The 72,089-nt window shown below is 38.3% G+C and overlaps 1 protein-coding gene across 1 annotated transcript; it reads left to right on the forward strand.

The window, feature by feature from the left end:
• The first annotated feature begins 15,504 nt into the window (after positions 1–15,504).
• On the forward strand, positions 15,505–44,397 carry LOC132295515 (histidine kinase 4-like). Its single transcript, XM_059793811.1, has 12 exons — positions 15,505–15,980; positions 16,681–17,085; positions 17,196–17,429; positions 17,561–17,730; positions 19,262–19,480; positions 19,610–19,796; positions 19,932–19,983; positions 20,095–20,324; positions 20,615–20,713; positions 21,020–21,729; positions 22,618–23,124; positions 43,733–44,397. The coding sequence occupies exons 2-12, from the start codon at positions 16,756–16,758 to the stop codon at positions 43,983–43,985; spliced, it is 2,991 nt and encodes a 996-aa protein (XP_059649794.1). The 5' UTR covers positions 15,505–15,980; positions 16,681–16,755; the 3' UTR covers positions 43,986–44,397.
• Positions 44,398–72,089: the final 27,692 nt, after the last annotated feature.

Raw genomic sequence — 72,089 nt, forward strand, 5'->3', positions numbered from 1 at the left:
GATCTGCGACTTTTCAAATTCGGCATTCGCACAGTTCGATCGATCGAACTTGTGCTTCGATCGATCGAAGTAGTGAACTTCATTTCACTACCTTCGATCGATCCACTCTTGTGCACTTTCATGCTTCAATCGAAAATTTTCGGTGATCGATCAAACTTAAAGTTCGATCGATCGAGCTTTCAAAGATCACACATACACACTCCATTCATCTTGTGTCGTTTTCATGCTATCTTTATATGCACAATGCCTGTGATATTCCACATTGGATCCATTTCATACCTACATTGCTTAGCATGACTCACATTTCATCATTATCATAGATTCATGTCATCCATATTTTGTCTATCTTATTTGACATACATGTTTCTATTATGTATTTAAATTCTTATATATCTGGCACTAACTTATATATTGAAATTTTCTTGTCTTTTTACAGATCGTGCCTCCGCGGTTCAAGACAGTAGCCAGGCGATCTTCAAGGCCACAGCGACCCCGCAGACATATACGGCCCAGGATAGAGATGGTTGCAGAGCCATCTCATGCTCAGGAGGAGCCCGCACAGGCTACTCCCCCTCAGTCCCCATCCCACGAGGTTGAGGAGGGAGCTGACCACGTGCCATCTACATCCCAGGCTCCTCCAGCCTTCACACCATCACCTTCTCCTGCGCGCCATCAGGCAGATGCAGCCGCCATGCCATCACCGCAGCCACCTTTACCGGCTCAGTGCCGTGACCAGTTGCTACCGAGATATGCAGCTATGACCGTGGCTCAGGAGTCGTACTTCGATACTGAGTACTTCTCCGAGTCTATCCTGACCCAGTCTGGCTATCAGGATATCATGCAGCGGGGCCTCTCAGCCATCCTTGCCCCAGTCACCGGCCTTGTATACCCGCGACTGGTGCGGCTATTCTTTCAGCATCTCCGGCCCTCGCCACGATCTACCGCGGAGATGATCACTACAGTGGACGGCCACGAGATTGTCATCACAGTTGACACTCTGGCCCGTGCTTGCCGGTGCCCACATCGGTGTCCACCTGAGCTTGCAGAGACATACCCGAGGCTGCATAGGCCTTCATTTTCTGACATGGTTGTCTCCTTGACAGGCCATCATGCCGGTGGTCAGACATTCGCCACCAGGACCTTCTTGCCTGACGACCTCTGGTTCATCGACACAGTTCTCTTCCAGAACATTTACATGGCGGGCCACAAGATCCAGAGGCGTCATGACTACTTGACAGCTCTTTATGCTTTTTACACGGGCTGCTGGGTATCTATCCCAGTCCTCATCTGGAGCGTGATGAGGTTGTTGTATGATTCTTTCATTTCCAGGGAGGACCCTGAGCGGTCCAAGGTCCTGCCCTTCGGACACCTCATCACGCAGATCCTTCTTGACCAGTGCTACAGAGTGCCCCCAGATGAGGAGCCCCTTGCATGGTCTAACTTCTATGGGAGGAGCGACTAGAAGAAGAGCTACAATGCTCTTATTCGGAGTCTTCAGGAGCCAGCTGTAGAGGCAGCAGCTGAACTAGAGGAGGAGGAGGCAGCCCAGGCACAGCCGGCACCTCCAGCAGCAGCAGATATCGCAGCGGACGACGCACCAGTCGATCCGGCTGCCGATCGCATGGACATTGACCTAGAGCGACCTGCGGAGGAGTATGCCGATGCTGCAAATGATGCTGATACCGATGATACCAGTGATTGAGCCGCTGCTCAGGAGCAAGTTCGGGAGTCTTCTTCAGAGGCATCTCTGCCTGAGTCTCCAGTTCCCACTCCCGGATTCGGAGCACGCTTGCAGACATTGGAGGAGGACGTAGCAGCCATGCGAGCCGACATCACTGCCCACCGAGCTGAGTTCACCTCTTTCAGGGCGGATGTCATGGCTTGCTTTGCCGATCTCTCCAGCCGACTTCCTGCACCTGCACCTCCAGCCACTGCAGATCTTCACGATCAGGCCTCCTGAGACTCCACTTCCAGTTGTTCTATGCTTTCATTTCTTTTATTCTGGATCTGTATTATACTGTCACTGTTACTGTATTATACTTTACGGCCGGTCTGTTGGCTTTATTATTTTATTGATGTACCTACACTTTATATTCTATATATATTGCTTTTTTATTATGGATGTCTCTTAGTATCTCATATTTGTATGTTTGACTCCATCAGGTACACCACAGTGACTTCAGTGAGAGAGTGCTGCCCCATTTTTTAGGACCACTCTTACACCTCTCTCTCTATTCTCTATTTATCCCATTTTACACTTGCATGTCCACTGTGCACTGATTATCCTATCTTGTTATCTAATGAGTTTATCCGAGTGCAAACTTTTCAGGACCACAGTTTATCCCAAGTTTCGGGGGGCCATGCCACCCACTTTGGATACTTCTATCCCGATCATTCATGTCTAAAGCACTGGTATACTCTTTCCTTTGTTCTCTTCACACATTGAGGACAATGTGCAGTTTAAGTTTGGGGGTATTGGTGTATGTTTCAGTGTTGCTTTAAAATTCAAATTTTGAGCATGTCTTGTGTATTTGAGGGATATTTCTATACTTGGTCCATTTCTAGCTATGATTTTGATCTTTTGAGGACTATATTGCTTAAAATTTAAAAATTGCTTGACTTGAGAGTCTAATACTCCTTGTATGCCTTTTGAATGCCATTTAGGAGTAAATTTTTCAAAAAAATAAATAATAATAATAATAATAATAATATGCTTGCACTTGTGGTCCACATCATCTTGATTCTGTGATTGTTTTGAGATTCATTCTAGAATTCTACACTAGCACTGGCACACGCTAGCATTCAATTGTGGGGTACATGCTTTGTTGATTATTGAATTAGTTATATCCCAATTGGGCTAGTAGTGCATTGAAAGCTTTCATTCTTGATAAAGGTGGATAACAACCCCTTTTCATTGAGTAGCCGGGATTCTTGCCTCATTAAGCAGTGAACTTCTCGCGCCGAAAGGTGGAGGGCCCAAACTTTAGGTTAATAATTGATTAAAAAAAAAAAAAAAAAAAAAAGAAGTTGCAAAAGCAATAAAAGTGAGGACTTCTCCCAAAAGGCAAGAAGTGGGAAATGATTAGATGGTTGTTGTCTTGATTTGTAGCCTAGTTGATTTGAGTTTGTAAGTCCGTAGGGGTGTCTTAACACCTAATGCCCTAAAGCCATCTGGTTTGGGAGTCATTGACCTAAAGCTCGCTACATGAATCTTCTAGAAAGCTTAAGAGATCAACACATTGCACAATATTTTCATCTTTGATCCTCAATAAAAAAAAATAAAAAAAAAAAAGAAGAAAATGAGTGAAAAGAATAAGCGCACCTAGAACAATAAAGCTTTAATAAAAGGTCCACTCTCTTATCTTGATGATCGGTACTAGATTTGTATGCTAGTTTGAGGGTAAGGATGTGATTACTTCTCTAGTTGGTTAAGATAGCAACACACTTGATGCCGGACCTCTCACATGGATTTTAGACTTGTTTCAATTTTCATGATCATTTTCTTGATATGTGGAGGACCATACTTGCTTGCTTGATATTGAAATTTTGGGAGATTACTTAGAAACGGTTGAAAAATTGCATACTTGAGGTAGTTTTCTCCCAATGCTTGTTTGCAATATTGGTGCCTCTTTTGAAAGAATGAGCTTAATGTTTGTGGGTACCATTTCTGGAAACCCTCACGAGACTTTACTCGTCCACTAGGGGTAACCTAGGGGTTTAAAAGGCTTGTTGCATATGCTAAATGCAATCATGTTCCCTACGAAAATGGTGTTATCATTTTACTTGCTTTCCAGTTTATACTTGTGTAGTTGTTTATTTCATTCCTTTACTTCTTAGTTCATTGCTAGGGACTAGCAATATTTAAGTTTGGGGGTGTGATGAGCACTGAAAAGTGCGCATTTAAACCCGTTAAGCTTAAGCATTCTAGTACCTTTATCTATCTTACTTTGCCGTTTTAGACTTATTACGTGTTATTTATATTTTCAGGCACTAATCCCAAAATTGAGCTAACTCAGCCAAATAAGAGCTTAATTGAAGCAATCCTGAGATAAACCAAAGGAGGGAGCAAAGTGGAGAAAGAAAGGAGCAAAAAGGAATCAAGTTGTGCAGCTGAAAAGTTCGATCGATCCAACTTAGAGTTCGATCGATCGAACATCTATGATCGATCACAGTACTTCTCGATAGATCCAACCTTGGCCTTTGCTGAAATTCCAAGTTCGATCGATCGAACATCACCTTCGATCGATCGAACCCTATTTTGTCCTATTCAAATGATTGATCTTATCCATAGCTGTACGCCTACTAACCACTTTTGTCTTTTTTCCCATAAATATCTTGAAAATATCCCAGCCTTGTCATTATCCGGAGGAGTCAGACCACTTCGATCGATCCAAGATGCAGTTCAATCGATCGAACCCATTTTCGATCGATCCAAGTTAAGGTTCGATCGATCGAACTTCCTCCAGCGAGAAAAAGTTAAAGTCCAGCTCATTTATTCCGTCCTTCATCCAATGATTGGAGAATATGCCTTGCACGACCACAGCTCATCATGGTGTGTATTTGACCTACCTATATAAGGAATATGATACACTTTTTGAGAGAGTCTCTTGTCACACATTGAAAATCATCTTGGAGGCTATTCTTGGAGAGGAGGAAGGAGGGAGCTAGAGCACCATTGGAGGAGATCTTCACCAACAAGGAGCAGCCATGGAGTTAGCCCTTGAGGGTTGGATCATCACTACCATGAGTGGCTAGACATCCTCTTGGGGCTAGAGTTAGCCCTAAGCATGCTTTCTATACTCTAATCTTGTGTATTATTGAGGGATTAGTGTTGTATGATACATCTTGATATTCATGTATATATAAATCTTGATTATTTCATGGTTTGTATGGTTTAATGCTTCCAATTGACTATTCTATTCTATCCATATGTCTATGTATGCTAGAGTAGGATATTCATGTGCTTATCCCTAGATTTAGTGTTTTTGATGCATGTCTATGTGTATTGATGCTATAGATTTAGAGATTATCAAGATGATATGCTTAATGAATGCTATTTTGGTTCATTTGATGGCTTATACCTATTCTTGATGGTTTGTGCCTTTCCCCTAGTCTAGATAGCTTTATTTTCATGCTAGTAGTGTAGATTTAGTGTAGTGGTAGTGTAATGTTAGATGGAAGGACAATCTACTCTTGATGTTTGATGTTCCATGCTTATGAGTCCAAATGGCATATTCCTCTAATATTGTGTTGTATGTGGATTGTGAGCTTAATGAAGGATTAATGACTTGTTTTGATCTATTGTGCTATCCCCATGTTGTCTAGACAATATATGCTCTATTGTTTAGATATATTGTGCTCTTCACATGATGTTTAGACAATACTTGCTTGATTTGTCATCCTTGCCAATTGAATCAACCTAATGCACACACACCCTTATCATATTGCAACACATCCATTACCCTCAATTGATCACTTGTTAGTATTATAGAAAAGTATTGCTTGGTGGTGATCTCTACACCCCAAGACCTCTCTCTCTCTTGTTTATTTCATATTATTTTATTTATTTGAATTCAATTTAACTTAATCAACCAACCAATCAATTGTGTGATCACTCGACCTACTAACCATAATTACCATAGTTTCACAATTCGATACACCATCAAATCCCTTGGGACGATCCCTACTCGCCCTATCTATATTTTATATAGAGAAAGGTAGTAGTGGCTTTCTATAAATGTAAAAATTGGCCACCTCCTAAATTCACAACTCTTCAAGCTTGACTTGGTATCGCGACCCTTGTAAAGGACCGGTCAATATATACGTGTATGAGTTTCGCTAAGGGTTTGGAGAACCCTATTCATGGCACAGTGAAAATAAAACGTAACAGAGAAATAGTTGAGAGAACAGAGGCAATCGTAAGAGCTACCAAGGACAAGAACAGAGAGGATCAAAGGAGGGTTGTGGTGGATTAAATCACACCCATAGGAGGCTTGAAGGAAGTTAGTAGTTGCCGGAAACTTAGAGACGACGCCGAGATTTCATAACTAAAATCACAGGCAAGTTCTTCTCTTTCTCCTTCTCTTTGGCTCGTGTTCTGTGCACCTAGATAATCTCTAGGGTTTAATCAATCAGTAACTGGAATTTACCTATTTAACCTATGCTATATTGATGATCTGTGGTGTTGATAACAAATCTGTTACAGTGCATGCAAGTCTCTTTTCAGTTTTCTATCCTTTTAGCATATTATTTCTGTTGTAACTTTAGTCTCTGTATTTGATTGCAACTACTGTAAACGAAATATAGGAACACTACTGGGGTTATATAAAACTCATAGGGTTGTTATTATTCTATTTTAAATATGTGTTGCAATTTGTTCCGTTTCAATTCGTGCATGTGGTTTCAGTTGGTACTAACACATGTTAAGTTCAGTAGCTAGTTTAATCTTTGTAATTGATTCAAATTGCTGTAATCAAAACTTGGGGATGCTATTAGAGTGGTATTAAACCCTTAAGATCAGTTTAAGAAACCGACAGAGGGGTAGGAATTGATCAGAGAAGGAGCAGACAGAATGAAACGGAGCAGAGACTGAACTGGAGGCTCTCAAGGGGGAAAGAGCCGGCTCTGGAAAGCCAAGAGCCAACTCTCCTTCAGCAAGAGCTGGCTCCAAGGGAGTTTGGAGCCAGCTCCAAGTGGGAAAGAGCCTACTCTTTCATTTTAAGAGCAGGCTCCAAACTTTTGTGCGTTTTGAAATGGGTTCTTACGGCACTGTGTGATACTTTTGATACTGTTTGAGTATTTGGATGGTTCTGATGGGTTGTAAGGACTTCACAGAGGGTTTTAAAGGACTCTAAGTAATATTAAACTTGTTGTTGCATGGTTTAAGACTCTCTGATAAAGGATGGAGCTGTGTAAAAATATACAACGGTGCATGCTCTTAATAAAAGAAAGGAACTGAATGGCTTAATTAAATTTCAGAAATTTAATGGAACTTCACAATGGGATTAAATAGTTAATTTAGGGTGTAATTAAAACCTTGAATTGATTTAAGTTGATCCATGGGACAAACAGTATAAAATTAATAAGTTTTCTACGCTGATAACGGATGGAGGACGGATTAATTGCTTAATTAAATTTTAGCAATTTAAGGAGATCCAGTATGCTAATAAAACTTGTTTTAAATGCATGATAAGGTTTTTTTATACTAGATTGGAACGATGCATGCCTTGGATGTTAATTGTTAGAATATTAAATTCTTTAATGCAATTACATGGATTAATACTGGATTTTAATTGCGAGATTGTTAATCTTCTTTCTGCGATTATTTGGATATTTGGTTTGGACTGTAAATTACTTGTTTATTCTATATATGTTGTAATTTATATGGATCTGGAGGATTGTATGCACCGGTATGGGACGGTGGCATACTAGGGACGGTTTAGCTCAAAACGCATAAACCTACCCTAATGGATTAAAGGAATGGATTTAAAATAGTGAATTCCTAATTGTGTTTGAAGTCAGATCAACTATGACTAAGTTGAATGGCTTACTGGATTAATGGATTGTAGTTAAGTCGTACCAACTGAATAAGTTGAGTGACTAACTAGATTGTATGTTGTATGACAATTCAATAAATAAATGAATGTCATACCCTAGTTTTGGACGGACTTTATATATATGTTTATGGTACCACTGGATGAGCTTGAGTCTCAGACTCATTGGTTAGGGTGCGTATATGCAGTGGATGCGTAGCTGGCTACAATAGGTTGTGGTGTACCCTGTTAGGTCTAGGTACTCATGCCCACCTTTGGGTGCGTTTTTGCATGTTGCCTTCTATTCAGGTTGAGACCCCTACTGTAGTCCAGTGAATGTCCCTTAGTGCGGATATATATATATATATATATATATATATATATATATATATATATGTATGGACTAGATAGATATTGTGAGGTGTCTACGGTGTATCTGCGTATCGAGTCACTGTATGGATTGTAGTTAGATTAGAACTTGCTCGTGGGTCTGACTCACTCCTTTATTATTCTTTTCAAGTATTAGACGGTTCTAGTCTCAAGCTTGATTGTGCTAAGCAGAGACTCTCATTCATTCCACCAACAACGTAGGATTTCACTCCACGCTTTAGTCTTGGATTATTTTTACTTTCCGTTATTCAGTTTCAATTGGAGTTTTATTTCGGGGTCCACTAGTTGGATTCCCAAGTTGTAACCTTGGAGGTTTAGGAAGGATTGGATTATTAATATTTACAGTTTGGAGGATTTTATAATTCTTTTGGTTTCTTTATTTAAAATCTTAAATTTCTATTCTGTGTTCGCTTTAAAATACTTTAATTGTTTAATATTCCCCTCGGGTTTGGGCCTGGGCCTGGTTAACCCGTGTCTCGGATCCGAGGGGTATCACACTTTTTTACTGTTCAGGACCATTTCGGTTGACCGATAGCCTATTTCGGTCGACCGATGGCTCAATTCAGTCTACCAAACCAAACTCCCCTTAAAATCAAAACTCCAGCAAAGTTTCTGTGAGTTTTGGTAGACTGAAACTCTATTTTGGTCTACCGAAATAGCCCTGATGCACCTACCTTGCAGGATTTGTTTTAGCACTGAAGTTCCAACTTCAAAGGGTCATAATTCCTTCATTTCTAACCCAAATGGGGTGACTCTTGAGCCTAAACTCAAGGATTTTGAGTCAGATTTCCAATGGTACCAATTTTATTCTCAGATTCTAAACACAATGGGAATTATTCATGTTTTAGTAAGGTAGTGTCAGATTTCGCTTCAACCGGGAAAGGGCATTTTGTGGGATTCTTGTCCAAAGTTCTTAGAACCTTTTGGAATGTTATGAAATGATTAGATTAGGTTGTATTCACCTTGTTTGGCTTGTTTAGAGTTAATTTTTCCCTTTTATGTGTGAATTGACATTTTGCCTTTAATTAACGGATTTAGCCCGTTTTGACTCTCATTTACTCATCCGCTTTTCTTAAGTTCCGTGACTTTATGGAAGGTCACATTGGTGTCTTAGAGATGATTTATATCTCAAAGGACTATGGTTTCATCTTTTGTTTCTGCATTTCGGATCCGTTATCAGGTCAACTCACGGGTCATCACTGATGCACCGGGTTTATAAAAACTTGGGCCGTCACATGATCACCATCACATACATATATAAATATCTCTTGTAATTAAGTGGACACTATCAATTTCATAATGAATCGAAACATAATACATTGAATTCACCAATTGTATAAAGCATAAATATTTCAGATATATCAGGAACATATATCACTTTAATCCAAATAGGAATTTGCTATGCCAGGGCATATAAATCCCATCAATATCGACACGACATGAACACGACCCATGAACATGAATTGCCACCCCTACTCCTAACAAGCAAAAAGAAAAAAGTACATTATCTCTTTCTTATGGATGTCTCATTCATCTCTTCTTCTCTTCCTCCCATCTAATTTTCTTCTATCCTATCAAACGGAACATTAGGTGCTAAGAATTTTAACTCCCTCCAACTAGCCTTGACACCAGTTGTTGGGAATTAAATTCCCTTCATTCAAGCATAGCAGAAACATATCATCACACTACCATTAAACATGCATACACCAATCATGCATAACACACAGTATTTAACGTGGTTCACCTAATTTTATAGGGTTACGTCCACTGGAAGAAGAACTTTCATTATATATGAATCAAGAAGATAATAATATTACAACAACAAAAAATGCACTTATTATATCAATCACTCAATCAATGGTGTTCTACCACTCACTATACCTTATACGACAAGAATTTAAGATATATCCCAACATTAACTAAGTAGAAACTACAAAGACAAAATTCACTGTATATCAAGAATCACAAAACATAGGGCTTGTTTGGCTAATGCTTTTATTTCGTGTTTTTTTGCTTTTGCTAGTGTACTGTAGCAAAGCAATAGCACGAAACATATTTGGTAACATTTGCTGTCATTTGAATAGTACCGAAGCGCTTCCAAAATTAAGGCCAAATCAGAAGCATAAAAATAATGCTTTTGTTTGCTTCCGCACGATAGCAAAGCACTGTTCAAAATTTTTTTTCCTTCTAAATTTACATTTTTAACTAGCCATTTGAATTATCAAACTTGCAACACTTTTTACCAAATATGTTCTCATGTTTTTGCTTTAAAAAATCTTGCAATAAATTTACATTACCAAACAAGTTTCGAAATAGTGTTAAACACACTTTAAAGCAGAAACATTGCTTCTGTTTTTTATCAAAGCAAAAGCACAAAGTAACTGTGGTTACCAAACAGGCCCATATATAACACATGTTTGGTTCACTTTAAAAAAAACAATTGTCAAGAAATCGAGTTTGTTAGAGAAGTTCTATGTAATGACCAGGTCATTTTTATTCCTTTCCCTTTTCTCAGATTTTTACGGATTTTTTTTTTCGGCTGATCTTTCCTTTCTGAGTTCGGTTTCTTGTCACTTAGTGTCGTCTTGAGTGCTCAGAAATGGTTTCTCAGACTCTTTTATTTGGATTGACAACTTCCTTTGAGGACCGAGTCATTTCCACATTTTCACTTTTTGGACACTATTCGTTTTTCGTCCTTTTTCCCATTTCGTCTTTTTTCTGTTTGTCACTTTGTTGGCAAAACCTCACTTCTTGTGTTCGGAGTTGGTTTTTGACTTCACGTATCTTCATTCTATGTGGTTTCCATGAAATACGTGTTTTTACTTTTGCAAGAAAGTACTCTGGTTGCTCCCGATGTCCATAGGGGCATGGATGCATAGTTTTTCAGAATCTTTTTCTTTTCTTGGGGTATTTTTCGTAAATATCTTTTGAAGATATTTTATTTCAAGGGTTTTTAAGAAAATATTTTTGGAAGATATTTTCATTCTGGGCCATTAGTGCAGTTTTCACTTTTTGGAGAGGCCATTGTGCAATTAATGAAAGTTATTACTAAATACCTTGTTTTGAGCCTGGATCCTCGTACGGGATTCATTTTCACTTTTCGTCGAGTTGCGTACTCTTTGAATTTCCTTCTGATTGTTTTTCTCCAGTTTCAGGGTTTCTGGTACTAGTTGCCGCCGAACTTGTTTGGAGCATATCTCTCTGCTCAGAACTCGGTTTTTGACGTCATTTCTTCTGTTGTTCATATTTTCTCATTTTAAATCTTTTTCGTTCACGGAGTTTTTCCGTTTGAGCGCGTCTGCTCAAATTTCATTTTTTCGGACCTGGCGGGGCCCATTCAGGGCACTTTTTGAGGTTTTCTATAAATAGGGGGCCTTTAAGTGAAAAATCAGATCTCACCCTCTCTCTCCCCTCTCTTGGCCGGATTCCATGGCAGCCATGGGCTGCCACCTTCTCTCTCATCCTTTGAGCTTCTTCCCTTGGTTAAAACATCGTAGTGCCTTAGTCTTTAATACTTGTCTTGATGGCGCGCATCTTTCACCCTGATTAGAATCCGTTTTTGGCCAAATTTTGAGTTCAGGTTTGAGGTCAAGTTAGGATTTTGGTAGGTCCTAATTGGAATTTATTGTTCACGATGTTGTCCCCGACAAAACCCCGAAGTATCGTCGAATTTGGAGCCGTTTCATTTTGATGACTTTTAAGATTTTCATCTCAAATTGAGGTAGGGGATGTTTTAGGATTATGTATGTGTTGTATTGAGTATTTTCCATGATTATACAACTTGTATGCATGCTTTTGTTCATAATTTAGAATTTAATTTAATTATTTTCTATGGTTAAGATTTAATTCTCATGATGATGTATAACTTAGAATTAAATTGTGGCGTGCTAGAAAATTATGCTTTGGTATATTTGTTAGCATATATTAAATTGGGATTAATTGAATAAGAATTGCACTTTTTATTTAATATTTTTCTTTTGTGAAAGATTAATTCCCATGGTCGTACCTTGCACGAAATTAATATGTGATATGCTTTTAAATTAAGTCTTGGCATGTTCTTTGACATACTTTAATTTGAGAGCATTTGGAGAAGTATGAAAATTTAGAGATTTTAATTAAAAAGATTAATTAAAATCTATTTAATAGTTTTTTTGGCTAAATTATGTTTTTAACTTGATATTGGTGATGACTAGGACTTGTATACTAGTGTATATCAATTTAGGACCATTTAGAGTTGATTTGGAAATTAGAGAGTTAATTATCATGATTTAATTAAATTCTATCTCATTGTTCCATGGATTTTAATTATGTTGTAGAAGTTGTTTCTATATTTAAATCATGGATTTGGACTTGTTGTGTAGTCTTTTAGTTATGTTTTAAGCATTGAGTACATTGTTGTTAAATTTATATTCATGAGAACTTGTTTCCAATATTGAATATATGATTGACTTGTGTAATGAATTGTACACTTTATGTTTGACATTATATATGTCATTTTAGAATTTAAACTCTAAGGCATGGATTGTATGGTTTCAACCTATTTGTGCATGGAAGGTGATTTTCGTGCATTATATAAATTACGTATAAGTTGTGAACTTATTTGATTAGTTTGGAGTCTTGGGACATTGTTACAAGTGATATGGCTAAAGTTTGGCTTTAGTGCGGGAGGTATGAGTTCTCCCCAATTGTAATAGTGCGCACTAGGGTGGTCTTCCCAGCGGGTTAATGCTCGGAATAACCATTTTGTTCTTGGTTTAGTCCGAGACGTGATGTCTAAGTCTTCCACTATTTGATTTCGCATTCAATTCCAAGTTGACAATCATGTTTAATTGTGACTTGTAGTTTTGGCTATTGGCGATTGATGTTGTTAAGTACATCCATACTAAATTGTTATATTTAATTGTTTTCACTCTTTTAGATTTCAAGTTGATAACATAGAGAATCTATGTCTTGATGTGTGGTATTAGAAATTCTAACTGTACTAAATTGTTATATTTAGTTGTTATTGCATTTTAGATTTCAAGATGGTAACCTTGAGAATCTATATCTTGATACTTGTGTAGCATGCTTCTATGTTGGTTAATTGCGTAGATATTGTGATTTGTGATTTGTGTTTTGTTGTTCAAATGTGACTTTGGAATGACCCTATAGATTTATTTAGAACATAGACTTTAGGTGGCATGATCCACTATAGTTGTTTTAGCATTTTAGATTTCAAGTTGGTGACTTTGAGAATCTATATCATGTTGCTTGTATAACATGCGTTTATGTTGTTGAAATTGCATGGAGGATGTGATTTATGTTAGAAATGATCTAAGGTAGCTTAGGATGCTCCCTGAGTCTCATCTTTGACATAGATGCTAGATGGAATAAACCACAATGAATAAATCATGTAAACTTGTAAAACGTTAGGTCGATGCATGCTCATTTCTTACGAGTAGCTTTATGTTGCTCATCCCAAAGTTACTGGGGCATATTTTAGGTACATGATTCAAGATCTGGAGATTTGCACTTACCTTGGGTGATTTGTAGATTTTAGGTTTCCTCAAATACATTCTTGTTCACATGTAAGTGTTAGCATGTTTGAGATTTGCCTATGAAATGTAATTTTTCTAATTTCGAGGTTTGACATGTCAAATGTTGTAAATGAATTGTAATAAGGCCATAGGCCATTGTAACATGTTTAAAATGTCATTTTACACTTGCGTGTATGTTCACATCATCACACACTTGCATTCAATTCAATTTGATCATGCAATGGGGATCCAATTGAGCCTTGGGGACTTCTTTTCATTTTTGGTGCATAACAGGTTCATTTTTGCATTTTCAACCTATTTCGGTCGACCGGTGGCTTGTTTCGGTCGACCAATGGCCTTTGAATTTCAATTGTTCAGTGAAAACTCCAATTCCAATAGCCATTTTCACTGTAGAGGCTTATTTCGGTCAACCGGTTCTCTACTTCGGTTGATCGAAGCACCATCTTTCATCTCGAGCCACAAACCGGTTGACTGCTTTGTCATTTCAGTCGACCGAAATGAAGGCTCTTTTCCTTTTCTTTTTTTTCCTGGCTTATTTCGGCAGACCGAAGCTCCATTTCGGTCGACCGAAATGGAGCTGCCTTGTAGGTTTTGTTTGGTTGATTGTTTCCTCAGGCCTTTATCGCTTCATTTCTTCCTACTAGATTTTGTTAATCTTGTGTAAGCCATTTAGTGGTGTTCTTGGTTTAATTTGAACTAGATTTTGTCCCTTTAGTTGTCATTGGTGCCATAGGGTACCATTTGACCCTTTTCATGCTAGTTTTCGCTTCTGGTTAATTCCTTGAGCTCTGTGACTTCATGGAAGGTCACATTGGTGTCTTGGGGATGGTTTGCATCTCTATAGACTTTGGATTTATCTTTTACTTCCGCATTTCCGATCCGTTATCGGATCAACTTTCGGTTCATCATAGTACACACTAGGTTGAAAAATCCAGGGTTGTCACATTCTAGAATACTCCGGGTATAATAATTGGGTGGGTCTCTCAATCATTGCATCATTAATTAGGTAGGCCATACCACCAATCTAACGATTGAAAAATCTAGAGTATGATATCCCCAAGTATTTTTAAAATTTTCGAACTTGCATTTAACACTTTTATGAAACAGCCAATCAAACTGATTTTTATACATTTCTTAAATTTTTATTCTCAAAAGATAGAAAAACATTCATAAAAAACACTCAACAAAATAGATGGCCTGTCAGTTTTCCTTATTTTATTATTATTATTTTTTGGTTCTCATACTTAATTTAACATTAAATAAACCCAACTTTCTTATTTACTTTCCTTGCAATTCTGATCATAACATAAAGGGCAGAATTTTTGAAAATAACCACTTCGGGATACTATATCAGAAAGTCAAACTAAGAAGGTAGAAGTGTCAATTTGTGCTCAGGTTATAATCGTATCGTTTCAATTTAAAGATATTTTATTAAATAATTCAATTCGAATATGATTCATTTAATACTCATATTAAGAACATTTAACACTAACCTGACTTATTTATTAAACAGGTTACACGTGTAACTCGTTTAATGACAAATTATTAATAATTCTCAATCAAACAATAAATATTATAAAATATAAGTTTTAATTCAATCAAATTACTAAATAGTCTATAATCTACAAAATAATAAATTATAAGACACAAGTTTAAATTATTATTTTGGAATTCAAATATAGATTTATTTTGACACATATAGTTAAACGGGTAAAAGCTAGTTTAAATATTTCAACTCAAATATGATACGATTAACTAAACAGGTTAATCATATCAACCCGTTTAGAGTCTACTCAAAACTATTTAACTGGTGTCGTATTCGAGTATTGGTTTTGGTGTTAAAACTTTGCCACCCCCTAACTGTAGTATTATAATAGTTATATGGTGTCAAATATTAGGGCTTTTCGGTAATTTAAGTGGGGACGAGATCCTCGCCTTGTCGTGAAGTCATTATCACATAGATATGAGAAAGCGATTTTTAATATACATTTATATATATAAACTCTCTCTCTCTCTCTCTCTCTCTCTCTCTCTCTCAACAGAAACAAATTTTTGAGGGAGATAAACAAATCGCAGAAGAAATATATATATATATATATATAGGTATCCATTTCCAGAAAATTACCTAAAAGCAAGTGACTACTGTATAGTAGTCTTGAGTGATCATCAACACTAAAACTCCTATAAATGTCGAGAAAAATAGCTTGACAAGAAGAGAGAGAGAGAGAGAGAGAGAGAGAAGGGGGAAAAGAATATACAGTTTTTTTGCAGAGAAGTCTAGTTGTTATAGAGAGAGAGAGAGATCAGAGATTTTAGAGAGAGAGTATTTGTTTATGGGTTTTGTTGTGGGGGGGAACCGCGTATCTGCGAAAATCCTTGAAATTCGATTCATTTGCTTTAGAAAGTAAAGTAAATAAATCAAATATTATCTGTCCGATTAAAAAATTGCAGGCACAAGTTTGAGAGTTGCGATTGATCCAACCAACAAAGCCATATAACAGTACAATGTACCCAGAAACAGGTTCATTGATTTTTTTTTTTTTTTTTCTCTCTATACTGTTTCTCTCTCTTGCTTGTCTGTGTTTTGGCTATTTTGGTTTTGTTTCTCTCTCTTGGTTGTGTATGTATGTGTACTGTGTTTTAGCTGGCGTTGTTGGCTAATTTAATGTTTATTATTGGGAGGTCAGTGAACATTATTAGTTTATTTGATATTGTTTACAGTGAACATGCGTGCTATTCTTTGTCTCTAGACTCTCTTCAAACAAACTTCACGCTTGCAAAGAGAGAGAGAGAGAGAGAGAGAGAGGACATAACTTGAGTTCTTGAATTTTTTATTCCATTCAATTTCTCAAACCCCATTGGAGAGAGAGAGAGAGAGGAACATATAATTATAGAGAGGGATTTGGGGGAAGAGTTTTTTGGAATTTGGGCTTTGTCCATCTTTTGAGGGCTACAACAAGCCATGCTTGTTTGATGAAAAATTTGATAAACTTTCTTTTGGGTTTCTCTTAAATTTTGTTCATTATTTTTTGTTTGGGGGTTTTGGGTACTGATAATTTGAGTCACGCAAAACAATGCTGCAATGATAATTTGCTTCCAGTGTACAGAGTACCTTTTTCTTTGTATGCATAGAAAGTGCTTCTGAAAATAATACTTGCAGTTCTTTGTAGAAGTTATGGCTCTTGAATGTATACGTACTTTGATGGGTTCTTGTGTTTTAGCTTGAAGATGAAGTGGGAAAGAGGGGAAGAAGAAAGGGAGAGAGAAAAGAGGGAGGCAGAGGAAGCTTTGTTTTGATGGGTTTGAAGACTCAAAGCCACCACTTGGTGGCTGTGAAGTTGAATGAGCAATTGGGCACAAAGAGGAAGTACACATTTATCAATAGAGCTTGGCTCCCAAAAATTCTGCTGCTTTGGATCTTGTTTGTGGCCTTTGTGAGCAGATTAATCTACAATAGAATGGATGCTGATAATAAGGTGAGAAGGAAGGAAGTGCTCGTGAGCATGTGTGATCAAAGGGCGAGGATGTTACAAGATCAATTCAGTGTTAGTGTTAATCACGTCCATGCTCTTGCTATCCTCGTCTCCACCTTTCATTATTATAGGAATCCATCAGCAATTGATCAGGTTTGTACTTGTGTTGATATATTTTGTTAAATTTTGGGCATCAAATGTTGTGTTCTTTGATGATTGTCTGAATTCATGTTAGTATGGGTGTGGTTGATTGCACAATGCAGCAAACTTTTGCGGAGTACACGGCCCGAACGTCCTTTGAGCGCCCATTGATGAGTGGTGTGGCATATGCACAAAGAGTGGTCAGTTCAAATAGAGAAGAATTTGAGAGGCAACATGGGTGGACAGTAAGGACAATGGAGAGGGAGCCTTCACCTGTCCGTGACGAATATGCGCCTGTGATATTTTCTCAGAAAACTGTCTCCTACATTGAATCCCTCGATATGATGTCCGGCGAGGTACATTGTGTATTTTATGAGCTTCAATTGTTTACTTGATATATATACATTTTCATATTCCAAATTGATTGGAATTCCTTTTCTTTTCTTTTTTTATTTTTAACCTGCATATTTTTGTCTGCATGATGTAGGAGGACCGCGAAAACATTTTGAGAGCTAGGGCTACTGGCAAAGCAGTTCTCACAAGCCCCTTCAGGCTGTTGGGTTCTCATCATCTTGGGGTTGTTTTGACAATCCCTGTTTACAAATTTAAGCTCCCTCCAAGTCCATCGGTGGGAGAACGCATTGAAGCAACTGCAGGGTAACCCCTAACATTTATCTAACACATTGGAAATTTGTACATACATGTTTACTTTTATAACCTTTCTGCAATGAGTCAAGATTTGTGTTATTTAAATTCTGTAAATTAGGTTTTATAAATATGTTATGTGCAGAATAGAATTTTAATGGTCAACTAGAAGACAGTACAAAACGAAATGAAGGAATCCTAAGGAGATTAACTTTTTAATTTGTCACTGGTTCATATTTTAATAAATGTTGCACCATGAAATTTATTCCAATTTTCATCTAGTCAGCTTCCTCGAGGCTTTAGTCAAAGATGGCACACTGCAGATATTTTATTCTGATTCTTATTATTTATTAGTTTATTTATTTTTTATAAGTCATTCTGATTCTTTGTTTTAGTTACCATATTTTCCCATTAATCTCTCAAATCGATGCCAATATTGCCTGTGGCTAAAATCAATTAAAATCCGCAAGAATCTATTGTGCTATTTACATTTTCTGCAAAAAGCATTGTAATATTCCAGGATGGGTTGAGAAATTTCGAATGTCTTGAGATCGATTTAAGTATTTTCTTTTTCTTTTTTCCTCAAAGGTTGCCTTGTATAAATGGCTTGCCACTCCTTCATACTGGATTGGTAATATGTTACACTTTCAGTTCTAAAATAGAAAACTTGCACAGTTTTGATTTTGATGTCGGAATGTTGCTGCTATCTGCTTTCAGTACAAAGAGCAATGTTCACACTCTTTCCATATGCCCAGCAAGAGAGAATTTTTGAGACTAAGATTCTTTTTTAGCAGACATAAGCAACTGTATTTCCAGAACTGGTTTTTTTGGGGTAGACTATTAGATCATGTTGGCAAAAGAAAGCTGAATACACAACATTCTGTGAAAAGTAAATAATTAAGAGCATGCATTTCTTAATTTTATTTTATTACTGAAGTACAAAAATTTGAGACTTCTATTTATAAGTGTGAATTGGAATTTTGATGTATCCACAACTGGTGTCATATGTGCAAGGGCGAATTGGCTTGGTGCATTATTCTTGACTACACTAGCTATGCTAATTAAATGAATTTTTATGATTGAAGTATCCATATTGGACACACAATATTTGGATATAGGCACGGAACGTGTCCGCTATGGTCTATTCATGCATACCCAATTATTCAAGTTTATTTTTTAACCATATATAAATCTAACGTGTGGACATACATTCACACCTAGCGCAGCTCTCGAGTCCATATGTATTATGTGTAATTTCCTAAAGTATGATTATTTGAGGATTACATGTGATAGGGGGATAGTCTTCTTTTTCTTCTTCTGTAATCATTTCTGTTTTATAGTGCTTGGTGATTTGCATCGTTTGCAATATTATTGTGTGGAAGTGTTCTAAACAATTTTTTATATAAGAGTTTTGTTGTTTTTGTTCTAATTTTCTTTAATTTTTACATTTTCTAATATTTTAATTGCTTTCATCTTGATCTGTTCATGGTTCATACCAAAAAAGTTCTGCATGTGGGTAAAATAATATTTTCGTTGAATGCAGATACCTTGGTGGAGCCTTTGATGTTGAGTCCCTTGTTGAGAATTTACTTGGGCAACTTGCTGGGAACCAGGCGATTGTGGTAAACGTATATGATATTACTAACTCTTCTGATCCCTTAATCATGTATGGACACCAATATCATGATGGAGACATGTCCCTTGAGCGTGTAAGCAAGCTTGATTTTGGCGATCCAGTCCGGAAGCACCAAATGATATGTAGGTAAGTGCGCCTTGCCAATGATTTTTATTTTCAGAAGCCAATGTTTAAAAGTTCTGTAAGAGGACCCCTGCTGTTAATCCTTACTTTGAACAAAGACCCAAAGTTTTAAGGTTTTTGTTTCCGGAACAGGTATCTTCAGACGGCACCTACATCATGGACAGCAGTCACCACTGCATTCTTATTCTTTGTGATTGGTTTATTAGTTGGTTATATGATATATGGTGCTGCTATTCACATTGTCAAAGTTGAGGATGATTTCCACGAAATGCAAGAGCTGAAAGTCCGAGCAGAAGCTGCTGACGTTGCCAAATCCCAGGTTTCATGCTATTCCTGTTCTTTTCTTTTTCGCTAGGCTATTAATTCTGCTCCTAAAAGGCAAAATTTAGTCAATTTCATCAAAAATTCAAACTACAAATTTTTTATGGAATTCTATTTTTGTTGCTCATGTCAGTTTCTTGCTACCGTTTCTCATGAAATTAGAACTCCCATGAATGGCATCCTTGGTATGTTCAGAATCCTTTCTTGATCTTTTATTGGTGTTTATAAAAGAATGATTGAGAGTTCAAATCCGTTTTCAGTCAACAATTACATTCATTTTATGTATGTCATTACAGGAATGCTTGCTCTGCTTCTAGATACAAATTTGAGTTCAACCCAAAGGGACTATGCTCAAACTGCTCAAGCCTGTGGAAAGGCACTAATAACATTAATAAATGAAGTGCTTGACAGGGCTAAAATTGAAGCTGGCAAATTAGAGCTGGAGATAGTCCCATTTGACCTTCGCTCTATACTTGACGATGTTCTCTCTTTATTTTCTGAGAAGTCTAGGCACAAGGGCATCGAGGTAAGTTTGACTGAGTTGCAATAATATTCCAGTACAGCATCGTTAACCATAATTGTTGCCTTATTTGAAGAGCCTCAAATTGATTCCTGAACTGTGCATTGCTTCTGCATTTTTTTTTGGTAATTCATGATCTGTCATGTATGCCACTGTGCATGAACTGACCTTGTACTTTTTTATTCTTATGGTTTTCCCTCTCCTTTTGTGGAACAATTAATGATCGGTGACCTCCATGATGCATTTTATATTGAATTTTCCAATACAATGCTGCACAAACAATTGAGGAAGTGAAGTTGGCTGTATTTGTTTCTGATAAAGTTCCTGACATTGTTATGGGGGATCCAGGACGATTCCGACAGGTTATCACAAATCTCGTTGGCAATTCAGTCAAAGTAAGTGAAAAATGTTCAAGCCTTGCCACTCTGGATAGTTAAAAATCTTATCTTTTTCATTTAGCGTGGTTCAGTAAATCTATTGATTGAATAATCCCTTTGATTTTAAGCTCAACATCGGCCCTCTTTTCCTTCTCTTCCCTCAACAAAACAATTAATAAACTAATCAACAAACTTTGTTTTCTTGAGTTGTACCTGCTCTCAACTAATAAAATTATCCACCCTGTAAAACCATGTTTTTACTTGCAGAAACCTACTTCTTGAATCCTGATGTATTTTATGCTCACTTGATTTAACTTTTGACAGTTTACTGAGCGAGGACATATATTTGTTCAAGTCCATTTAGCTGAATATTCAGATGCTGTAGTGGATGCAAAAGCGACCTGTCTGAATAGAGGTACCGAAAATGTTATTTTATCTAGTGGCTGTCAATTTAACACCTTAAGTGGTTTTGAAGCTGCCGATGACCGGAACAGTTGGGATACCTTCAAGCATTTGATTTCTGATGAAGGATTCCAACTTAATTCTTCAAATAAAGTGATGACCACTAATGGAACTTCTCAGAATGTCACTTTGATGGTAAGTGTAGAAGATACAGGGATTGGGATCCCTTTCCATGCGCAGGAACGGGTCTTCACACCCTTCATGCAGGCAGACAGTTCAACCTCTAGAAATTATGGTGGAACTGGAATCGGATTGAGCATTAGTAAGTGCTTGGTTGAACTGATGGGTGGTCAAATAAACTTTATAAGCCGTCCTCAAATTGGAAGCACATTTTCATTTACTGCTGTCTTTGGGAAGTGTGAGAAAAATGCATTTACTGATCTGAAAGAACCTCTTTCTGATGATCTGCCTCCTGGATTTAAAGGATTGAAAGCAATTTTAGTTGATAGGAAACCAGTAAGAGCTGCTGTAACCATATACCATCTAAAAAGACTTGGTATCGTGGTCGAAGTTGTAGGTGGCAACAGGATGGCAGTTGCAGTGCCTGGAAAAAATGTTTCCCAGAGGTCTACGTAAGTATTTCTTGTCCCTCATTATATTTCAACTCCATTGGGCATTTGAAAACTTCAATATATAAATATATAAATATATAAAATTATTTATTTATTTTTTTATCTAACTGCAGTTCAGTTTAGTGCCCTAATGATATTGCCTTTTCGGTTAATCTTTTAAGCCAAATCCTTGCAAGCCCTGCTTTTTTGCTTTTATGTCCCTGAAAGGAAAAATATATATATTCAAATTGGTAATGTTATCCTCTTGTTAGCCCCAAATTTAGATATAATCACAACTTGGAAAACTTTTTTTTTTTTTTTGGTTAGTCAACTTGGAAAACTTGAATCCGTTAATCATTTACCTTTTTTGATGGATTTTATATGTTATCAGGCTTCATCTGGAAATTTCAGGTAGCAGGACTGACTTTTGATAACTTTTTATGGTGGCAACAATATATTGTGAAAGAATGTAAAATAAGACTAAGGATCTTACATAATCCAGTAACTTCACTATACTGATGGGTGATGACAATGGAACAAATTTACCATCTGAAGATCTGAAATTGTTTTAAACCTACAAAAGGGATAATGGAGAAACTAATAGTTCAACAAAGAAAAATCCCGAATCCTTGAGACGACCCACTCACACAATGCCTTAAATTCCGAGCTTGTGTAAATTTCTATGCAGTATGTATCAAGTTTCACCGAAAGTCTTTTTTTGAGTAAGTTTCACTAAAGTGTTAGATGAACAAGTAAGGCAAACTTTTATTCCAGAGGCAACATTAAAGGAGAGATCTCAAATACATGTCTTTGCACACCATATCAGAATAGAGATTTATAATTGACATTTCCCATCTCTTAGTATAGTATCAGTCAACTTCCTGAATTAAACTAATTCTATCATGGCAGAAATGAAATGCAGCCAGAAATCATTCTAGTCGAGAAAGATTCATTAATATCCAGAGAGAATGGGAGCTTGAATTTACAGTTATCAGATTGGAAACAGAATGGCCACAAGTTTATATCGCCCAAGATGATTCTTCTCGTGACAAACATTAGTAGTGATGAGGTTGAAAAGGCAAAAGCAGCAGGATTTGCAGATACCATGATCATGAAACCTTTGAGAGCAAGTATGATGGCAGCATGCCTTCAAGAGGTGCTGGGAATGGGAAAGAAGGCACAACAGGTGAAAAACTTTCTTAATGGATCAGATTTTCTGCGGAGCTTGCTTTGGGGCAAGAAAATATTGGTGGTTGATGATAACAGGGTGAACCGTAGAGTTGCTGCTGGTGCATTGAAGAAGTTTGGGGCTGATGTAGTATGTGCTGAGAGTGGTAAAGCAGCTCTTGCCCTGCTGCAGTTACCACACAATTTTGATGCTTGCTTCATGGATATTCAGATGCCAGAGATGGATGGGTACGTATCAAGGGTTTCCCTTTATTGATTATTGATATAGTAATTCCTCTTATATTTCTTTGGTTATATCGTTTTATTTTCTACTCAATAACTTTAATTCATTGGACCTCACTGGATTGCTCAATTTTTCTTGTGTCTTTTGTCTCAATTGTTGGTTTTTTTATTTTTATTTTTTTATATTTCATCATTGGTGTAAATCATTTTCTTTATTTTTTGCTCAATTGTTGATTATTGATCATTTTCTTGCGCGCCTTGGTTGCGCCTCGTCCTGTGGCGCGGCTCACTATTTTTTTTTTAAAAACTATGATTATTCTATTTCTTAAGCCAAAAAGGGTACTTTTGGCAACTTAATAAACAAATAAGAAAGCCCAAGCGTAAGAGAGAAGAAACTTTTGTTTAAAAGAATAAACAAATAAGAAAGCCTAAGAGTAAAAGTGTTAACTGAACAGAGAAAGAGTGAGACCGTGAGACGAACGACGTTGCCCTAGTAGGAGAGATGAACGACGAAGCCATGTTAGTTCTTTCTTCTTCTTCTCTCTCTTCTCCTCTACTTCTCTGTCCTCTCTTCTCCTGTACTCCTCTCTTCTTATCTTTGTTTACATATCTCTTCGTCTAGTTTTTTTTTTTTTTTTGGGGGGGGGGGGGGGGGGGGGGGGGGGGGTTGTTGCGCTCTGTTTCTCCTTTTTTTCTTTAACACTTTCTCTCTCTTCTCGTCTACTGTTTCTCCTTTTTTTCTTTAACACTTTCTCTCTCTTCTCGTCTACTTCTCTCTCTCCATCTACTTATTCTGTCTGTACATCTTTTTTTTTTTTTTTTTTTTTTTTTAACAGATTTATTTCTTTTTGTGCTTTGTTTTATGGTTGTTGAAGTTTAGTTGATGGATCTACTTTTTTATATTTGATATTAATGTTTAGAATATTGCTAGGACTTGTGAGATATGAATGTTTTTATGGTAGTTTAAATTTTCAATTATGTGCCTCACTTCACTCAGGTGCGCGCCTAGGCTCCAAATGACCTCTAACACCTTGGTGCGCCTTGGGCTTTTAATAACATTGGTTGGCGGGTCGTGTCAAGATATGGGTATCCTATTAAATAAGTCGACACGATTATTACACGACACGACATGACAAGACACGTTTAGCTAAATGGGTCATTTTTTTACATGAACTTAATATGTTTAATGAATACGTTTAGTTAAATGGGTTATAAACGGGTTAGTGGGTGAAACACGAACACGTTTAATTATCGTGTCAATTCAGGTCTTACAACCTGAACACAATTAAGCCAGATCCGAACTCACTTATTTCATGTCGTGTTCAAGTCGTATTAGTGTGTCATGTCAAATATTGCCACCCCTAGATAAAATAGGCGAATAAGACAAGTAGTAGAGCCCAGCCTTCTCAAAGCCCCCACCAATTATCCACTTTGTCTTTAGATCCTGAAAGACACAGTGAGTAGGATAGAATGTTATTAAGCAATTTAGGGCAAAGGTAAGTTTACGAACTGATAGTAAATTAAAGGGAAATTGGTGTAGATACAAGACAGAAGAGAAGGTTAGATTAAAGGTATGAACGGTACCAATTCCTTGGACTAGAGTTTTGGTACCTTTAGCTATTGTGACATAAGGGGGAGAAGATATACGAGAAATACCAGATAAAAGAGCGGCGTTGCCTGTCATATAATCGGAGGCTCCAAAATTAATGATCCAGGTTGTATCGAATGAAGAATGAAGACATGCTCCAAAATGGTTGTGGAAGTGGATGGAGGATTAACATGCTTGACAATCGAATCATACTCAGCCTTGGAGATAAGAACATGTTCCTCAGTAGCAGGATTAATGTTCTTCCCCTCAACCACAACCCGATTTGCCTATGCAGGCTTGCCGTGAAGTTCCCAACAATGATCAGAAAGGTTAGTACGGCCATAGTATGTACATGTCCTGCCGCCACGAACACCTCGGCCACCTTTGCTAGGGTGTGAGAGACCACGTCCTCCTCGGCTACCTCGTGAAGTATCTGATCAAAGGTTGTTGGAACCCATCAATTTGGTAGTAGTCATAGAACTGAAAAAGAGAGTCCTTGTTTTTCGATTTTTCACTCATGATAATAGAGACGAGACAATCCAAGACAAGTGTGAAGCGAGAAAGGGAAATTATTATTATTATTTTTTACAGTTTATCTGTCAGAATTACAGTGAAAGAATTCTGTTCTTATTTTTTGGAACCTAGGGTTTGAGGTCATCTCTGTCCAAATTACAAGGAGGAAAGAACAGAACAACAAAGTAGAGAAGTTGACTATACACTAAAACAAAGAAAGAAATTGAGAAAAAGAAGAAAAGGAAAAAAGAAAAAGAAAAAAGTAGATGAAGCTTACATTAGTGAGGATACCAAAAGTGAACTGGGCTTGACACTATCCAGATTGCTGAGAATGGGTCGGGTAAAAGCAGCTGGAATGGAGCAGGTCCTAACTGAGCGGGCCCAGGTCCAGGAAGACAGTAGAGAAACTCGCAGTGGGACCAAAGGGGTCAGGCCCAAACAAAAGGAAAGTAAATAAGGCCAGCCCATCATAAGAAAGTCAGTTAGAAAGCTTTAGGAGTGGTTGTAACCGTCTATAAATAGACGAAAAGGAGAGGGAAAAGGGGTTGTAAAATGTTTGAAGTGCATAATTTCTCTTTCTAAATTGGGGAAAATTTAGTGCATCTTCGATGGTGCCGTTTGTGGGAACCGATGAGGATTGATTGATGTTTGATCCAAATCGATTCGATCCAGAGTAATTCATGAAGAAGACGTTTGATCTCTGAAAGCTGAATCAAGATTGATGAAAGTGGTTTGTCTTGCTGAATCTCGATTCCAGTTGATTTCTAGAGATTGGCGTCCGATTTACGCAGACCTGATCTGTGTTTATTCCGGTGAGCTGTGCAGTTTAGACCTGTTGAGATTGCTGAATTTGGAGAGCTCGTTGCTAAAGCAATTCAAATCCGGCCAGTAACGGACGGAATTCAACTAGTTTGAGTCCAGATCTACTGCGTTCGCATTAGCAAAGCTCAGATCTGATCAGAAATCTGCGGTTAATGACTTTGCTCCGATCAGGAATGATGATCGGAGGAGAGAGCTCAAATCCATTGGAGAATGGCCAGCAGTCGAAGCTTGATGAGTTGATGAGCATGATTGAAGCCCTGAGAAGAGAGAATGCAGAATTACGAGCTGGAATGGAGCGTCGTGAGGCTCCTACTATTCCAAGGCCACCTCCGGTAGGAGAGGGAGTCTTGCCGTTCAACGCTGTTCATCAAGGAGATCCAGAAGGTATCAATCGCATGGATCCTCATTGTGAAGAAATTTTGGTAGGTGATTTACCTCCAAATGTCCGTCAGGTAGAGGATCGGGAGGGATCTATTCATTTGGATCCACATCACGAACGAATCATGCGAGAGGAAGCGCCAGTGTATGATCATAGGGCTGCATCACCGTGGCAAAGTGAGTTTGCTGAGGACAGATCGTTTGATCCACGCCTTCAATGGCAACGTTTGATTACAGGTGTTCAGAGAGGAGATCTGCAGACCATGGGAAACGGGTGGAGCCCATTGGCATGGTAGAATTGATTGTGTAGGCTGCTGAAAGAGTTCTGATAGAGACATTTGTAGTTGTTGAGATCCATCCCTCCTACAACCTTCTGATGGGAAGAGGGTGGATCCATAGAGTCCAGGGTATTCCATTAACTCTGCATCAAGTGATGAGATGTTTAGGTCCAGATGGGAACAAAGTGATTGACATTCATGGAGATCAGGTCGCGACCAAGGAGTGCTACTCTGTAACTCTGAAGTCTGCTGGAAAAGGAAAGGCACCCATCCATTCTGTTAGCCCAAGATAGCAATTACAGGGTCCTTCACCCAACAACAGTGGGGAGGAGGAGCCTTCGGTCTTGACCGAAGAACCTCTTGTTGACGTGCAGATCGACCATGAGAAGCCAGACCGAACTACAAAAGTGGGAACAAGACTTGTAGAAGGGGAGAAACAAGGGTTGATTGATTTCTTGTCTCAGAATGCAGATGTGTTCGCGTGGAGCCATTTAGACATGCCAGGAGTCGGTACTTCTGTTTCTTGTCACTCTCTCAATGTAGATCCGAACGCAAAGCCTGTAAGGCAGAAGCAGAGAAGGTTTGCTCCAGAGCGCAATCAAATTATAGCTGAAGAAATCGATCGATTGTTTGATGCAGGGTTCATTAGAGAGGTCCAATACCCGGTTTAGCTCTCAAATATCGTTGTTGTGCAGAAAAAGAATGGGAAATGGAGAGTATGTATTGACTTCACCAATCTGAACAAAGCTTGCCCGAAGGATAGCTTCCCATTGCCAAAGATTGACCAGATGGTGGATGCCACTACTGGATACGAACGGTTAACGTTCCTGGACGCGTACTCAGGCTACAATCAAATCCCAATGGACCCCATTGATGAAGAGAAAACTTCTTTTGTCACCGAGCAAGGAACCTACTGCTACAAGGTCATGCCGTTTGGACTAAAAAATGCTGGAGCTACTTATCAGACGCTGATTAGCAAGATTTTCAAAAATCAAATGGGGAAGACTGTGGAGGCATACATTGATGACATGGTAGTAAAGAGTAAGAAGAAGGAAGATCACCTGGAACACCTACAAGACGTGTTCAGCGTGTTAAGGAAGTATGAAATGAAGCTTAATCCAACCAAATACTCATTTGGCGTGAGCTCTGGCCAATTCTTGGGACACGTGGTTAATCATAGAGGAATTGAAACCAGCCCAGCCCAAGCAAAAGCTTTGATCTGCAATGCAGAACCAAAAACGGTTAGAGAGGTGCAAGCACTTACAAGAAGAATAGCCGCATTGAGTTGGTTCATTTCTAAATTGTCAGATCGCTGTAAGCCGTTTTTTTGATACAATACGAGGCCATGGAAGGCAGGCTGGGGGGATGAGCAAAGACGGGCTCTAACCAGCTTGAAAGAATATATGCGGAACTCTCTAGTCTTATCTGCCCCTGAGCCGGGTGAAAAGCTTTTTATGTACCTCGGTGTGTCCAGCATTGCTGCAAGTGCCGTTCTGATTCGCTGTAAGGAAGGAAAACAGTTCCCGGTATTCTATGTCAGCAAAACAATGGCAGAACCAGAAAGAAAATATTCAAAGGCCGAACGAGTGATCCTGGCATTGGTAAATGCCAAAAGGAAACTCGGGCATTATTTTGAGTCCTGCACTGTTGTCGTTCTGACCACCTTCCCTATAAGGACGATCCTGCATAAGCTAGATCCGTCGGGAAGAATGATAAAGTGGGCCAAAGAGCTGAGCTCATTTGACATAACTTATGAACCCAGAACAGCCATTAAAGGGCAGGCAGTGGCTGATTTCCTGCTAGAATGTGATATTGAAGGCTTGGAAGAGGATTATGAAGGTTCTTCATGGAAACTTTTCGTCGATGGCTCGTCAAATCAAATGGGAGCAGGAATTGGGATCAAACTCCAGACACCAGAGGGCACCACGCTGAGCCAAGCGATTAGACTTGAGTTCAGCGCAACCAATAATGAGGCTAAATACGAAGCATTGCTGGCTGGACTGAAGTTGGCTAAGGAATTGAAGATCAAAAGTTTAGTTGCTTTTAGTGATTCGCAGCTAATAATCCGGCAGGTAACTAGAAAATATGGAACCAAAGATGAGACAATGGAAGCCTACCGTTTTGCTGTTCTGCACGAAGCGAAAGACTTCGATCAAATCAAATTCATCCAATTACCGAGAGAATATAATGAAGATGCCGATCGATTGGCTTGTAGTGCATCTAATTCTGGAGAAACGTTGGCTAGAGTTATCCTAGTTGATGTGTTGAACCAGCCATCCATCTTTAATAAACTGTCTAGTTCGGACTCTCGGCAAGTTAATGTTATACCATATGAGCCGAGCTGGACTGACCCAATCTTGACTTTCATACGGGATGGTGTGTTGCCCGAGCGGAAAGATGAGGCAAGGAAGATCAGGTCAAAGGCTGCGAAGTATGCTATTGTGCAAAATCAGCTGTACAGACGGTTTTTTTTAGGTCTATACTTAAAATGTGTTTTCCCCACAGAAGCTGGGCAGATCTTGCGAACCATTCATGAGCGTGTATGTGGTAATCACTCAGGGGGAAGATCTCTGGCGCATAAAGCGATGACACAGGGGTATTTTTGGCCGAACATGTCACGGGATGCAGAAGAATTCTCCAGAAGATGCGATAGATGCCAAAGGTTCGGACCATTGACACATCAACCACCTGAAGAATTGCACGTAATGGCCACACCATGGCCTTTCGCGCAATTGGGGATGGATGTGGTTGGCCCTCTGCCGACCGCGAGGTCACAGAACAAATACGTTCTGCTAGCCACAGATTACTTTACCAAATGGGTGGAGGCAGAGCTGTATCCAAGTGTGACCCAAACTCAAGTAAGGCGTTTTATCTGGAGCAATATTATTTGCCGTTTTGGCGTTCCAAGGTCAATTGTTATGGACAATGGGACTAATCTCGACAGCGATAGCGAGAGAGTTGCTGGAAGAGTATGGAATTAATTAGAAGTTGGCAGCAGTTAGCCATCCACAGGCAAATGGTCAAGCTGAGATTACGAACAGAACAATCTTTGCCTACATCAAGAAGAAGCTCGAAGATAAAAAAGGAAAATGGTTAGACGAGCTTCTGAACGTCTTGTGGGCTTACAGAACAACCCCGAGACGGCCGATCGGGGAGAGCCTATTCGCTATGGTGTACGGCATCGAGGCAGTAATACCGGTCGAGCACTTAGTTCCAACCGTTAGAAGTTTAGCGTGGAATCAAGAGCAGAATGATAGCATGTTAAGGTTTAATCTTGATCTGCTGGAGGAGAAAAGAGACGCAGCTGCTATAAGGCTTGCATCTTATCAGCAGACGCTCTTGAATAGCCATAACAAAAGGGTGAAGCACAGAGACTTTGCCCTTGGCGATCTGGTTCTGAAAAAGAAGGTGGGGATAGTCAAAAAGATGTTTTCACCATGGGAAGGTCCATACAGGGTTGCAGAAGTCATAGGAAAGGGGGCATACGTTCTGGAGACCATGGCAGGAAGGTTGATCAATAAACCATGGAATGCCACGACTCTGAAGTAGAATGTAATTCTGAACAATGCTCGTTCTGACTTGCATACTCGCAAGTGTATGAAATTCCCAAGTTTTATGAAAGAAGTTTATTTTGCCTAAAAAATTGATTGGCACTCTTCCCAGTTAGCAAAGTAAGTGGCAGCTGGCACTACGAGCCGAATGCCAAACACTTGCTCAAAAATAAAAAGAGCCAAGTGACAAGTGGCATTCTTGCCGAGCGCCAGGCACATAGCAAAGTAAGTGGCAGCTGACACTACGAGCCGAACGCCAAACACTTGCTCAAAAATAAAAAGAGCCAAGTGGCAAGTGGCATTCTAGCCGAGCGCCAGGCACATAGCAAAGTAAGTGGCAGCTGGCACTACGAACCGAACGCCAAACACTTGCTCAAAAGTAGATATATGCCGAGTGGCAAGTGGCATTCTAGCTGAGCACCAGGCACATAGCAGAGCGAGTGGCAACTGGCACTACGAGCCGAACGCCAAACTCCTGCACAAAAAATAAATATATGCCGAATGGCAAGTGACATTCTAGCCGAGCGTCAGGCACATAGCAGAGCGAGTGGCAACTGGCACTACGAGCCGAACGCCAGACTCCTGCACAAAAAATAAATATATGCCGAATGGCAAGTGACATTCTAGCCGAGCGCCAGGCACATAGCAGAGCGAGTGGCAACTAGCACTACGAGCCGAACGCCAGACTCCTTCACAAAATTGAATACATGCCGAGTGGCAAGTGGCATTATTGGCCGAACGCCAAACACTTGTGAAATGAAAATTAAAAAAAAAAAAAAAAAATAATATCAAGTTATCATGTCATTCAGGGTTAAAGAATGGAAGAAGTTTTGCAAAAAACAAGTATATCACTCCCTTTTCATTTATCACAAAACAAGTTCTTGAGTACATGAGTTAATGTTCTGGAGATACATGGATTCTTGAACATTTGTTAAAAAAAAACTGCTACAGAGGTCCACAGAACTTTAGTTGGCAGGTTCCTCTCCTAATCTAGACTCATTGTCTCTCCTGCCATTACCCTCTAGCTCATTGTTGACCTCTCCACCGTTAGTTGCTTCGTTATCTCTGGGGGGAGAGTTAAGATGGATGACCCCCTTAGCCAGCGTAAGTCTGTCAGAGGCAACTGATGTGGAAGGGATGATAGTGCTAATAGGAGAGACGTTCAAATGATGAAAGGGTGGAGCAATCCCTGAACCTGCGATCTCTCTGCATTCAATGAAGATATTTTCAACAGGGTCACAGGGTGGATCTTGGTAGTTGCTTGGTGGACTAATGTTCAGAGAAGCGTCCAGCTCATCAGGACCAGCATAGGTGCTAGATTCTCCCTCAGGGGGAGAACGGTCAATGAAGCCATCTCTGTACCCTTCAGCATACTGGAGAGCACTTGTTTTGGTGAAGCGGGCATGGAGAGCTCTCATGCCACCCTCAACTTTGCCAATGATGTTTAGCAAAGAAGAGCGTTCATTTGAGAACTTCTCTTTTGAGTTTGCATGGATCAACTGTTCAGCAGTAAGTGTACGTTGAAGGTCACCCTTCTCAGTCCTCAGCAAATTCCTTTCAGTCAGGGTAACATTTTTCTCAGTGTTCAGGACATCAACTTCATCCTGAAGAGAGTCCTGTTCGGCTTTAAGGGCCTCTCGTTCAGCCTTCAGAGCATCCCTCTCAGCTGCCAGGGCATCCCTCTCAGCTGTCAGAGAATCCCTCTCAGCTGTCAGAGTAGTCAGTTCCTTCTCTGACTCATTCAGCTTAACCAAGAGCTCAGAGTTCTTGGCCTCAAGCAAGTTCTCTGATTCAACAAATCTCTTAAGGCCAGCAGAGAGAGACTTAAGCTTCTTGTTCAGAGCTTCAATACTCTTCTGAAAGTTAAACATCCTAAATAGAGTTTGCACAAGGAAAAAGATGTTCTGGTCAGTTCAACCATCAAATAATTAAAATGAAAAAGAAATGTATCTCAAGGGGAGGAAGAGTTACCTCAACGACAGCTGTTGGGAATCGCCGGTACATCTCACTGAAGGTCATCTTGTTCTGAATCTCAAGATCCTTGGGAGTCCAGAAACCCTTGTAAAAAGCGAATGAAGTAAGAGGGTCCTAGAATAAAGAATCTGTAGGGCCAATGGTCGAGCCATCCTCACGGCTGAGCAAGGGGCGCCATGGAAGAACGGATGATGTGGTACCAGAGGTTCTGGCAGATTCACCCTCTGGTATTAATAACTGAGGAGGGGGAAAAGGATCAGTGATCCTGAAAGAGGTCACCCTGGCCCTCTGCGCTGGTGGGATGTCGCTCTGATCATGACCATCCTCAGGCATTGGCCTTTTGCCCAGGCTCTGTGACATACAAGCTCGGACTGGAGGAGATCCTCCATTGTTTTAAGAAGAACCCCTAGCATCCTGAGTGTCATCTGAAGAAGTGTCAGCCAGAATGTTAGAGGACTCATTGATCGGTGCAGTGGGTTGAGCCTCAGTAGAGTGATCTACAACTTGAGCCTCAGTAGGGATAGACGTAGAGGGCCTAGCAATAGAATGATCTGCAACTTGATTTACAACTGGGATAGTCGTAACTTGTTCCGGAGCTGGGACAGTTGAGGAAGTTGTTGGGATGGCAGGTGCAGCAGAAGGAGTGGGAGCAGAGTGCCTCCTCCTGCTGATGGATGGAATCTGAATACTCTCCATTGTAGATCTTAAGAGAGAGATGTCAGAAAGATTGTTAGAAGTTAGCAAGTCAGTAGCTGAAGGGACGTTATTCAGCCCTCTCTCCTTTAGGACGTCAAGCCTGGCCTGCAAACGCTGTTAACCAGTTCATCATGATGTATTTGAAGACATTTACAAAGAAAAGTACAAAAAGGGGGAAGATAATTTTCACAATGGCAGTCAGTAGGATGTTTTTTAAGCTTCTTATAGCCAGAGACAGAGCACTCTCCAAAGGTGGTAGGGATAGGGAAGGACTGACCGAACGGAGTTTGCTAATTCCCACTAACCCCAATTAGGTTTTGTCTCCAACCCTTTTCAAAAGAGAGCTTGTCCGTACAGATGGATTGTTTTTCAATAGGATAGAAGTGAAAGTATTTCTCACTGTGCTTGATTCTGTTAATTCGGTAACAAAGGAGGAGGTCAATAATATTTAGATTGAGATCCCTATCACGGTTCAAGAGCAGAAGGACTGAAATTACCCTAAGGAAGTTAGGGTTAACCTGCAAAGGGCAAAGCCCCAATTTGTTGAAGACATAACAGAAGAATGGGTGTAGAGGGAACCTAATTATGTTTAAGTGAATAGCAGAGAATAAAATTTCCCCAGGAAGGAGGCCCTCACCAGAGCTCTCATCTAGATTTGTGGGATAGATTATGAGGGAAACGTCGTTCGGGATGCTATTCTTAGAACGAATGGCGTCCAAATTAAGGGGAGCCATGGAAAGGGGGAAGAATCTTTGGATATAAAAGGTTTTCTTTCAAAAAGAATAGCAAGAAAAAGAAACTGACCTTGGGGAATGAGTTCACGAAGTACCCTGCAACAATACAAGAGCCAAATCGCAAAGAAAAACTCGCCGGAAAATGCAGGAGGATGACAGAGGTAATCGGAGAAGACGACGACGGAGGATGAAGGTGGGAGAGATTAAAGAAAGATAGAGATTGAGGGGTTAGGATTTTTTAAAGAGAAGAAATGGAGGCGACTCAGTGTTCAAAGGGTTAAGGCGAAAGTGGCGCAGCAGATCTCAAGGTATAGATCTATGGGCCAGCCGTTCGATTCCCCATGTCATCACTCCGAGTCATTAAATCATGATTGTGTCTTTTCGATAATCTCACCCTAATTAATTAGGGAGAGATTATGGGGGCAGATGAGGATACCAAAAGTGAACTGGGCTTGATACTATCCAGATTGCTGAGAATGGGTCGGGTAAAAGCAGCTGGAATGGAGCAAGTCCTTACTGAGCGGGCCCAGGTCCAGGAAGACAGTAGAAAAACTTGCAGTGGGACGAAAGGGGTCAGGCCCAAACTAAAGGAAAGTAAACAAGGCCAGCCTATCACAAGAAAGTCAGTTAGAAAGCTTCAGGAGTGGTTGTAACTGTCTATAAATAGACGAAAAGGAGAGGGAAAAGGGGTTGGAAAATGTTTGAAGTGCATAATTTCTTTTTCTAAATTGGGGAAAATTTCGTGCATCTTCAATTAGGTCTCGACCAACTTTAACCTTGAAGCTTTGATATCATGTTAAAATTGAAGAGGAATAAAGAACAAACATAAAAATATAACATGGTTCGGCCACCAGGCTTGGCACACAAAGTCCAAAGTGCTACATATCTTTCATTATACTCTCTTTTCAACACACAATTCAATGGTGGAGGCTCCTCTACATAGGAGAAGAAATGATGAGAATGGAAAGATATAGAGAATAGGAAACATGATCAATACGGAGGATTTTCTGATTTCTGTAGTAACAGTAAATCTTCTATAGTTATGAACATAAAAGATGTTTTAAAATATAATAATAATAAAGAAAACAACCTAATATTTAGAAGCAATCAAACAGTAAGTGAAATAGATCAAAAGAGGGAAAGAAATATTTGCCTGTCAAATGGAGATGCACGCAATGTGTTCTCCTAAAGACTTTGAAGTCTCCCTATGTGCAAGTAATTACGATCTACCAAAAGCTTCAAGATACAACTCCAATGTCCTATACGCTCATAAGGAGACGATCACCAAGTTTTGAGCCAAAAATTGAATGTATATGTTGGAGAATAATTATAGGAGTGATTTAAGCCCTTAAATCTTTCCTTGACAGAATGTTAATGTTGTTATACTTGGGCAACAAGTTGTTGCTATATTTATATTTGACTTTCTGTGTAATTCCTTTATTATAAGTCTCTTCCCCAATTCACTTATGAATAAAGGTGGTTATTGTAAACAAAATTAAGAGAGAATGTAATGAAAGAGATATAGCCCTTTGGGCTTTGTGTCGTGGATGTAAACTCTAATGGCTAAACCACGTATATCCTTGTATTCTTCATGTTTTTATTCCTCTCTTCAACTTTTATTTTTCTTTCAACAGTATAAAATATAGAAAATATATTGTAGAAAGAGACGTAAGAATTGCAGATAGTGTAGGAGAATATGTAGTTGTAAGAAGAGACTTGATTGATTGATCCTACTTTATTAATCACAGCCCGTGTTTCTATTCATGTGTTATAATTATGACCATTAGTTGATTAAGGAGTCTTGAATTTCTAACCAATAGAAATTCAAGAGTATTTATAGTGATATTAATTGGATTAATTAAGAAAATTAATAAATAGAGTCTGTAGAAATTGTTCAGAATCGAGAGAGAGAGAGAGAGAGCAAAACACATATTCTGTATATTCAACACAATAACCTAATAAGCCTGTGTAGGCTTATATATAAAGGGTACAAGTCTTGCATAATAACATAAGGGTCTTATTAACTAAATGTAATTACATAATGACCCAACATATATATATAAAACTTCTAACACTCCCCTTCAAGCTGGAGAATATATATCAAATTATCCCAGCTTGAAATAGATAGTTCGTAACCGATTATGACCCAATGCTTTGGTAAACATATCAGCTAATTGATCTTCAGACTTCACAAATGGAGTAGAGATGCTCCCACATAATATTTTTCTCGAATGAAGTGACAATTAACTTCAATATGTTTGGTCCTCTCATGAAATACAGGATTTGATACAATGTGAACTGCTGCTTGATTATCATAGAACAATGGAGTAGGAGCTTCAACTGTCAACCCAAGTTCTTTTAGAAAATGTTGTATCCATGTCAACTCACTAGTGGTATGGGCCATTGCCCTATACTCAGCTTCAGCACTAGATCGAGCTACCACCGTTTGCTTTTTACTTCGCCATGTAACTAGATTTCCTCCTACAAATGTGCAGTAGCCTGTAGTAGATCTCCTATCTGAAGGAGAACCGGCCCAGTTGGCATCTGTAAAACCTTCCACCCTGAGATGACCATTTGGTTTATATAGTAACCCAAAACCTGGAGCTTGCTTGAGATATTGGAGAATCCGAAGAACAGCAATCCAATGTGGCATTCTAGGAGCTCCCATGAACTGACTTACAACACTAACAGCATATGAAATATCAGGTCGAGTGATAGTGAGATAAATTAATTTCCCAACAAGGCGACGAAATCTGCCCGGGTCATTAAATAGATCACCCACATCAGCTAAAAGTTTTGTATTTGAATCCATAGGAGTATCAACCGGACGACCACCTAACATACCTATTTCTTCTAATAAGTCCAACACATACTTTCGTTGGGATAAACTTATACCCGTCTTGGATCTAGCAACTTCAATACTTAAGTTTACCCAAGTCTTTAGTGTGGAATCGATATTGCAGAAACAACTTCAACTTAGCAATGCCTTCAGAATCATCACCTGTGATCACAATATCATCTACATGCACCACAAGAATTATGAAGCCAGCTTTAGTGCGCTGGTGAAATACCGAATGGTCAGTCTGACACCTGTGAAGACCAAACTTTAATGCTGCCTCAGAGAATTTGCCAAACCAAGCCCGTGGAGATTGTTTCAATCCATATAGGGCCTTTTAAAGGCGACAAACAGTGTGAAGATACTCCCCCTGAGCAACAAACCCAGGTGGTTGCTCCATATAAACCTCTTCTGCTAAGTTACCATGCAAAAAGGCATTTTTAACGTCTAACTGAAACAGAGGCCAATGTCGATTAGCAGCAAGAGAAATCAAAACACGAATAGAAGAAATCTTAGCAAAAGGGGCAAACGTCTCATCATAGTCAATACCATAAGTCTAGGTATAACCTTTGGCAACAAGACGGGCTTTTAAACGCTCAACAGACCCATTTGGAAGATACTTCATAGTATATACCCAGCGACAACCAACAGGTTTGGCACCTGGAGGGAATGGAACAAGAGTCTATGTGCCATTCTTATGCAAAGCATCCATTTCATCTTGCATAGCTTTCCTTCAGCCCGAATCAGACAAAGCATCCTGCACAGTCTTAGGAACAAATGTAGTAGACAACTTAGAGGAAAAACATGAGAATGATGGCGACAAGGAATTATAAGAGACATAATGAGCAATGGGATGTTTAGTAACACACGAGCGAGGAGCTTTACGAAGTGCAATCGGCAAGGAATCAAACACATTGGAAGGTGTCGGATCCAAAGACTCTGAAGATGATGGAGGAGGCACGACAGCAGATGGCTTTGGTCTTCTTTTGTACACCTGTAACGGGGCAGGGGAAGAAGAGCTGGGTTGAAGAGAAAGTGATGGAAGAGGAACCGCAGGAAGAGGCGACTCAGGAGTGATATCAAGAAGTGAATCATTATCTGAAAAATATGGGATGGACTCACAAAAGGTTACATCCGCGCTAATAAAGTACCGTTGAGAAATAGGACTATAGCAGCGATAACCTTTATGAGAACGAGAGTAGCCAAGAAAGACACATTTTGTGGCACGAGGGTCTAGTTTATCAAAACCAGGACCAAGATTGTGGACATAACATACACATCCAAAAACTCTAGGAGGAGGAGAAAACAAGGGAGAATCAGGAAATAAGATAGAATATGGAGATTTGCCATCTAATACAGATGATGGCATATGGTTAATAAGATGATAGGCAGTAAGAACAGCATCACCCCAAAACTGTATTGGCATACGCATATGAAACAAAAGAGCACAGGTTACTTCTAAAAGGTGTCGATTCTTACGTTCTGCAACTCCATTTTGTTGAGGAGTATAAACACATGAATTTTGGTGAATAATTCCTTTATCACTAAGATATGTATCAAAGGGGTTTGAGGAATATTCCTTAGCATTATCAGAACGTAGAATACGAATTGGGCATCCAAACTGAGTTTTGACTTCTTTGCGAAATTTTTGAAAAATTAAAAATAACTCAGAACGATCTTTCAATAGAAACAACCAAGTCAGGCGAGAATAATCATCCACAAAAGTCACAAAATAATGAAATTTATTAATTGAAGAATGCTTTATTGAAAGATACTGCGGAACTTGAAGTGACGGGTGACCAAGACGACAATGCCACTGGAATGGAGACAGAGAAGACTGAAGAGCCATAGGAGAAGGTCCCAAATCAAAATAATATAAGCCACCAGCTTCATGCCCCGTATTAATCTTCTTCTTCGTCTTGAGATCCTGAAACACACAAGAAGTAGGATCAAATGTAATAGAGCACTGGAGAGATTTAGTAAGCTTACTGATAGACATTAAATTAAAGGGAAACTGCGGAACATATAAAACAGATGAGAGAGACAAGGAATCACTAAGCTGAGTAGTACCCAAACCTGAAACCTGAGTGGATGAACCATTAGCAAGAGTAACACGTTGAGAAGAAGGTACATAATTAAAATTAGATAGACGAGAAGAACATCCAGTCATATGATCGGATGCCCCAGTGTCTATGATCCAAGGACTGCGAGTGGAAGACAATAAATACGTGTGCGCATTACCTGACTGGGCAAAGGTAGCCATGGAAGATGAATTAGATGCTTGCTTATAAGACAAAAACTGATTATACTCATCCCGTGAAACCGGGACTGTTGCTGATTTAGATACGTTGTGAGATGGAGAAGCAACATTATTCGGAGAGGAGGAAACTTGATTGGCATAATTAGATGGTTTGCCATGAAGGTCCCAACAATAGTTCACAGTATGATTAGAAAGGCCACAATAAGTACATTTTCGTGGTTCCTTGCCACGACCACGTCCTCCCCGTGAATCACAACCACCACGGGTGGAGCGTCCCCCACGACCTCCACGGTAAGCATTATGTTCACCATTTGAAACGACCAAAGCTGAACTCTCACCACTTTGCCCAGAATTCAATTTTGAGGTGTCACTGGCAAGTGTAGCGCGTTGAAGTCGGGAGAACACCTCAGCAAGAGAGGGAAGGGTGGGACTGCCCATAATCTGTGCACGAAAAGGCTCATATGTTGATGACAGACCGGTGAGAAAACGGACAACATTAAAGTCCTCACGTTGTTGTTGCATACTGCGAACATCAGCAGTAATGGGCTGATACATATTCAGCTCCTCACAGACTCCCATAACTGTGGAATAATACGCCTCTATACTATGATTACCTTGTTCAAGATGGAAGTACTGCTCACATAGCTCATAAACACGAGTGATATTACCTGTCCCAGAATACAATTGCTGCAATCTGTTCCATATCTCCTTGGCAGTATCCAAGTAAAGTAAAGTTGAACTGATTTGGGGTTCAATACTGTTTAACAGCAGAGAGATGATCTGAGCATCTTCCTTTTCCCATGTATCAAAAGAAGTTTCAGTTTCCTTAGGTTTATCTTTAGTCAGATGATTGCCCAGACCTCTGACTTTGAGAAAAATTGCAATAGAGTTAACCCACAGTATGTAGTTCTTCCCATTGAGTTTAACTGAAGTCATGGGAGAATGAAGACTTAATGTGGGAGAAAGCAAATCTGAACTAGACGCCATATGTAATCCAGGAAAACAGAGAAGAAGAGGGAAAAAAAAAATGCAGAATTTGTATTCTGGCCGAACCTGGGAATGAGTCGGATCCGGGCAAACGGGCCGGATCTGGGCTATCCCTGGTTTAGTAAACCAGAATTGGAATAGCTATCCTAGGTTTAGTAAACCTGGGTTGGAATAGCATAACCGTGTAGCCAAACACGGGTCTTCTTCTTCACACCTTCACAAACACCGGTGTACAACACGGCGGAAGCGACGGCAACCCAATCACAAGCAGCGGTTGCAACTTCCAGCCAAAAAAACCAACCTCACCTCTGCAAATCGAGACGGCAGATGTCGGCGAGCTCGCTGACAACCAAAGAGGAGCTGCCGACGACAACGAAGAAAGTAGAGATGATGATGAACAAGCTTCAGATCTGATGACGACGAACGAGGCTGCAGATCCGACTGCGGTGAACAAGGAATTGCCGACGGCGACGAAGGAGAAGCTGCCGGCAGAGACACCAAAACCACAATCGTGATTCCGATTGCGATTCAGATCGTATACAAAACAACCCACCTACTGACTCTCACACCCATGATCATTTTGCTCTGATCCCATGCTCAGAATCGAGAGAGAGAGAGAGAGAGAGAGAGAGAGAGCAAAACACATATTCTGTATATTCAACACAATAACCTAATAAGCCTGTGTAGGCTTATATATAAAGGGTACAAGTCTTGCATAATAACACAAGGGTCCTATTCACTAAATGTAATTACATAATGACCCAACATATATATATAAAACTTCTAACAGAAACAAAGTGTCCTCACACTGCTATACTTGTACCTAGAATGTGTGTTCAAATGTTGATGGAAGTTTAATTTGATGAACTCAAACCTTTGAATCACATGAACCTTGAAGCTCTGATAAATAAACTTACAACATGATATCATGGTTTTGGACACAAAAATATTCGAACACAATACAATTTCTGACATAATGCCATAATATGTAGGCAGATGGGTTCTTCTTCCATCTCTTGATGCGGGACAAGGCACACTCCATTTCACCACACACCCCCCCTCCTCCCCCCCCCCCCCCCCCCCCTCGCCTCTCTCTCAATGGGGTTGTTTTATATAAATAAGAGAACTCAAAGGAGTACAAGGACTAAAGAGGGCATACCCCCATGTACAAGGCCACCATGGAGTAGAACCACTTCCAATAGCCAAAACAAAGCAAGAAAGGAAGAAATTAAGAAGAGCCACCAACAGAAACATCAAGAGTTAAAATTAAGAGCAAGAAAGTCCTGCAAGGATAAGCCTAGAACTTGCTGGCACTCCCATAAATAAGACACAACAACCTCTTGAGCAGTTTTTCTATACCCTTCATGCAAGGCTACATTCCTCTGCCTCCAAACAGCCCATACGACGGTAGGCATGAGACATTGAAGTAATTTACCCTGCATAGAAGACCCCCTAATAATTCTTACTGAGTTTGAATTCCCATAACAACAGTGACAAATGGCAATATTCTGAAGACCTTTCTTTTGAAAATTCACGAAAGTTGGAACTGCATCCTGTAACACAAGACATGAAGTAAAGGTAGCACTACGTCTACAGAACCTCCAAACCACTCTATGCCAATCCATCCTTTGACCTCTGCTTCTACATTGATTTCAGGAAGATTTAAAAGAACATATACCATGCTTCCATTTGATCATATCCACCCCATGTGATAAAGGGATAGACCTGATATTGTTCTTCACTGCATCTGCCACAGAATCCGGAAAATGCCACTGACCATTTCTGAATATATAGATGTAACAGAGTGATGTAGGACAAGAGAGCAGCCTTAAATAGCTAAGAACTCAAAGAATTCAGAGTCTGAAAGTTCAAGAACTAGGGCAGAAATTTGGAGGTTTGATAGTAGAAATGTAGAAAACCAAAGGAGAAGTGGTTGTTAATTAAAATAAACAGAGCTATGGTTCAAAATATTAGTAGAGAGAAAGGATTGAAAACAACAAAAACCTATTGGAATCACACCAACAGGTCCAGGTGTCACACCCAGAGAAGGCCTCACACCCTCACAAATTGTGAATCACTCACAAAGAAATCTCAAAGATATTTTTATTCGTTCCTTCACTGCCTCAGCAATTTACATCATACCCTTCTTATAGCAACTTATGACCCTCAGATTACCCCATGATTGAGGTAATCAAAAGTTGACTCTATAGCATAATAAAAGTAATCACCCCGTAATTGAGGTAATCAATATTTGACTCTAGCATAATAAAAGTAATTACTATGGACGGATGTAATTTGATCGAAATTGATGCAAGCTACCATAATTATGCAATTTGACCAAATCCCCCTAATTATGCAAGACTCCAAGTGGAAGCTACCATAATTATGCAATTTGACCAAATCTCTGTAATTATGCAAGACTCCAAGTGGACCCATCGTCTAGCATGTGCCAAATTAAGGTTTGAGCCTTAGAACCCTCCTTGCCACGCCTTTTATATACCTTAAAAGGCTGCTGCCACTGTTCTCTATCACAGAGGCTTGTCTGTCCAACACTCAACAAAGTCTACCACCACCAAATTCTTGTAGCAAAGACAAACCACCACACCAAGGGTCTCTAAACAAACTAAAGCTTTGACCATTAGCAATATGGATAGCATAGTTTTCATCCATAAAAGGTCTAACGGAGAATTTTATTCCAAAAGATAAGAGAATTCTGAACTTTTGGAACACAATACCAGAATTATTCATTGAAGCTACTTTCCTTTGAACCACTGCACCCAGAGTTTATCACTGACTGCAAGAAAGTCCCAACACAAGACATGTAGCTGATAGTCAATGTCTTGCACTCCCTTTTGTTTAAGTATTAGGCAATACTTTGGGCCAGCTCAATCTTGTCCCTGCCTTGAACAACCTAAAATGGGGTTTTTTTTTTTTTTTTTTTTTTTTTTTTTTTTTTTTTCCCGTACCACTCCTACTCCAGATTCAATGAGTCCGGCACCTGGCCCAATAGTGGCTGGCCAGAATGGATTACCCAAATCTTCATTTAGATCGGCATCCACAGTACGAGGTAATTGGTAATCCTGATATAGTGGAAGATGTTTGTGTGGATGGTGCCCGAATATTGATGATAATGATGCATGCCCATTGGTGGCAATACCTGTCCAATTTGTAACAAGTCCCCTATGGGTTTAACCAAAAAAAGAATGAAAGGAAGAGGAGAAGAACAAAGTATCTGGTTGATCGTGTGCTTGGTTCCTAGGAAAGAGTATGACAACTGTTGGAAAATAACTCTCACAACCCAGTGGATTAAATCAAGAGAGCAATATTTTGTTCGGTGCCAATCCATATTTAATGTGATGGACCATTGGATTACAAGGCTATTGTAATTTGCGTTCCGGTTTATGTTCTAACATATAATTTTCAGTTATCTTGAGAAATAGAGACAAAATCTTTTTATTATTAAAGCAGAGACAATTTTAAGATGAACCCAGAGAACGAAATAACATTAAACTCGAAGGTATTGTTTGTTGCTTTTTAACTTTTTTTCTTTTGCAAAGAATTCTAGTTCACTTGGATTTAGTTATTCATTAATAATGTTGTATTCAGATGCCTGACAGAAGTTAATTTTATTCAGTGTTGAATAGGTTAAAATGAATTCAATATATGAACAAGGTGGACTGTGTATGACTTTTCTTTTAAGACATTAATTGGAAGGACATGTTAGGGTTTCAAGAGAGTGATTCCCTTTCCATTTCCAGTTTCCATACATATGAGCTTGGTTGTTCAAATGCAATTCTAGGTGTCTAATACAACAATGCAGTGATTCCTAATTGATAGCATTTCATATCAAGTAGTTTTTGTGGAGGAAAATATATTCTTACCAAACCAAAGGTTCACCTTCTAAAGTAGAAGGTCAAGGATTCAAGTCCCTATAGGGGCAAAGTGGGTATGTTTCAAATAGGAAAAAATATGTCTTACCCATGTTTCTTCATTGCAGTTTTGAGGCAACTCGACAGATTCGGATGATGGAGAGCAAGGAAAACAAGCAGCAGATTAATGGAGGGTCCAACATTGAAGGAATTGCAAAGAAGGCTGAGTGGCACATGCCAGTATTAGCCATGACAGCTGACGTGATTCATGCAACATACGATGAGTGCCTGAAATGCGGAATGGATGGTTATGTATCGAAACCCTTTGAGGAAGAGAATCTCTACCAGGCAGTTGCCAAGTTCTTCGACTCTAAAGTGTAAAACCCATCTCCGACTCATAACAAGAACTCCAGATTGGAAATTTTAGTGGCTTGAACAGTACCGGCAAATTTTGGATTTCTGCTGGTGTCTTTTACTTAGTACGACGTATTCAGGTAAGTTAAGGCATTTGGTTTCCTTGAATTTTGAAGCTCGTTGACCAGCAAGAACACTGGCTCGGACAGTCATTCCTAACCAACTTCAATTTAAACTTGCATTTCCTACATGTTGTATACCACTACAGAACCATCCATCCCCACTTGTATCTATAGAGTTAGCTTTAGGAGGGGAGGGAGCCAAAAAATGTGTATAATCTGATGTTGTTATACCTTGAATCCTTGATGTAATTTATTTCTTGTACAAGACTTTCCCACTAAAGGCAGTGAAACTTTGATTCAGCTGCTAGTTTGATATTCATCTGTGCTTCAGTTTATCCATGAAAAGTAGGGTTGGAAGCAATTTGATTGTGTTTTGGGGAGCTACCCTTTATTTATTTATTTTTTTCCGTGACAAAATAGATAATTTATTCAACAGAACAAAACGTTACAAACATCTTTCAAAATGTCCAAAAGCCAACCAAATCGGTCCACCAGCTCCATGAACTGTTGTTGTCTATCCATAACTCTCTTAGGGCTCATTTGACAACCGCTTCTACTTTGTGCTTTTGATTTGACTAGAAGCATGAGTAATATGTTTGCTTTAGTGTGTTCAATATTATTTTGTAACTTATTTGGTAATGTAAATTTGTGATGAGATTTTTGGAAGCATAAACATGAAAGCATGTTTGGTAAAAAGTGTTACAAGTCTGATAAAGTAAATGACTAGTTAAAAATATCAATTTAGAATTTTTTTTTTTTTTTTTAACCGTGTTTTTGCTACAGTGTGAAAATAACTAAAAATATCATTTTAATGTTTTTTATTTTTGCTACTTTTTTGGAAGCGCTTTAGTACTATTCAAATGATAACAAACATTATCAAACATATTTTGTGCTTTTACTTTGCTACAATACACAAATAAAAGTAAAAAACATGAAGTAAAAGTAGTTGGCAAACGAACCCTTATTCAAAGCATGAGCAACTCTATTGCACTCACGGGTCACCCATAAGCATAGCACCATTGATAGGCTCAAAAAAGTCCAACATAATCTTCAAACACCAGCTTAGGCTTCTGAAACCATTATGTTCATCACCAGCGACAAACCTTCAACAATTTTGTCATATAAAACTTGAAATAACCTAAAAATCGGTTGCTCCAAATGCATGAATATAAACTTGATTAACTACAATATTCAATGTTGTAACCAAATTCTCACGGGAACCTCGTGTAATTTCATATTGAAAAACAAACAAACAAAAAAAAAAAAAAAACAATTTTTGGGAATAACAATCAAATTTGCAAGTGTCGTGTTGTTCGAGTGGTTGGGTTACTCCCTGTATTCGGAAGCTTGTATTCAAGTCTTGCACCCTCCCCTAATCCCCTCCCAAGATCAGGGAACAGCCAATGTCGGATTATTCAATTTTCAACTTTTGTGACTAATATCAAATTAAATTGGCCGTTGAAGAATAGGAATACAAATAATTATTTTTATATCTGAAATGGGAAAAATTATATTTTGGTGACCAAAATTAAACATATTGCTCTACAGTGACCTTAAAGTCAAGAAAATGTGAATAATGACCAATGTTAAAACTTAATTGATATTAAGTGACTATTTGGGAATAATTTGGTTAAAAACACTTAAAAATTTGATAAACATTTTAAAAATAAATTTTAAATGACAAAATTGCCATCCAATACAAATAATAAGTTATTGAATTCATCCTCCTACTCTCTCTCTCTAATACAATGTTTTCTCTATCTTTTTTCCTTTTTAGTTTACAATTTACCAATTTAAAAAATTAAGATTTCTTTATTAACATTATCTCTTTTTCATCCTTTATCTATTTTTCAAGGCTCTCCATTATGAATGCTTATAACATTTACAGTGGCAAATCATACTTTTGAAACACCCATTAACAGTTGGCAAAATTATGAAATTAATCAACAACGGTCATTATTTCTTAAATTATAATTAAGTAGTATTAAAAAATTCCTAAAAATTACAATCTTATATCTTAAGGAAGATCTCTCATATAAATTAACTCGTAAAGAATAATAATTATACCTTGAAAATAATGAATAAGAAGAAAATTTACAATTTTCTCATCCTGCCTCTTAGAATTTTGAAGAAAACGACGTAGAACAACCGTCCTCAGTTCTCTCCGATCTTGGTCTTCTCTTCAGAGACTTACCCTACTAATCTGTCTTTTTTTGTTAGTCAATTTAAGTAAGTGTTTATTTAAGTTAATGTAGAGGGTAAATTTGTCCACTTACATAATAATATATTATAAAAAGGTTATTTAGGTAATAATTCATCAAAAGGTCACTTAATATCAATTAAGCTTCAACATTGGTCACTATTCACCTTTTCTTGACTTTAAAATCTATGTTTAATTTTGGTCACTAAAATATAATTTTTTTTAATATGAGGTTAGGGTTAGAAGTGTCATTTCCTTTAGTGATGTAGGACACACGTCACCTTGATAAATCATGAACACAGTTGATCAGCTAAGCAGGAAACACAAAATAAAAAACTGAGAAAATTGTCGAATTTATTGCCGTCGTCCTCTTTGTTCATCGTTCACTGTAACGTTCACTGTAATGTATAATCTCGTCTTGTCTTTCTTGGCAGACCAACCGAATAGATGATGATGGCATAGGATCCTTCCAATGTCTGTCCAGTTAGAGAGAGAAAGAGAAACGCATGTCCTATGTAGTTAGAGAGAGAGAGAGAGAGCACTAAGATAGTATTGTAATAAATTGGTTTTGCTAATGAAAGGCCGGTTTTTGACACAATTAAAGAACAAATTTTAATTTTCATAATTAAAGGTGGTCAGATGATTAGGACGTGATGCACTTGCAGAATTTATTAATACTTGAGGGAAGGTGGCTACTTGGAACTTTCTTGTGTATTTGAAAATTAAACCCCTAGTTTATAGGGTCATATGCACAAAATATATATATATATATATATGTATAAAACAGCCTCTTACAGATCGGTACATGCATTTCTTCTATCCCACATGCGTTAGTCCAACACCGAGATTTATGTATATGCATTAAGTAAATTTTTATTTTATTTTTATTAAAATGACTATCAGCGATTCAAACTTTCAATCTCTAAAATGTAAGAGAGGAGTTTAGTTATTAAACCATTCACTTAGAATTTGATGAACCTTATCTTTGCTTATTATTGTAAAGACCCTAAACTGATATCAATTATATAAAAAAAAAAAAAAAAAAAAAAAAAAAAATTCGGCATGACCTCTGTTAAAAAGGGGCTTATAACAACCTGCTTAAATGCTAAAAAAAAAAGAAAAGAAAAAGCAATGGCCTTTCTTGGCTCTTTAAAACTTATCCAACTTGTCCCAACACACAATACAAATAATACATTCCAACATTCCCTTCATCTATTCATAATGCTTCAACATAGTTCAGCTCATGGTGAAACAACTATATGCTATTTAATCCAAATATCATAATTAATAAGAGTTCATAAGTCTCGGTACAATATGCTAAGTTTACAAAAAATAGTGGGACTGATATACAAAAATAACAAAATGATTATTTAATCCATATTAGGCCTGTGGTGGAATGTCATCTGCCACTTTATTCCTGTTTCCTGAAAAATGTTAAAATGAAGGGGTGAACATAAGTTTAGTAGAAAGTGCCTAAGGCACATCTCTTGAGACCCTGTAAATCCACACAATGAATAAGAATAAGGAAATTGGGATCATACCATGCCGGGAAAAAAAATATAACCACAATACCACATCATTAATCCGATACCACAAATGAATATGCCATGCAATGATATGCCATGCCATGCAATGTCACTCCCCATTTTCCAAAACCATTTCCATCTTCATTTTCAAATTGTTAGTGAACCCATCCCATGGTAACTCCATAGTAGCACGAGAGGAGGGTTGGCCACTATCCCTGACCCATGGCAATTCCATGGCGTCATTTGGGCCCAGGTAACTCAATCACACTAGGACAATCTCCCCAGTCCCCTCTAGGCCTCACTAACGCCGCGGTCTCTAGGCAACTCCTAGGCGGCTGGGTTTTTCACAAAATCCTTCTCAAAATTCTTTCCCAAAATTCATTTCATTTCTTTCAGATTAATTTTTCCTAATTCTTTCCCAATGAGTGCATGAGTATTTCATACATTTCAATGCCATGCCAATATAGAAATTTATTCCTTACAAGTCAAACATTTACACTATACATGCCTCATAGAAGATTCATATATATATATATATATATATCATGCTTCTAAATCACCAAATTCAACAATTAACACACAATAGGAATGGAATTTATCATTTAGGCATGCTTTCTCATACAACATCAACTAACACATATAAAAATATACTTCATTTTGAACAATTAAGTCATGCTAAAAAAAAACAACACAAATTAGCATACTATGCAACAAATCAAGTAGAAATTCACCAAAGTGTAAGAAATTGTGTATTAAAAACCCCTACCTCAAAGGAGGAGAAAAACCCTCAAATTTTGTGCCCCGATTTCGAATCCCTAGAGTTGGCCAAACAAGGAATTGTTTATACTCATACGTAGATCTCGCCGTGCTCTCCGATTTGCCGCAAACGGCACCAAAAAATACCACTTGGTGAGGGAGAAATCAAGGAGTGAAGTTTGTGGGAAAAAGAAAAGAAAAAGAAAAACAGAGAAAGAGAGAGGAGAGATGAGAGAAAATGGGTTTGTAATGATCCTATGTCATTAAAATGCTTAATAAATAGTTGGGTCCCACTACCTAATAATATATATATATATATATATATATATATATATATATATATTCATTAACATTACAATTATTTTTTATGTTCTATTTGAATTAATGTATTGAAATTAAAATTGAAGAAAAATTAATTTAAAGTTTAATTTTAAATTTCTTCAAATCCAAATTATAAAATACCAATCTAAAGCAACCAACCAAACATTGCGTAATAGTATTAAAGTACTTATATGCATAATATTTTACATTACATGAGACGTTTTTGCAATTTTCTATCACTTGGTATACATTATTCAAAAATTAAATTTTATTAAGTAACTTCTTTTAATTTACTTGTCCATAAGACCACCCCGAGTCTAATTATGGCGACAATCACTTTATGCAAAAACAATAATAATGCATAAGGGCACCCTTGTCACTGAAATTTAAGAAAGGTCTCTTTCTATAGCCTTTTTCTTTTAGAAAACAATTCTACGAGAGCTTTAATTCTTGGGTCACGTTTGATACCCCCCAAAATCATGAATTGGTTATAAAGAAGTGCTCTAGGATACCCTATAAAGATATGTTCTAGGATACCTCCTTTCTAGCCAAATGATAATACTTAAAAGTTCTGTGTAAAATAGAATCCGGAAAAAAGGATGTCAATTTTGATGCTTGACTTATATTGTTGCAAATTACACCGATCTCTCTCCTGAGTTTTATTAATGGGGTAAAGTGCAATTAACCCCTGAACTTTGCTCCGTCTCTCAACAAATTTCCTGAACTTATATTTTTACAAAAAAACTCCTCAAACTATTTCATTTTTTACAAAAAGCCCCAGACCATACTGTTATGTTTGATTTTGACCGGAAACTAATTACATGTATTTTAAAATGGCAAATTTACCCTTATATACCATTACAATATTGAATCAATAAAACCCTCAAATTCAAAGACTCACTGCTCCCATATTCTCGGCATCTTTGTCCGATCACCGATGTTAACCTAATGAGCGGCCATTCCCTCTGGGCCATAGAAAATTGAACTAAAAACATAATCAGCCACAATAAACAGGTCTTTATTTCCATTCTCCATCTCCATTAGCTTCATTCTCTGCTTCACCACACACACTCTCTCTACACATATATATGTGTATGTGTTCACATGTGTGGAACTCCATCTTTTTATCAATAACAACCATTTTAATAGCCAAAATTCCTTCGGAAATTAGCCAAATCAAGTGAGAAATTTAGGCAACAACTTCCATAGAAAAATCCCAACTACTCCGGCACTAACCTTCAACTTTCAATTTCATTTAAAAAAAAAAAAAAAAAAAAAAGTCAAAGCCCCAATGCAATAATTTAATCTAAGAAGGAAATCAAAACCCTAACTTCTCTATTCCAATACAAACTCCTTGAAAGAAGCAATCAAATCTAGCACCCAAAAAAAAGAAAAAGAAAAATCAATGAATGAATCAGCCAATACAACAAAAGAGAAAAATTGGAGAACTTGAATTTGGAGAAGAGTAAAGTGCTTTCGGATTAGGAGGAACAGAACAGAATCTCCGTCATCTTCGTCTTTCTAGTTCGCATCTTCGCCGTTGCTTCATCACAGCAGTGTGGTCAAGTGACCTGGGCGTTCCCCCTCCAATATATTACTCCTTATTAGATAGAGAACAATTGATTTAAAGATGAATAAATACCTCTCCATATGCAATTATTAATAAAATGTGGTACTGAAACCTCTCTGCTCTACAATGGTCATGGCCTTTCCAATGATGGGATCATCATGGGAGCAAATGATGTTGGATGATCAATGATGGAGGTGGTGGCTGCCGATTGGGGAGAAAGGAAAATAAAAAGAAAAAGAAAAGGAAAGAGAGAGGAGGTGGCTACCATGGATGATGGAGGTGGTTGTAGGGTTTATAGGGAAAGCGAGTGTTTACCGAGTAGTTACTTATTTGGGTACTCAAATAAGGTTGTGTTTGGCGCAATAATTAGGTGAGATTGTGATAGTGGGATGTGTTGGCGCAATTCTATTGGTCATTGAGATTGCAATTGACACATCATCAATTGTAGTAACAAAAACAATAAAAATACGTTGTTTTATTAATGGGTAATTTGGTAATTCAACATTTTTGGTAACTTCCGGTGAGTGTGATTTTTAATTTTGTCCTTAAATTGCATTTTTTCAATGATTCAGGAGGCACTACTTAGTTCAGGGGATTTTGTATTTTTGGCTGATAGTTCGGGGGTTTTATTATCCTTTACCCTTATTAATATAAATTGACTTTCCATCTTATTTGTCAAGTTATACAGACTTTCCTGTCAAACTTGTTCCGTTTATAATTACCTTTATATCTTTGTGTGTGTGTTGTATTTTAGTACAATAAACATGTCTTCCAAGAGTAAGGTTGGAATTTGAAAGTTACAAAATTACTAACTTTAATATTTTTCGTTATTGACTATGAATGAATGGGAGGTATGTGTTATTTATATACAAATCTCAAGGGAGGTAATTATAATTTGACAAACAAAGGGAAGGCCATGTATAACGACGAAACTTCAGAGAAGGTTAATGTAATTTACTCAAAGAAATACGAACATGAGTAGCGTGCTCACACATATTTTGTGTTTATATATAAGGTCTAATTTTACCCAGGAAAAAAAAAGAAGAAGGTCTAATTCACAAAACTCTTGTTTTCTTGACACTTTACCCCATGTACTATCAAATTATTCCTGTAATACCAAACACTTTCAAAGGCTAATTGTCACTGAATTGTTAGTTGGCAGGTGTTGAAGTTTTGTTTTACTGTAATCAGTATTTTCGTCCTTCAAGTTGCAACAGCTTGATCAAGGATAAATGTTATGTGCTATAAGTAGAGATTTGTCCCACATCGGATTTAGATGAAAAATTAGGTGGGTATATAGGGTTGGGTATTGGCTGCACCTAATAGTTTAAGTTTTTGGATCGGATCATGAAGCACCTATCTATTACAGTTGGTATCAAAGTTGACCCAGTTCTTGATTCGATGCCACGCCAAGCGTTGAACCCGAATGTGTGCGGGTGTGTCACCCCCGATACGTAGGCTGGCCTAGCCCTAGGAGGTAAAGTGTAATAAAAAAAATGAAAGCACATGAAGGTTGGGGAATTAACCCCTAATATATATGTAGTACAGAAAACATACAACTAGAGTGTAAGGACCATAAATTTTTTCTTTTTCAAAAGAATTTATAGTAGTGATTCTTCCATATCCAGAAGCCTTTCTTCTCAAATTCAACTGTCTTTTGATTCTTTCTGAATCCACCACACACAGTGACTACACGATAATAAAAGTTGTCTAAACTCATGCCTAGCATAACTGGTGAGTTCAATTCCAACTTAAATTTTATCCCGTTATGGTACACATGGTTCAGAGTCCGAGTCTAATAACAAAAAATACTCTTCTCATCATCTAAATATTGTTAAATACGTGGACAGCTAGAAATTCTTTTTCAAAATTTCAATATCACATTTCTTAATCATCAAAACACACACACACACACACACACACACACACACACACACACACAGATTCAATATGTGTGTAAATGTTTATGCATGTATAATGTGTCACGGCCCAAAAATTCTAACACAAGAATGCTTGTCTTATATTAAAATCTGGTACGTGGACTCACATCATTCATCCACCATAATCCATGATTAAATCAATAAGAATACATCTTATTTAAAAATCCATCAATCCAAAGAAAATCTATTATATCCCCAACTAATTAAAATTCTACCAACTAAGTGAATCTTATTATAAAGTGTTTGCTAAGAAACAATAATAAACCAAAATGTGGAAAAATCGGGAAATCTCCATCTCCCATTAAGCCTCCTTTGCAAGCTAAATCCATGTACACCTGAAAGTGATAAAGGGGTGAGCTCACAAGCTCAACAAGAAATTGCTAAACACTATCATCGTTCAGTAAGTCAATCCTTACTTATAATCTGTACATATATACATCTATAAGTGACCACGAAATATCTACAAATCATCGTTATTCTATAACATTAACTCAAACTGTGAACTTGTAACTCATCTAGAATTTAAATTACTAAAAATTCCGCTTACCTCACATGAGCCCCTGGCTCCCCTCAACCAGTTGGCGTTCTAATGCCATTACCTCACATAAGCCCCTGGCTCTACTTTAAATAAATGGCGTGAACTGCATAGTCCTTGACTACCAAATACACACATGTGGCTGAGTTATACGTCTACTCGCCCAGATAGCCCTGACCACGTCCACATACTAAGGGCACCTTTAGCTCAATGGCCATAACAAAAGAGTAATTCACTCCCGAAGATAGTCTCTGACTACGCTCAACAAACTCATCATTGGGTAAGTCCCAGACTACCGCTCCAATTAGTTTAATCACTTCAATTAAACACTAATAAATTTAAATAATTCTTACTCATAATATCATGAGTTTATCCAACACCTTAATTAATAATTAATTAATAAATACCAACATAGCAGTAACAACTCATAGTCCTAATTATAATAAGCTGCAAACCGATACTCTAAATTTCAACCTCAAAATCACTTAAATTGTTCTGCCATTAACTATACTCATGTTCCTCAATACCGATTCCTATCATATTATGCCAAAACTGATTCTGCTCTATTCCGCACCCAATTGACAAAACATCCACTTTGGAGCTGATCAAGATATAATACTCTGTATACAAGTAAACCCAAATCCACCTTTTGTAAATGAAACAAACACAAGATGAAATTCATATAAGCACTCACTGTGACGCACACCAACGAATTCTGATCAAAATTGTCTTTTAGTGGGTCCGCCACCATCATTACCCATTTATTTTCTTTTGCATTCAGCACCGTTTCTCACCACGCTAAACATATATACTGAATATATAATATATCAGCCATCACCCCTCACATACTACCCCTGTGATTAAAGTAAAGGAAAACAAATCAAAGGCAAAGGGATAGCCCTGACACAATAATCCAGACATTACTAAGCACCATACAAAGCTTAATTGTTTTTGGCAAAACAATCCCATTCAGTGGACCCCGCCACAATCCTTGTTTCATTCCAAATCTGGTCCTTCCTTTCATGTATTTTGCTCCCCTCTTTTTCCTTGTTCTTTTATTTCACTTATATCATCTTCCATCATCAAATACATGGCTTCCATCATCACCAATATATACACTTATATATATATATCTAACATTCAGTAATGAAACTTCATCATAACCTACCATCATAGCCTACTAACTTAATAAATAAATAAATAACACTAATTTACTGACTAAAGAACAAAATATTTATAACCCAAAATCAATTCTTATAAATCTAAGCTAAACTGAAACTTCAATTAACCAGGTCTCCAATCATAATTAAATAATCAATTTTGACATCAAAAAGAAATAATGAAATAAATATAAATTTTAATCAATCAGTAACTCCATGAATAGTCTCCATATTTCCAATCATAAATAATTATCGTTAAATCATAAATAATACTGTAACAATTAAAATATAAATAAATACAACGTTACAAGCAAGAATTAACTTGCCTAAAAATGGAATCTGCTTAAGCTTCTTCGTTACTTTGAATGATCGTGTAGACTTCACAGAATAATATCGTAGGTAACGAAATGCCGATACACCAAGTCTAGATATATAACTAGTATTTGAGTTCCATAAGGACTCTTTTAAAAATCAAACTAAACTGATAGCCTTATATCTCTCTTAAAATTATACGATAAACCTCATATCCCTCATAATTCCACATAGATATATAATACATAGAAAAAAAAACATGAATTCATAAATAAATAAAAATATATGCAATATATATCTGGGGTGTTACATTCTACCCTCCTTAATTGAAATTTCGTTCTTGAAATTTACGTACCTTCATTTATGGTCCTGAGACTCCGCCTTAGGATCCTCTTCAGGATCATCCTCTTCACTTTTCATTTCTTTGAGAGGAGCTGGGTTTGCATTAGGTTCGTAAAATGGAGGCCAATCTCGTACATTAGAAACCTTTCTCGGTTTGTACTTTAGGATAACACCTATTGGAACAGAACTTTTGATATCAATTCCTGCCTTTTGAGTTCTCCCTCGCATACAAGCTGATAAATTAACCTTTTGCTCCTATTTGTCCTTATTAATTTTCTTTCCAGTCATCCTGATTCTAAAATGAAATCAGATAGTAAGATAAAAGCCCACCTAACTTTTTCACTCATAAAATAATGACAACCATCCAATAATAATCAATGAATTTACAAGACTTATAAATCCAAATTTATTCATGTCCAAATGCAAAGAACAAACCAAATGTTCAAAGAAAAAAAAAATGCTTAACAACCATTAATAGGTAACCATAAACCTTTACTTTATTCTTATGCAAATAGCTAAAGAAGAAGAAGAAGAAAACAAAAATCATAATAATTATTTTCCACTTCTTCATTCATAATCTCTTCTTCCTACTTCTGCATCTCTGTTTCACCTGTCTCAGAACTCTTATGTGGCTTTGGATAAAACCTCGCCATATGTCCGCTCTCCAAACAACTATAACATTTCCCTCAGAATTTATATGGCTCCTGTCCGGTTTTTGTCGCCCCCACTGATTTAATTTGTCCAGAACCTTCAATTCTTTGTCGCTTCCATTTCTACTCATTTTGTTCGTCTCTTGTACCCCATTGGCCACTTTGGAACTGATCATTCTTACTTCCTTGAGCTCTTGGAAAGTACCCCTTCATTTTCCTTTCTTTTCTGACTGTTGCTCCTTTTTCTTTTGAAAAATATTGTTGTTATTTTCTTCAATTTTTATGGCACATTCCACAACTTTTGCATAAGTGTCACACCTATGCCCAACTACCAATCTTTTGACATGGGAGATCAAACCCCACTCAAACTTTTGAATCCTGTGTTCCTCATTAGCCACTATGTGAGGAGCAAATCGATAGAGTTCTGTGAACTTTGTCTCATAGTCACTAACCGTCATTGTGTTGTTCTGTTCTAATTCCATGAATTTAATTCCCTTCTTTTTTCTTACGGACCGCAGAAAATGTTTTTCATAGAATCGTGTCTTAAATTCTTCCTAATTCATAGCGGCTATGTCTACAGTAGTCCTAGTCACGGTCTGCCACCACTGGCGCACCTCGCCCGATAAGAAAAATGCAGCCATCATCCTTTTCTGCACTTCAGTGCAGTCCATCATCTCAAAATACTTTTCCATGTCATCGATCTATTTTTCGGTATCAAGTGGATCGGTAGCTTTAATGAACTCAATAGCTCCTAATTTGCATATGTCCCTTATGTATGTAGTTATGAGAACTTGTTCCGCATTAGGATTCGGCATTTGAAGTGCCTCGTTCATCTGAGCCATGCTACGGCCTGCACCACTCTGACCGGTGCCTCCCTGACCTCTGCCTCTAGCAGGTCGTACTCAGCCTCTACCAGCTCCCGACATCCTATTTAATGGAAAATGATATAATCATTAGTCTTAACGATTAATCAAACCTAAGATGGAACATGCTATGAAAGCAAATAATTTATGCATTCCATAACACATATCATATATTAAATTCCATTCTTAAAACATTCCCTTCATCCTGGTATTCTTAAACCTAGGCTCTAATACCAAACTGTCACGCCCCAAAAATTCTAACACAAGAACCCTTGTCTTATTCTAAAATCTGGTACGTGACTCACATCATTCATCCACCATAATCCATGATTAAATCAGTAAGAATAAATTTTATTTAAAAATCCATCAATCCAAATGAAATCTATTACATCCCTAACTAATTTAAATTCCACCAACTAAGTGAATCTTATTACAAAGTGTTTGCTAAGAAACAATAATAAAACCAAAATGTGAAAAAATTGGAAAATCTCCATCTCCCGTTAAGCCCCATTTGCAAGCTAAATCCATGTGCACCTGAAAGTGATAAAGGGGTGAACTCACAAGCTCAACAAGAAATTGCTAAACATTATCATCATTCAACAAGTCAATCCTTACTTATAATTTGTACATATATACATTTATAAGTGACCACGAAATATCTACAAATCATCATCATTCTATAACATTAACTCAAACTATGAACTTGTAACACATTTAGAATTTAAATTACTAAAAATTCCACTTACCTCACATGAGCCCCTAGCTCCCCTCAACCAGATGGCGTTCTAATGCCATTACCTCACACGAGCCCCTGGCTCTACTCCAAATAAATGGTGTGAATTGCATAGTCCCTGACTAGTAGGTCCACTACCATCATTACCCATTTCTTTTCATTTGCATTCGGCACCATATCACCACGCTAAACATATATACTGTATAAATAATATATCAGCCATCACCACTCACATACAACCCTTGTAACGACCCGGTCATTTTCCTTCCTTTCTTTTTTCGGTAATTTATTTTTTTCGTCTTTTTCCCTATTTCGTCATTTTCCCATTTATCGTTTTTACTTGGATAATCACACTTTATGTGTTCGGATTTGATTTTGGCTTTACATGCATCCATAATATTTGATTTCCAAGGTAATTGTATTTTTTTGTAGAAAAAGCATGCTAGTTGCTTACTTTTTTCATAAAGGGCATTGATGCATACTTTCTTAGAAACATTCTTGATTTTTGGGCTTTTAGTGTAATTATGTAAAATAATTATTTTTCGTCTTAGGGACCATTTTGCAATTTAATTTGGAAGATATTTTGGAAAGGGACCTTTTTGCAATTTTTTGAAAGTGTGACAAGTGTCACACTCTCATGGTGCCCCTTGTTGGCATTGGGGTGGAGTGAATTGGAAGCTTAATCTCTTGACATTTGGAGGGTGGAGATTCACCCACTTGTTGGCCAAGGATAGGTGCACTTGTTGGCTTAGATGGTTGACAAGTATAGGCTTAGGAATAAGCATAAGAAGGAGCCATAGATTGGTAACAAGTGTAAGCACCAAATTGAGTCTTGCATTGTGTGTGTGTGAGAGGTAGTGTAAGAACACTTAGTGAGTGGAGGAATACTAAATCCTCTACCTACCACATTTCATTTTTTCTCATCTTCATTCCCTTTTCTCTCAATCCGAACCTAGCCTACATTGAAGGAAAAACTTGGCATAAAGCTTATTTCATCATTTTGGCCTCCTTCCACTCACCTTAGACCTTAAACCTTGGGAAGTAAAAGTTTCCTCTCATTCTCCTCTACAAAACCCTAGAAGTGTTTTCCATTTTAAAGCTTGGTTGCTTGGATTATAGAGATTCAATTCTCTATTGAGGTAGGGGTGGTAGTATGTTTATACTTTGAGTGTTTTACGATCCTTTAGGGTTTAATATATATTATGTACATGCTTTTAATATTGTAGTCTTACATATTATAGGAAATCCTCACATGTGACTTAGGATTTATTGATTTAAGCATGTATGATATGTATTTACTTTGTGTAGAACTATTAATGTTATATACAATTCTTATTGACTTGAATTGCTATGTTTATTGTGATGATAATTCTACATTCTTATTGATTGCTTTTAGTGTATAAAGCTTATTGTTGAAGCATGATTTAATTGATAAGTTGGTGGTATTGTTTTATACATTATATCATGATAATGACTTGTCATTTATTATGCCATTCTAGACTTGGAATCCTAAGACATGGTTTGTGTGCTTTCAAATTACTTGTGCATGGAAGGTGGTTTACATGCCTAGATTTTTGCTCTCTGTTTTGTCATTCAGAGCTCAGAACGTCAGAATGCTATAACGTCAGAACGTCAGAACACCTGACCGTGTAGGTCAGAACGTCAGAATGCCTGACTATGTAAGTTCGAATGCCTGACAGGTGATAACGCCTGATTGTTGTATATAAGTTTTGAACTTAATCATGATCGTAGATTCTCTTGGGACATTGTTGCAATTCATATGGCTAGAGTTTGGCTCTAGTGTAGGAGGTACGAGTTCTCCCCATTTTGTATAGTGCGCACTAGGGTGGTATTCCCAGCGGGTTAATGCCCGAAATAACTGTTTAGGTCTTGGTTTATTTTAGGATTTGATGTCCAAGTTTTCCACTATTTGGTTTCGCATTCAATTCCAAGTTGACAACCAATGCTTAATTGTGACTTGTAATTTTGGTTATTGGTGATTTGATGTTGTTAAGTACATCCATATTGATGTTGTGTTGTTAAAGAATAATTTATGTTAGTTTAAGATGATCCCTTAGAACACCTTGAACATAGACGTTAAGTGGAATGATCGCTTGTATTCATCTATATTGATCTTGCAATGATATTGAAACTTTAGGGTATACGCATGTACTTCTTCCTACGAGTAACTTGATTACTCACCCTAGTTGTTTGGGTTATCTCAAGAAGGATTGTCCAAAGTTGTTGAATAAGTCACATAGTGGCACAGATTCACAGATGGTACAGGCACAGTCTGCAGTGGTTCAGTCTAATTTCAGAGTTCCTCAGGCACCACAACCAGTGGCGCCAGTAGGCACTTATCCAGCCAGGGGTTCTACACCTACTGCTTTTACACGTCAGTCAGACTATTATGGCAGTTCACAGCAGGGCTTAGGGGCTCAGGGATGAGTCTATGCTCTTTCACAGGCGGATGCTTCCGTAGGGACCTCTTCAGTTCGAGGTATCTTTCCAGTTTTTAGTTCTTGGGCACGGGTTCTTGTTGATACGTGTGCATCGCATTCTTTTATTTCTGCATCATTCGCACATTCATTGGGTCTGGAAGTCACATTTTGGGATAGTCTTCTCTGTGTTGACACACCGGTTGGGGATCCAGTGTCTTTGGATCATGTTTGTCGGGGTTGTGCTATTGAGATAGCTGGGCGGACCTTAGAGTTCGATTTCGTTGTTCTCGACATGACGAGCTTTGACGTCATTCTCAGGATGAATTGGTTGTCATTCTTTCGGGCTACAATTGATTGCTTCTGCGGGAGGGATTTCATTTGCACTCCCAAGGGAGATTTTTTCCATTTTGTGGGAGATCAGAGTGATTCCTACCGAGCGATGGTTTTGAGCGATTCCTACCTAGCGATGGTTTTCAGCATTGGTGACTGGAGTCGCCACAGATCCTACTTGGCTAGTTTGCTAGTTGACTCGGATAACGGTTTGGGCCGTGTTCTTCTGACAGTTGTTGAGGATTTTGTTGATGTCTTTCCAGATGAACTGACAGAGTTACCTCCTTTAAGGGAAGTTTTTTTTGCCATTGATGTCATTCCCGGTACAGCACCCATCTCTATGGCACCGGTAGAGGTTGATGAGCTGAAAGGTCAGCTGGATGATTTGAAAGCTTAGGGCTTTATTCATCTTAGTGCTTCACCATGGGGAACACTGGTTCTTTTTGCAAAGAAGAAGGATGGGTCTTTGAGACTTTGCATCGATTATCGTAAGTTAAATTACACTATAATCAAGAACAGATATCCTTTGCCTAGGATTAATAACTTGTTTGATTAGTTGAAGGGAGCAACATGCTTTTCGAATATTGATTTGAGATCGGGTTACTATCAGTTGAGGGTTAAGGATGAGGATATATCCAAGACCACTTTTCGTACATGGTATAGCCATTATGAGTTTTTGGTGATGCCATTTGGTTTGACCAATGCTCCAGCAGCTTTTATGGATTTGATGAACCGTGTATTTAGTGACTCTCTTGACAGATTTGTGGTGGTGTTCATTGATGACATTCTAGTGTACTCAGCTTCGGTAGAGGAGCATGAGTATCATTTGAGGACAGTGTTGCCGATCCTTAGAGATAACCGATTGTATGCCAAGTTCGAGAAAAGCGAATTTTGGCTATCGGAGGTGAAGTTCCTTGTACATGTTGTGTCAGGGGGCGGTTGATAAGCGTCGAGTATTGTATATTCAAGCGCCCTAAATTGCATTAGTAAAGTCCGTTGTATGTTAATTTATGTAGATTATCTTCATTTCTATGTTTTTATGCATTTTCAGGTTCCTTGGCCCAAAAGGAGCAAAAATAAGGTGTTGTGGATTTTCGATCAACAATGTGCTCAAAAGCTGAATTTCAGGCAGCAGTGGAACTCGATTTTGATTGCCAATTTTGACCAAGAAAGCTCGAGATCTGGACTTCCATTATAAAATGGAATATTTAGAGCTCTGAATTATCTTTCTAAATCTTCAAATGGTTTGTCATTCGGAGCTCAGACTAGAGAGTTATGGCCTTGTTACGAGAGGTGCGCAGAACTGCCTGGTAGCAATGAAATTCTGCCTTGATCTTCATTTTCGACCAACCATCCTTGAGAATTGGATCTCCACCAAAACATGAAGTATTTAAAGCTCTGAATTAGCTTTCCAAATCTTCAAACGGTTCATCATTCGGAGTTCGGAACACAAAGTTATGGCTGTTTAACCAAAGTAGGTCTGGGCAGAGCAAGTGAAACATGGAGCTTTTTACACTAAATTTGAGTGCTCGAGGCCTTGCTTCGAGTGCTCGAATTTTGGGCAGATTGTTGTTCAGGAATAGCCCATTTCAGCCACTTGCACTCTACATTTACCAACTTTGGATTTCCCTATTGATGAGGTGGTTGAGGATGTCTTTTGGGGGAGAGAGAGAGGCCTTATCTATAAAAGAGAAGAGGAGGGAGGCCATACATCTTATTAAGCTTCATTCTACAAGATTAGAGGAGAGAGAAGAGAGCAGAAAAGAAGGGGTTCTTCAAGCTCCAAGAAGGTTGCACGAAAATGGCCATGAAGATGGAGCTTCTTCCTTCTTCTAGCTTGGCAATGGGTAACTAACTCCCTATCTAGGGAGGTGATGATGCCCTACTTTGTAAGCATGTCGTAGTTTTGGTTTAATCTTGGGCAATATGTATATATATGGCACTTTCACGGTCTAGAGCTTGTATTTGATGTAATGAACATAAACTCTTATAAATGATCATGTTGAATATATTATCTTCTTTTAGAGTGTATGTTCTCATGGTTGTATTGCTTTCATTTCCATAGTGACAATGGAAACAAGATTGTGAAAGTGTTTTTATTGGCATGTCTTTGAGAATCTTGTTAGTCCATAGCTTAGGGTTCCCCTTTGATGGATTTATTCTTGATTCTTAGCTCCATGTGCTATCACCATAGTTATTGAGGGGTTTGATAGTCCCTAGCTTAGTGAATATGTGAAGCTACAATTTCATTTAGGTAGTCAAGCATGTATAACTTTGAGGGATTATGCTTAAATCTTGATTCTATGAAATTCTTGGAGATAGTGTAGTAATTTTGTATTGCTACATATCATTGCCATATATCTAATTTGTTTCCCAAGTTAACCACATACTAGCATGTTAATAGAGTAGGTAATGGATTCATCTCCCTAGTCTTTTCTACTTGTATCTCACTTCTTTACATTCCTTGCAATCTACTAGTTTATGCATCTTTACATTTCTAGTTTAGTGACAAATAAACAAACCCTTATTACCCCTTATCATTCTAAGAATGATTCTAGACATTTAGGTTGCTTTAGACTAGCGCAGTCCTAGTGGTTCGACTTACCCGACCAATAGCCCTATTTTACAATGATTCGTACTATTGCGAAGGTTGATGTATAATTAACCAACCGATCAATTTTTGGCGCCGTTGCCGGGGATTGCAAATAATTTAGCGACCATAGTTCTAGGGTTAAATTTAGTTTCATTGTGAATACTGTGTTTTGTGAATATTTCTTGTGTGTTTTAACCATCTTTGTGTTGTAAGTGAGATCCTAGGGACTCGAAGCTCGCCGTGGGAATGCTAGCTAATTGTGAGTCTAGAGGACCCCAGGTAAGTCTCGTGACTTCTAGTTTTGAATTGTGGATATTGTGCATGTGTTAAGCTTAGAAGTAGTTAAATTGCAAGCCCTTGTCGAGGCTATTTCAATTGTGTATTTTCAATTCCAAGCATCGGTCCTTGTCGTGGCCATTTTAATTTTTGTCTTGATAATTGAGGAGAAAGGGAATATCATTGTATGTGGAGTTGATGATCAAGAATTATTGTGTTGATTATGTTGTGTGTTGTTGATGTTTAACTCCTAGATGGAGAATAATTATCTCCCAACTCAATTCTACACACCACAGGTGTTTTGTGCTTTTTGCTCTAGTAATACACATCATACAAGAGATTGTCTTCCGACGAGACAATTCTCGGATTTTTATTTAGAGCAACCAAATGCAAATTTCTCTGAACCGGGTAGTGATCCATACTTCAATGGTTATAACTCGGGTTCAGGAGACCATCAAAACTTCTTGTGGCATGACATAGGAAATTCAACCCCACAATCTCTTGGGCAACATTTTCACTCCAATTTTCAACCCAATGATCATTATTTCCAGCCCTCTTCTTCTCCTTTTCTACCGTCTCCATTGGATGAGTTAATAGCTACCAACGAACAAATGATAGTGTCTATGCATACGCAAATGATGGAGTCCAATAAGCAAATGTTGGATGACATTGTTAGCATGCAATCCACCGCCTATTCTCATTCCCAATCTAGAGTTGATTTAGATGACCAAATAGCCCAAATTCAACAAATGGTTGATGTTCTAAATCAGGAAAAGGAAGAAGAATTTCCAATTGAACTTGTGGTCAATCCAAAAGAGAATTCTATGAATGATGAGTTTACTTTTAGTAATTTTCATCACGAGAATGTTCAAGTGGTTACTGCATGTGAAAATGAAGAAATAGTGGGTGAAGATCAAATTGTAGCCACACAAAAAATTGAAGAATTTGTGGTTCAAAATGAGGAAATTAATGATGATGAGATTGTATCCTATAAAAATCCAGCACAGCCCCTACATAATCCCTTGCTTGATGCACCTCCTTTAATGGAGGATCCTCTAAAAACATGCTTAGCTCATTTTAATTATGAGGATTTTGATGTTGCCAATTCTGTTTGCGAGGTCAATTCTTTGCTTGATATTCCTCCACTCATTCACTCTCCTTATTGGAAAACATCAAATGTACCTCTTTCGTGGGAGCTTGCACCTCCTCTCATTCCTTCTCCTGAGTTATCTCAAACTGTTGAGCCCGAACCACCGGATAAGTGTGGGAAGGATGTTGAAATTCTGAAGGATAACTTGTTGAGCATTCCCGTGCTCAATATAACCCTTCATAAGTCGTTGCTTGGTGCACCCTCTTCTAATCCATCTTCCTATAATCCAAATCAGCCCCATAGTCTAAAGTTCTTTATTGAGGAAGAAGAGTGGGTTGAGGTCTTTCCGTTACCTCTTTTCCACTTTTGTCTTCAAAGTCTTCCTCCTCCACTTTTAAAAGAACTATCCTATTTGGGGACCTATGACTCTCTAGAGAGACATGGTATAGGGTAAGGAGGACTAACCTGATCTCGGTGTGTCTAGCTATCGACGTTAAAATTAGCACCCATGGGGAGCAATTCTTTCTACTTCAATGCCTCCCTAATGTTCAATTGTCTGAGCCATGAAATTTTCTGGGAAATGGTTAAGAAATGCCAAAATTTAATTTTCTCTGGAACTATCTTAAGTTGTGTTCCACATTTTTAGACTGGCTTCTTAGACCTTCTCAACTCTACTTTTCATTCCTGAAAGTTTCCATCTCTTTCTAGCAATTTCATAGGATCTTTGGCATCCAACTCATGTGCACAACCTCTCATTTTCAATGCATTGTTGGATCATGGTTCCTCAAAATTTTTCATGCATTAGAGAGAAGCTGCAAGGTTTGAAAATTTTCTCAAAATTTTCCATGCATTGGAGATGAAATGCAAAGTTTGAAAAATTTTCATCCAGGCCTTAGAAATGTTAAGCAATTTGCATTTTTTTCAAAAATTTTCCACCCATGCATTAGAATGGACTGAATTTGCAAATTTTAAAAATTTTCCATGCTTTAGAGATGAAGTGCAAAGTTTCAAAATTTTTCCATCCATGCATTGGATTGGATTTATGTTGCAAAGCTTCAAAAATTTTCCCTATATTAAATTGGAATCATGTTGCTATGCAAAAGTTCAAAAATTTCTTCCATACATGGGAATGCCATGCAAAGCTTCAAAATTTCTCCATGCATGGGATTGGATTGAGGTTGCCGCATTTTAAAAAAATTTCATTTTGTCCCAAGGCCTTCATCATTTCCATGTTGAATCCATGAAAAATTCTTAAAATGCAATCCATTGCATCCATGCAAATTGCAAATTGCATCCAAATGATGTTGCATCATGTATACATGATGCAAGATGTATATACAGTTTATACATTGCATGGGAATGAAATGTAAATTGCATCCATGCAAATATGTGAGCAAAAGTATGCATCCACCCATCACTTCCATCCATGCAAGCTCACGATGCATCCATGCAAGCTCACTACCTTCACATTGCAACCATTCAATTTCCATGGTGTGCAACTTCATTTCCGCACCTACTGATGCCAATTTCATGCACTCCAAAGTCCAGTTGAGTGCTTGAAAATTCCAACCCAAAATTTCAAACCCTCTGCCTTAATTTCGAGCAATCTCAGCTCCATGTTGAGTGCTAGCAGCTGCCCTCCTCCAAGTGCTGCACCCACTGCCGGATCTTCGAGCACTCGAAGATCCCATTCGAGTGCTCGAAAAGCCTTCAACCCACAAATCCCGAGCCCTCGAACTCACTCTTGGCATCAACCTCACAAACTCCACCCTCTTTCACTAAACCAAACTCTCAGCATTCCATAAAACAACCCTCACCTCCTGCAACCATGCTTTTCTCTCTCTCTCGCCCACTTCAAACCATGCACCATGCCAACCATGCCCCATGCACCATGCAAACTAACTCCAATCACCTCCCACCTCTCAGCACTCCACTCAACCAACCCTCACTCTCTGCCAAAATCTCGAGCACTCGCAATACCATTTCGATTGCTCGAAATTGCTTACACCAAACACCCGAGACACTGCCTTCATTTCGAGTGCTCGCAGGCTCATTTTCGAGCACTCGAAGTTAGCCTCTCACTCTCTTTTAAACTCACCACTCCACCTCTTTCTCTCACCACTCAGCAAACCCAAGACCTCCATGCTTGCAGCAAGCTCCTACAACCATGCAACCATCTCTCGGCATCCCTTTAACCCACACACTACCACAACCAACACACACTCCATGCAAACCATCATCTCTCGGCATCAACCTCACAAACCCGAGCCACACTCATACCCACTTCAACCCTCCCATGCATTCCACTCCCACCAACCAACCCCCATTTCCTGCCCTACCCAAACCATCCCTCTCAAACCAACCTTCTCTCTCTCTCGGCAACACAACAACAACCCACTTCCTCAACCAGCCGAGCTCACTGCCGGATTTTTGAGCACTCGAAGCCACATTTCTAGTGCTCGAAATACCAACCCACTCACCCACCATGCACACCATGCACCAACAGACTACCATCAACCAAACTTCACTAACTCACACAAACCCAACCCTCTCCACCAACTCACTGCCGAGTGCTCGAGCACTCTCAAGCAACCCCATCTTCAAGCCCACAAACCCACCATGCCGAGTGCCAACCCAATCCTCACAGCAACCAACTCCATGACCTCCATGCAAGCTTCACCACCCCACCCAACTTTCTCGGCCTCCCTCTCATCCCACCATGCAAACCCACGATCTCCATGCATGCAGCAAGCTCCTCAAACCATACAAACCAAGCATCACCCAACCTCACAACACCCTACCCTCTCGGCATCCACTCCTATCTCCCTCCTTCAACCCACTTCACCATGCAACCTCAACCAAACCCAACACCATTTCTCTGCAAAATTTTCGAGCACTCGAAGCCAAGCTTCGAATGCTCGCAGCTGCTCCATTTCCACACCACCCAATCTCGGCTACTACCCATTCATGATCCTAAACCCAACTTCCTTCCATGCAACCCAAGCAACCAAACCAACCCTACAACCATCCCAACACCATCACACACACCCCCCCATCCACTCTTCTCTTCTCGGTATCCAACCTCAACTCCTCCAACTTACCTCTCGGCACCATCCCAACAACCAACACCATGTATGCCCAAAACCCACTCCACCACCATCTAACACCATGCACACACTAACCCCTCACGGCTAACCAACCTTCCTGAACCAACCAAACCATTTTAAACTATATGGTGAAAGTAAAAGATAATTGGACATAAAATAAACTATATTCAGCACATAAAAAAAAGAAAAATAATAATAATAATAATAATAATAATAATAATAATAATAATAATAATAATAATAATAATAATAATAATTAATAATAATAATAATAATAATAATAATAATAAAAAATAAATAAATAAATAAATAAATAAATAAATAAATTAATTAATTAAAAAAATAACAAAAAAAAAAAAACTTTTTTGTTGTGCTCATTTTGTGTTCATCTCTCTAAATGCACGGCTTTTGGCATTATTTTGTTTTCCATTTTAAACTTCTGCCTAATGTGTGCCAATTTGTGTTTTTGTATAGATTTCTCTCTTTCAATAACATTCATATTTGTATTCTTATTTATGTTTTGATTTTTCTTATGATACCTATGCTTTCACTTGTGTATAGTAGTTGTGTTTTGACAGGTCTTCCTGTCCAAGTTTGGGGGACGCGTTTGCGCATTCACATCGATGGATATTTTTGCATTCGTCACTCCACTTGGTAATATTGTTCTTTTACCTTCTTTGCTCTTATTTTGTTTCACTTGTCTTCACACATTGAGGACAATGTGACATTCAAGTTTGGGGGTGCAATAGGATATTTTTGGTTTCACATTTTTGCTAAGCAATGATAGTATGATTTGAACTTGTCGGGGATGAAGCATATGTTTAATACCTTGTGTATAGAAGCTATTGACATTTTTGAAAATAAAGAAAAATTTGAGTTGAAATGATCATGTGGATTCAAATTAGTCTGTATAAATGTCTTAATTAGATTCTTACTGGATTTGACACTCTTTTAAGCTTCACAATGCACAGATGCACATTGGAAACTTAACTGTGAGGCATGCAACTTAATCGACCTTGACCTTGGCGTAGTTAATCTGATTTGATGAATCTAATAGATGAATATCTTTGGCATGATTTAAGTTGTCTTAAAAAAAAAAAAAAAAAAATGAGAAAGAAAGAGAATAATGACCAGTTGAAGTTCGTATCCTTTCCAACTCGAGCTATTAAGCCCTATGGAGTGTCTCTACACTTAACACCCTAAAGCCGTCTGGTTTGGGAGTTGTTGGCCTAACGCTTGCTACATGGGTTGGTTAGAAAGCTTAAAGGATTTAAACATTGCACGGTCATTCAAAAAAAAATGTGTGTAATAAACATGGTTTGTTGGAATTCGTAGCCTTTCCAACTTGAGCTATTAAGCCCTAGGAGTGTCTTTACACTTAGCACCCTAAAGCCGTCTGGTTTGGGAGTTGTTGGCCTAACGCTCGCTACATAGGTTGGTTAGAAAGCTTAAAGGATTTCAACACTGCACAACCATTTTATGTTTCACTTTTGAGTTATAATAAATTCTTAACAGGCAACAAAAGTTGTCTTGAAAATAAAATCATGCCTTAAGGACCTCATTTAAAGGGGAATTCAATGATTTGAAAACTTGTGCTTGGAAATTGGAAAAGAAAGTAAGAGCCGCATGTTGAGAATCCAATCCACTTTCACTGAAGTTAGAGTTGATTTCCATTTAAGAGATGACAATTGAGTTATTTATATGGACTATGATGTTGATATATGCATGTTGAAATGTGTTTAGTATCAATGCTTCATATATGCAAGGTAGTCTTCCCAATGACCCCATCTCCAGCTCTTTTTCTGTTTCAAGTTATTTTTGAGCTATGTATATATCTCATTTTACCATGGATGATATTTTTGTAGTAGCATGCCCATGGTTGTCTTTTCATTAAGTTTTTCATTGTAGTTTTGCTAAGGGACTAGCAAAATGTAAGTTTGGGGGTGTGATAACCGCCGAATATTGTATATTCAAGCGCCCTAAATTGCATTAGTAAAGTCCGTTGTATGTTAATTTATGTAGATTATCTTCATTTCTATGTTTTTATGCATTTTCAGGTTCCTTGGCCCAAAAGGAGCAAAAATAAGGTGTTGTGGATTTTTGATCAACAATGTGCTCAAAAGCTGAATTTCAGGTAGCAGTGGAACTCGATTTTGATTGCCACTTTTGACCAAGAAAGCTCGAGATCTGGACTTCCATTATCAAATGGCATATTTATAGATCTGAATTATCTTTCTAAATCTTCAAACGGTTTGTCATTCGGAGCTTGGTGTAGAGAGTTATGGCCTTGTTACCAGAGGTGCACAGAACTGCCTGGCAGCAATGAAAGTCTGCCTTGATCTTCATTTTCGACCAACCATCCTTGAGAATTGGATCTCCACCAAAACATGAAGTATTTAAAGCTCTGAACTAGCTTTCCAAATCTTCAAACAGTTCATCATTCGGAGTTTGAAACGTAAAGTTATGGCTGTTTAACCAAAGTAGGTCTGGGCGGAGCAAGTGAAGCATGGAGTTTTTTACACTAAATTCGAGTGCTCGAGGCCTTGCTTCGAGTGCTCGAATTTTGGGCAGATTGTTGTTCGGGAATAGCCCATTTCAGCCACTTGCACTCTACATTTACCAACTTTGGTTTTCCCTATTGATGAGGTGGTTGAGGATGTCTTTTGGGGGAGAGAGAGAGGCCTTATCTATAAAAGAGAAGAGGAGGGAGGCCACACATCTTATTAAGCTTCATTCTACAAGATTAGAGGAGAGAGAAGAGAGCAGAAAAGAAGGGGTTCTTCAAGCTCCAAGAAGGTTGCACGAAAATGGCCATGAAGATGGAGCTTCTTCCTTATTCTAGCTTGGCAATGGGTAACTAATTCCCTATCTAGGGAGGTGATGATGCCCTACTTTGTAAGCATGTCATAGTTTTGGTTTAATCTCGGGAAATATGTATATATATGGCACTTTCATGGTCTAGAGCTTGTATTTGATGTAATGAACATAAACTCTTATAAATGATCATGTTGAATATATTATCTTCTTTTAAAGTGTATGTTCTCATGGTTGTATTGCTTTCATTTCCATAGTGACAATGGAAACAAGATTGTGAAAGTGTTTTTATTGGCATGTATTTGAGAATCTTGTTAGTCCATAGCTTATGGTCCCCCTTTGATGGATTTATTCTTGATTCTTAGCTCCATGTGCTATCACCATAGTTATTAAGGGGTTTGATAGTCCCTAGCTTAGTGAATATGTGAAGCTACAATTTCATTTAGGTAGTCAAGCATGTATAACTTTGATGGATTATGCTTAAATCTTAATTCTATGAAATTCTTGGAGATAGTGTAGTAATTTTGTATTACTGAACATCATTGCCATATATCTAATTTGTTTCCCAAGTTAACCACATACTAGCATGTTAATAGAGTAGGTAATGGATTCATCTCCCTAGTCTTTTCTACTTGTATCTCACTTCTTTACATTCCTTGCAATCTACTAGTTTATGCATCTTTACATTTCTAGTTTAGTGACAAACAAACAAACCCTTATTACCCCTTATCATTCTAAGAATGATTCTAGACATTTAGGTTGCTTTAGACTAGCGTAGTCCCAGTGGTTCGACTTACCCGACCAATAGCCCTATTTTACAATGATTCGTGCTATTGCGAAGGTTGATGTATAATTGACCAACCGATCAGCGGTGTTGCAGTGGATCCGTTAAAGATTGAGTTTGTGATGGATTGGGAGCATCTGAAGATAGTGTTTGAAGTTCGGAGTTTTCTTAGCCTAGCCGGCTACTACAGGAGATTTGTTTGGGATTTCTCTCGTTTAATGGCACCTATGACTCAGCTTACTCGCAAGGGAATCAAGTTCATATGGAATGAGGCTTGTAATTATGCTTTTCAGGAGTTGAAGGTTAGATTGACATCGGCTCCAGTTTTGATCATACCTGAACGTGGTTTAGGTTACGTAATCTATTGTAATGCTTTGCGAGAAGGTTTAGGGTGTGTTTTGATACAGACTGAACGAGTGGTAGCTTATGGGTCTCGACAATTGAAGACTTATGAGTTGAACTATCCGACACATGATTTGGAGTTGGCAGCAGTTATCTTTGCCCTGAAAGGGTGGAGATATTATTTGTACGGGAAAAGTTCGAGGTTTTCTCCGATCATAAGAGTCTCGAATGTCTTTTCTCTAAGAAGGATTTGAATTTGAGACAATGCAGATGGGTTGAATTCATGAAGGACTATGACTTTAAGTTGCAGTATCATCCGGGAAAGGCCAATGTGGTGGCCGATGCATTGAGTAAGAACTCATGGAGTACTCTTGCTAGCATTTCTGTCCACAGATAGAAGATGCTAGAAGAGCTTGCAGATTTTGGTTTACAGTCATATGAGGATGTTTTACCGGCTATTTTGTATATCCTTGTGGCTCAGCCGGCTCTTGTTAGCAGTGTTATTGAGGCACAATAGGAGGATAGGGAGATGATGTCCATCCACGATTGGAGTTCAGGTGGCGAGAATGTAAAGGGTTGGACCTTGCATTTAGACAGTGGTCTCAGGTACAGAGGGAAGATGTTTGTTCCTTTGTCTTCTCATGATGTTGTTCTTCGGGATTTTCACCATTCTCGACTCGCAGTTCATCCTGGTGGTACAAAGATGTATCACAATTTGCGGAGATAGTTTTGGTGGAAAGGCACGAAACGGGATGTTTCTTAGTTCATGGCTAAATGTCTTACTTTTCAGCAGGTGAAGGGAGCGCATCAGAGACCGGTTGTTGCAACCACTACCAGTGGCAGAGTGGAAGTGGGAGCACATCACTATGGATTTCGTGACGGGACTTCCGAAATCCAAGGCAGGGAATGATGCTGTTTGGGTCATTGTTGACAGATTGACTAAGACGGCTCAATTTTTGCCTATGGCAGTGACAGATGACGCAGAGAGACTTAGTGGGTTGTATGTGGGGCAGATTGTCAGGCTTCACGGGGTCCAGTATCCATTGTTTCGGATAGGGATCCCAGATTCGCGTCTCAATTTCAGCAGAGTTTTTAGGAGGCTCTGGATATGGGGCTTCATTTCAGCACGACATTCTATCCTTAAACTGAAAGTCAGTCGGAGCGTACCATTCAGATATTGGAGGATATGCTATGGGCTTACAACTTCGATTTTGGGGGTAGTTGGGAAGACTACTTACCTTTGGTTGAGTTTGCTTACAACAACAGTTACCAGACTAGTATTGGCATGGCACCTTTTGAGGCGTTGTATGGCAAAACTTGCAGA

Source organism: Cornus florida, unplaced genomic scaffold (assembly GCF_030987335.1).
Source record: "Cornus florida cultivar Cherokee Brave unplaced genomic scaffold, ASM3098733v1 CherokeeBrave_3.0.0_Hap2_Chr02, whole genome shotgun sequence".
Lineage (NCBI taxonomy): Eukaryota > Viridiplantae > Streptophyta > Magnoliopsida > Cornales > Cornaceae > Cornus > Cornus florida.

What these genes read in the sequence shown, in the direction of transcription:
- LOC132295515 (XM_059793811.1), top strand. Translation starts at nt 16,756, where the DNA reads ATGGGTTTGAAGACTCAAAGCCACCACTTGGTGGCTGTGAAGTTGAAT. An exon ending in TCCCATGAATGGCATCCTTG is followed by an intron (nt 19,984 to 20,094) that starts GTATGTTCAGAA and finishes ATGTCATTACAG; the next exon opens with GAATGCTTGCTCTGCTTCTA. An exon ending in CTAGGCACAAGGGCATCGAG is followed by an intron (nt 20,325 to 20,614) that starts GTAAGTTTGACT and finishes GAGGAAGTGAAG; the next exon opens with TTGGCTGTATTTGTTTCTGA.